The sequence below is a fragment of the Aythya fuligula genome, chromosome 1 (assembly GCF_009819795.1).
Source record: "Aythya fuligula isolate bAytFul2 chromosome 1, bAytFul2.pri, whole genome shotgun sequence".
NCBI lineage: Eukaryota > Metazoa > Chordata > Aves > Anseriformes > Anatidae > Aythya > Aythya fuligula.
In genome coordinates, this window is record NC_045559.1 from 78,103,309 (window position 1) to 78,167,705 (window position 64,397).

General features: G+C 36.4%; 2 protein-coding genes across 2 annotated transcripts; one reads left to right on the forward strand and one right to left on the reverse strand.

Annotated features, from left to right (window-relative positions):
• The first annotated feature begins 9,631 nt into the window (after nucleotides 1–9,631).
• SLCO1A2 (solute carrier organic anion transporter family member 1A2) lies at nucleotides 9,632–58,613 on the forward strand. Its single transcript, XM_032198766.1, has 15 exons — nucleotides 9,632–9,673; nucleotides 40,442–40,548; nucleotides 41,699–41,840; nucleotides 43,670–43,802; nucleotides 45,606–45,712; nucleotides 48,230–48,376; nucleotides 48,662–48,760; nucleotides 49,235–49,468; nucleotides 51,540–51,704; nucleotides 53,435–53,630; nucleotides 54,934–55,099; nucleotides 55,701–55,885; nucleotides 56,433–56,497; nucleotides 57,071–57,188; nucleotides 58,062–58,613. Exons 2-15 carry the CDS (start codon nucleotides 40,489–40,491, stop codon nucleotides 58,207–58,209), a joined length of 1,965 nt encoding a protein of 654 aa, XP_032054657.1. The 5' UTR covers nucleotides 9,632–9,673; nucleotides 40,442–40,488; the 3' UTR covers nucleotides 58,210–58,613.
• Nucleotides 19,954–28,791, reverse strand: IAPP (islet amyloid polypeptide). The gene is made up of 4 exons (XM_032198777.1): nucleotides 28,757–28,791; nucleotides 22,937–23,033; nucleotides 22,661–22,795; nucleotides 19,954–20,146 (listed from the first exon to the last, which is right to left on the reverse strand). Exons 2-4 carry the CDS (start codon nucleotides 23,014–23,016, stop codon nucleotides 19,954–19,956), a joined length of 408 nt encoding a protein of 135 aa, XP_032054668.1. The 5' UTR covers nucleotides 23,017–23,033; nucleotides 28,757–28,791.
• Nucleotides 58,614–64,397: the final 5,784 nt, after the last annotated feature.

The following is a 64,397-nucleotide window of genomic DNA, read 5'->3' on the forward strand; positions in this document are numbered from 1 at the left end:
GTTCCAAATGGTCTTCTGTTGATGTGGCCAGGAACCTTAGCATATCAACAGAATTTACATAAAATCTTCACCAGTGATTTAGTCATGTACATGTAATTCTCCCCAGGAGATTTTCATTTACTATAAAGATTTAACTTTTTTTTTTTTTTTTTTTTTTTTTTTTTTTTCAGGCTTTATTATTTTCCCTGGCTTGTTTTGGAGGCACAAGGTAAGGGAAAAACAAACAAACAAACAAACTATCCATACCATGTGTTAACTGTTTTTAAAAGAATAGTTTAAAAAAACATAGCTTTTGATTCTTTCTTGCAAGCCCATGACGTTGCCAGTGGTTCTGATAGTAATAAGTTTTGATAGCTAAAACAAATAACATTTGCTCACAGTTAACTTTACAGTTCCCTTATTGTAGTCTTGTCATGGAGCTAAACTTGTTTGTTGATAAATGAAACCATCAGAACAGACACAGAAAGTTCTGTGTACTGCTTTATTTTTTTTATCATTTCTCCAGGGGTTTATGGTGAAAAACTGCAGTGCATATTATACGTTAGATTTCTTCTCTGCTCTGCTATCACAGATAACTTGCCATTACCAATTTCATTCAGTACATAATTCCTAGGTAGTATTTTAAAACTCTGAAATCTTAAATGTGTTACATTACATGGCTTCTTACTAGAACGCCACACTCTGTGATGTTATCTGTAATGTATGGCAAATTAGGGTATACACAGGCAATTCTGTACATGGATATTTATAAAACTCTGACTGTAAGTTTAAAAGAATACAGTGCAACGGAAATAAAATACCATATACTTCCTCCTTGAGTGCGTAAGTTCAGGAATACAGTGCTGGATCAAAGGCTTTTTCAGCCAGTCATCTAGTCTAACAATTACATGAACTCAGAGAAAGATATGGAGTGAACATCCCCAATGACATTTTCCAAGCTCTCCCAATCTCTGGTTAAGAAACTTAGAGAACAAATGGTTACAATCTAAAACAGATTCTTTCATAGCCTCATGGCTATAAAATAGATTTATTTTAAGTTCATTTACTTAACCCATTTATTTTTCTGCTTTTCACAGCTTTCTGTGTCAGTTATTTTTATGGCATATTGTGGCCAATTTCATTTCAGGATCTCAAAATGCTTTACACATTTCACAGGTGGGCAGGTGATGGTAAGAAGTCATACTATGATTTGTAGTTCTGGAAATGAAGCTTTGATTATCCTTAGTCCTCAGACTAAGGGGTGGAAAAAAGGCAATATTCAGTTGTTTCATGTGCGACTTTCTTTTCATCTGTACAGAAATGGTAAGACTATTTCAACTTACTCTAATGGAGGACTTTGTGAAATTGATACCACATGCTTTGGGCTGTTTGCAGAGATGATAGAAATATTCTGTAGTGGCTGTAGATTTCTCACAAGATTGTTACAGACCATGCTATTCCTTACTTTAAGGGCTCAACTCTTGAACTCCGGTAAAGAAAATTATTTTTGGAATATTATCAAGTTTTGCATGGTTTGTTTGCCAAAATGTATCCATGGATAAATTTGAATATTGCACCTGAAAAAGCAGCACTGGCTGATGTTGAATTCAAACCAGACTGAATAAATATTGCTGTGAAAAGGGAAGTGCTGTTTTCCACTAAGTAGATACACAGATCTTCCTTTTAACATCCAGAACTTCAATAACATTTCGTCTTCCTACCTCAAAGTTGATCTTCCTTCTCTGACCATGTTTTCTGACAGCTATGGCAGTGTAATTGCTGAGCAACAGAGAAGTTTTTAACACAGAAGATGAGACCTCTGCAAGTGCCATGCGCAGCTCAAATCTCATTCTTGCAGGAGAACAGAATAACCCCATTGTGGAAGTAAATTAAATTGAGTAAGATACGTAAGCACTGCATTTTTACACATGCAGGCTAAGAGATTACTCAGCAGATGTACTGGTTGAGACATCTTTGCAGCTAGTGATAAATTCTGGTACCTCCCTTACTTCTTCAGAACTATGGACTTATAAGAATCTAGTGGTTTAACTAAAAATTGTATGTAATACCTGCTGGCTTTAATTACACAGATTTAGATGGGTTGTAACTTCCTTGTAGCAAGTTTTTCTTTAGCACACAGATTCCAATAGGCAAATTGTATATTCTCACACAAAGTTAAAAAACATAATAGACCAGTACAGTCTATTATTTTTAAAATGTTCTAGTAAGTCTTAAAAATCATGATTCCAACAGAACAAAACTGAGGGTGCAAGGAAAATTAGGCTTAGTAACTTCATAAAATCTCCAGAAAGAACCTGTTATTTATTAAAATGTGACAGTTTCCTGTCTTCTGGCCTCTTACTTTCCAAGTGCAGAGCTTTCTATTTTTTATTTTTTTATTTTTTGTTAAGGTTTATGAATCATGTGCAGAGAAAGAAACTCTTCTGCAATGTTTTTTTACATTAGTCCCTTTTGATGAGTCATTTTAACACAGATGCTCTCATTTAACTCTGCTGGTGCATCAGAGTCTCGACTTGATCACAAGTTTTTGGAACATGAAATTTTTCTAATAGCAGGAAGCTGTCAGAGTTGGTTTCTCCTTTGTCATATAATTTCTTTGAAAAGGTCAGTATGGCCCTATCTTCTGGGCAGAATTCATTAAATTACAAATATGTTGGTCAAGGTTTAAAATCAAAACCTTGTTTGACAGAATAACCGTGACCTTAACAATCACTTTACTGGGACCAGAAAAAATGGCCTTGTGTAAGTAAAAATAATAAGGACATTACCTTCAAAAATCGGTATTTAAAAAACATCTTTCAAGTTACATAAAATACATTATTTTTTCCCTCTGTTTTTTAGAGGTTTGTAAAATATTCTTAAGTAAATACAGAATCCCTGTGAATTTACTGGTGACAAAAATAAGGACTGAGCCAGGAGCACGAATCAGCAGTTCTTTTGACTTCAAGCCATTTCAGTTTACAAAGTCAAGGACCAATATCTTGTTTAAAATGATCTATAATTTTCCTTTATATATATGATATATATGTATATATATATATATGATTTCACAAGATGTAGGTAGGCTAAATAACATGTAATTTGTGGCCTGATTCTGACAGTGTTTACCTTACCTAGATAGAATACCCTTCAAAGTTGCCCAAATGAAATTGAGAGAAACTGTCCCCTGGTCTTTTCCCTGTTCATGAATAAATATGCCTTTCTCCCTAAAATTATTTTTACAAATAAAGATACCCTTTTATATACACCAGTATTTCTTGTAGGATATTTGCTGCGTTGACTTAGCAGTGTTCTTTTTAGTGTGGGTGAAGAGAATGACAAAAAAAATAGTGTGCCTTAAATCTAGACAGAGACTTCTGTCAGTATTATTGGGCACCATAACGCCCTTGCTAATAAACACATTTTTCTGAGCAGGATTTAATCACATTTTGTAAAAGATGTGTCACAATACACAAACCTATCCAATCAAGATCAATTCAGATGTGTGGTTTGTCACAGCATGCATTCATAGAAATATTTTTGAATAGTATGGCTTAGAAAATAAACCATATAGCCAGATAATTATTACAATAAATAAATAAACAGACTTATATTCATTCTGATTGGTCAGTATTGGGAAAAATGTATAAATCCAATTATTGTTTATTGCTGCCTATATGAACCTGAGGGTTATAATTCTAGGTGTATTTCAAGTAATGAGAGTTTACTCAATGATAACCATGATCAAAAAAAGAGGATAATAAATTCAGTGGTGAAAATTGTCTTTTTTCTCTCCTGCAGCCTGTTTGAATACTGCTCAAAATCTCAGTCTGGAAAAAATATTTCTAGCTATAAATTATGCTAGATTGTCAGAAAGACAGTTTGCAGCAGTGCTGATGCATCATGTAGCTCTTTCAGTTTTTGGAGGGAAAAAAGAGGCAAGAACACCTAGTGAAGTAGGTTCATTCAATACATCGCTTTTCAGTTCCATCATTTTGTTATTTCTTATTTTCTTGTGTTTTTCAGAAAATTCAGTAAGTGAGCTAGTGAAATAGTCTTAGAAGTGTTCTTGGTCTCTGAATGTCTATGTGAGTAGTAGGTATGCACATGTGAACATGGTGAAAGGATATCCATGTTCAGCTGAGTCCAAAAAAGGTATCAAATATTTCCCAAATGAAAGGCATTTGTTTTTGTTTTAGTTTAAAAAAAGGTCACTGTTTTAGTTAATATGTAATTAGAATTGTGCTGCCAGATATCATCCATCTCACCTGATGTACAAGTGTTTGGTGGAAAATTTTGGTCTCAATTGTACTTCATGAGATTCTTGGGAAGCAGTAGTTCTTGCTTTCTTTTTTTTTCCTCAGGAGACACAAAAGTTTGTTCAAGGGCAGAGCCAGCCAGTGAGCTGGAAGGAAATTAATTCCCACTAGTAAATTCTAGGTTGGTCTAAAGGAAAGTCTTAAGTACTTGTAAACTGCCCCACTCCTGTCTCTTGGAGTAGAGAGCAGCCTAGAAGATTTAAACATGAAGCTGAAGGATCATGCCTTTATTCTACATTCCCATAAAAAAAGCTTTAGTCTCGAACAGGAATTGAAGATACAAAATAAAAATAGTAATAATAATAATAATAGTTGTTCTGTATACTTCTAATTTTTAGCCAGGTAAAAGATAAAGATGGAATCACATGCAGAATTCAACAAGTATGGGAAAAGTGCAACAAGGGTTGAAGAAAGACAAGGAGCATCAGTGAAATAGGATTGTAGCTGAAGCAGAACTGAAAGCAGAATGAATAGAGGAAAAATACAGACACATAAGCACACATTGATTTTAACTATGTGGGTAATTGTATTATGTTCAGTAGAGCTCTTTATGATTGCTTTCAATTTGATGATATTTTTAGTGCTTTGAAGATAAACTAGTCCTTGTGGCCTGTGTTAAAGAGAGTGGATTATTTATTTCTTATGTGATGTGCAAACTTTAATAAATGCCCCATTTGGGGGGGGGGGGGGGAGATGCTAAGCATCTATAGCTGTGGATTTCTTCTGTAATTCCTGTGAATTTCAGTTCTGAATTTAAAACTATCCAGAATTTTTTTCTTTGAGCAGGAAGCAAAGCGAATTGGGCTTTGTTATTGCTCATTTTTTCATTGAATGCCCTAATGAGGCTGTCGTGAGCACTGACACTTCATGTGTGGGTAGTTAATATTACTGCCAAGTAATTAAAAATAGAGTCTCAGTGTCTATGTTTTGGAGCAGGAGAATTTTGCTTTTAAATTATCGGTCACAGTGACCATGGCTCATTATTGTGTTTTATGGGAAGATTTAGAACATTTTCCATTTAGAGGGAGTCTGCTCCTATAGTTGAATAAAACAGAAGTTCAATATGTACTATGAATGTGTGAAGTTTATATGCAACTGGAGACCCTAAGATGCATTAAGCATTGAAATAATCAGCTTTGAGGAAGTTGAATACTTGGCCAAGTTCTGCAGAAGACCTCAGAGTACAAAAGATGCTGCCTTTAGCTGAACTAATGCTCTAGGAGTTGGGAGGAAAACCCAATAATCTCATCAAATTGTGAATTTCTTAATTTGAAAAATAAAGTTAATCTCCAAAGACAATATATTTAACAGGTACCACCATGAACAAGTTAAAAAGCTGCACAGTTTTAGTTTTGTATTTCCTCTGTTAGTGTTCCTCATTAAATTTCCATAGTGAACCAAATCAATCCCTGAAACAAAAAATAGTATGAAGCTATTTCTATCAAGAATAATTGGCTATATTTTCACTCAGATGGGCTGAGTCATAAGATAAAACTCTGCTGACATACTGATAATGTAAATCCCTTTTTATGGAAATACATACTTCTACATGTGGGACTTCAGCATTTTAGGTTTGAAGAACTGGTATGTTCCCTTCCAATTGCCTGGGCACTTCTGGGAAGGAACTTGTTGTCTTAAGGTGTTGACTGATTTCTTTAGTTTTATTCCCCAAGACAAGATACATCACAGTCAGAATTGTATTCCTGATAGTACAGAGCTCTTTAGCTGCCTGCAAAATAAAATGTACTCTGTGGTATGGTAGAAATTATTTCAGAATCCTGTCTGGTTGAAGTGCTACTTCTTCTTTTTCTCCTTTTTTTTTTTTTTTTTTTTTTTGGTTTCCAGAACTTAGCATGGTCTACATAAATGTATTTCTTTGCCATAGGTGATTGCTTGTGAGCTTTCTGATTACTGCTTTCTATATCCTTTGCATATCTGTTTCATTCTCCCTTTTCTTAACCTGCCCCCAGGCTATTCAATTAGACAGTCTCTGGGGTATCTTTCTGTGTCCAAACTGCCATCTGAAGAATTATATAAAGATCCTCAATTTCTGCTTTTTTTTTTTTTTTCTTTTTTTCTTATATTAGTTTCTCCTTTGACTAGCTCACCTACTTTTTATATGATTGTTTTCTTTTTATTAAGAGCTATATATAACATCTACTAACATTTCATTGCCAAGTTGGTTTTTTTTTTTCTTCCTCTTTTTTTCCTATGCCTAATGTAAGCTATGAACATAAATAATATTAAGGGTTATTTTCATTCCTCAAATCCCTCATAAATGATGCACACCATAGTACTGAGCTACAGGAGTCTTTAATCCTTTCCTCTTTTTTTGTTTTTGTTTTTGTTTTTGTTTTTTGTTTTGCCACTCTAAAAAAACAGAGTGTCACTGCAATAAATAGGTTGCTCAGTGGCTGAAGGCATTTTACAGGAGTAGCAATATTATTCCCTACCCTCTCTCCCCCAGCTCAGCCTTTACACTGATTGTGCTAGTTCCTGTTCACCTGATACCTGTAACCATCAGATATGAACATCCGTAGTTTTTATTTGTCCTGAACTTAATACAGCTTGACTCTTAGTAATGGTAGAATATCCTGAGTTGGAAAGGACACATAAGGGTATTTAAGTCCAACTGCTGGGTCTGGTGAGCACCACCCAAAAACCAGACCCCATATCTGAGAGTGTTGTCCAAACACTTTCTGAATTCTGACAGGCTCAGTGCTGTGACCACTTTCCTTGGGAGCCCCTTCCAATGCCCCACCACCCTCTGGGTGCAGAACCTTTCCCTAACCCCCAGCCTGACCCTCCCCAGTCCCAGCTCCATGCTGTTCCCTCAGGTCCTGTCGCTGTCCCCAGAGAGCAGAGCTCAGCGCCTGCCCCTCCGCTCCCCTCGTGAGGGAGCTGCAGGCCACCATGAGGCCTCCCATCAGCCTGCTCTGCTCTGGGCTGAGCAAACCAAGGGACCTCAGCCACTCCTCACACATCATGCCCTCTAGACCCTTCACCATATTTTTAGGCCTCCTTTGGATGCTGTCTGATAGTTTTATGTCCTTCTTATCCTTGTGGCAGCCAAAACTGCACACACAACATGAGGCTGTACCAGCACAGAGTGGGAATATTATGTTGATTCTTGTTGCTGCCTTTCATCTAGAGAGCCAGTTTGTTCATCTGTGTCAAATCTGTTGTTAAGTATAAAATCATTAAGGTTGGAAAACACCTTCAAGATCATCTGGTCCAACCATCCCCCTACTACCAATGTCACCCACTAAACCATGCAGGCCCAACCTTTCCTTGAACACCCCCAGGGACGGTGACTCCACCACCTCCCTGGGCAACCTGTTCCAACGCCTGACTGCTCTTTCTGAGATGAAATGTCTCCTAATCTCCAACCTGAACCTCCCCTGGTGCAGTGTGAGGCCATTCCCTCTAATCCTATTGCTAGTTACCTGTGAGAAGAGACTGACACCCAGCTCCCAACACCTTCCTTTCAGGTAGTTGTAGAGAGCAATAAGGTCTCCCCTGAGCCTCCTCTTCTCCAGACTAAGCAACCCCAGTTCCCTCAGCTGCTTCTCACAGGAATTGTGTTCCAGACCATTCACCAGCTTCGTAGCCCTTCTCTGGGCATGTTCCAGGGCCTCAGTGTCCTTCTTGTACTGAGGGGCCCAAAGATGAACACAGTACTCGAGGTGCACCCTCACCAGAGAAGAGCATGGGGACGATCACCTCCCTGGTCCTGCTGGCTATACTATTCCTGATGGAAGCCAGGATGCTGTTGGCCTTCTTGGCCATGTGGGCATGCTGCTGGCTCATGTTCAGGTGAGCATCAACCAACACCCCCAGATCCTTTTCCTCTGAACAACTTTTGAGCCATGCTCCCCCAAGCCTGTAGCGCTGCATGGTGTTGTTGTGGCCAAAGTGCAGGATGCAGCACTTAGCCATGTTGGACCTCATCCCGTTGGCCTCTGCCCATTGACCCATCCTGTCCAGGTCCTTCTGCAGGGCCTTCCTACCCTCCAGCAGATTGACACTTCCTCCCAACTTGTTGTCATCTGCAAACTTACTGAGGGTACACTTAATTCCCTCATCCAAATCATCAATAGAGATATTAAAGAGGATGGGCCCCAACACCAACCCCTGGGGAACACCACCGGTGATGGGTTACCACCTTAATTTTACTCCTTTCACCACTACTTTCTGGACCAGCTGTCCAGAAAGTTTTTAACCCAGCAAAGAGTGCACCCGTCCAAGACATGTGCTAACCTTAGTTCATCCAGAAAATCTTACTTAATGCATCAGTTCAATTGAAATGAACAAAAATGGAAGGTTTGGAAGACTGCCTCTTTGAAGAACAGAGCCACAGTGTTAATAAACTGTTAACCTGGGCAAATCTGGGTTCATCACTCAGAATAAGAGGACAATCCTCAGGCTTGGCACTGATGCCCATGGCCTGTGTCCACGGAAGCACTAAGGATAATTCCCAACTACTCTCCAACCAGAGAGAAGGAAGCAAAGGAAGGTGGAGATTGTTTTCACCACATTTGGGGTGTCAGTGAGGAAGCATTCTTTCTTCTCTCCAAATAGTTTGCCCTTGTCTTCTCTGCTTTCCAGAGGTTTTGTTCTATAGAAATGCCCTTCTACTGTCTTGTAAGAGCCACCTCATGGCATTATTGCAAATGGGCCAAAGGCATACACGTGTCTGTGTGTGTATTAACTCATTCATGATCTCAACATCTGCCACTCTGACACTTATTAAGCACAGACCTTTACCTTCTTTGCTGACGCTGTTGCTTATAGAAAATGCAACTATATTAATTCTGAGGGTATTTCTTGCACTGTGTAAAGGAATTATTAGGCTCTTTTACACATTATGTTAATGAGATAGAACCTCAGCTCATCAGTTTGGTGTTTTCTTCTTGGCAATATGCATGCTGTTACGTTAGGAATTTCTTTATTTGTGGTGAATTAAAGAACAAAACAAAACAAATCACAGAACTTCACCAGGGATTATGAAAGTGGCATTTTGCTGCCCAACTTGTAAAATTTTTGACTAATGCCTAGAGGAGATGTAGAGTGTATATTTTTTCCTTAGGACTTTTCTGCTCATTTTGTCTTTCATCTTGTATGACCACCTTCTTTCAAGGGCAAACAAACTTGGCTGTCTTCCTGGGCTTGCAGCTGCTTTTGTAAGTTTTCTTTGAGAGGAGAGCAGCTTGAATACTGGATTTGGATTCAACTGCTCTGCTGGAGAGAGTGGACTTCGGTGGGGGAGCAGAGAAATAAACTCTGCAGTTCTGGGGCTGTCAGGAGTCAGTGCGGGGCTACAGTTCATGGGCAGACAACTCTAGCTCATCTATCACGTGCAGTCTGGACCAAGGGTAAGTGTGGATGGTAATCCCCATGGTTTGCCAATGAGAAACTGGCTGTGTACTGATGATGTGGAGATAAAAGGGAGGAAGAGATTCTGTGTGGTAGTGAGGGTACTATGACGGTACTAGGTCCTTCTGCATTGCCATCATATTTATTTATCTATCTATTTATCTATTTATTTTAGGTTAAGGCATAACAGCTTTATTTGTTTTATGGCTTCAGCTGCGTAACTGCATTCAAGTGGCAAGCCACTTTCTGTTTACTTTTGGTTCTTTAGGCAGTAGTATCCGATCACAGCAAAATCATATTCTCAGTGGTATTTGAATCTTTCAAGTGTCGTATCTGTGCTGAAATACAGCACAGCAGGATAGGTGCCATCAGCCTCTGGAACAGTATGAATGCTAAGAGGCTGGAAGGACAGGAGAACAGGGGCCTTGCCAGTAGTGGAGAGCCAAAGGTTTGGAATTATTGGGTACTGTATAGATATGGGCAGGCTAAGCAAAGGTCATTGTGAGGGGTAGGAGGTGAATGGGACTAAGGGGATGGGGAAGGATCTTCATAATAGAGCTGAAATGGGAATCTTGTAGTTGAAGAAGAAGTCCTGACTTCTGATGTCTCAGGGGTTGTGTAGAAAGAGAAAGTCTGGAGTCTGGCTGGCCCTACTGCTGATTGAGAATGACCTTGCCCTGCTCTCTAATGCTCAAGGGGTAAAATGAGAGCTCTGAGGGAGCAGAGCTGTTGCTGTGACCTCCCTAAGTGTCTCATCTCAAGTGTGCCAGTGTCCTACCCACAAGCTGTACTTCCATGTTCTCAATATTCTCCTGTTTTTTTTTTTTTGTTTGTTTTTTTTTTTTTTTTGTTTTGTTTTTTTTTTTGTTTTGTTTTGTTTTGTTTTGTTTTGTTTTTGTTTTTGTTTGTTTGCTTGTTTTGAATTTGATTGGGAGGCAACTTGCTATTTTTCCTTCTACCCTCATAGAAGTCCTTTTTCTATTCCCTTTAGTACTCTTAGTAATAGGATGTGTCAGGTTATATTCAGAACCAGGTGGTATAAGATCTCCTGTCTATGTGCAGGGATGTTGCTGAAACTAACCTTTTCATAAGTTATCTGTGTTTTAAGAAGAGGAAGGAGTGAGAGCCCTGGATAGAAGCATTTAAGCAATGTAAGACAGATTGCAGCAAACTCAGGATGTGGAGATCAAACCTCCTGCAAAGCAATGGTTAGGGGAAACGTTATGTGCAGGGTGGTAGGAGAAGTGTGACATTTCTATAGGACAGTACCATGTGACTTAATACTATTTACTGCAAACTGGGGAAAGGTAAGTGCACTAGGAGTGTTCTGTGGCTGCAAAAATACCTTTTAATGCCTTAAAAGGTAAAAACATTAAAGAGGAGGTGATAAAAAAGTACATGGGCTTAAGGAGCACATATATAAGAGAGTGACATAGCAAGTACTACAAAAGGTTAAACAGATGACATATTGGGTGGTAACAAGTGATACAGACTTATAAAAATATTTATGCTTTACTGTATATCTGTGCATTTGGGCTTTATTGAGACACACTTTGTACTGAAACTTCCCCTGGTATGTGACTCACATGATGTTTTGTTTATCCAGACTTTTAAGTTCAGCTTTGCTTTGAAAAGTTGATCTGGCAAAATAACATCTTGGTAGATTTACATGGATTTGAATGTCAAACTTATTCTATTTGCAAAGGAGAAATCCCAGATACTTTGACATTCCAAACTGTTGTTGATAACAAATATTTTTGCCCAAAAGAAATGTCTTTATCAACAGATTGACATCACCAGTGTAATTTTTATTTTATTTTATTATATAAAATAATATATTATTTATATTTATTTATTTGCTTTCTTTCCTACTTCTAGCTGCAGCACAATGGCTGGGTGTTCATGTAAGAGCAGTGTTTTTTAGGTTTCAGAGTGAACCACAATGGAAAACAACAAGGCAGGTATACTCTTTATGACTTCATCAGATTGAAACAACAAGTGTTTTTTTTAAGAGAGATTACACAGATTCCAAGGCACAGGGTGGAACACATCAAGCATGTAAAATCAGTTTGCAATCTGTGCCACCTTACTTAGTGGATAACTTAATTTCAGTTATAGGATATGATTATGCAAACTTTAATTAAAAAAAGGTTTTATATGATATAGAAAACACAAGAGAAACTGATGTCAAAGTGATTTGTGCTGGTTCTCTACTTCTGATAGTAATACAACCAACAAACTAAATAATCTTTTTTTTTATATATATATAATTTATTTATTTATATTTTCCTTGTCAGTGAATAGGCATTGAATGCAGTTGTCTGGATTAAAAAAAAAAAAAGTCCAGATCACTTTTGATTAGAATTGTACTTCAAATTGTTAGAATATGATGGATGTGTTTGGATGAGGAGGAAGTTTGCAGTTAGGTTTAGATTTCTTTGATCAATTTATAACCTTAGCATTAGTCAGATACCCAATCTCCAGTCTCTTTCAGGATATATAAATAAATGTAGTGTAATATCTGAGCAGTAAAATTTATGACTATGATTGATCTCACTGGAGTCTTCTGCTTGCATTTCTAAATAGAGGGTACAGAGGAGAATTTCTTAAAACATACAGAGTCTTGGTTCTTTCCACAGACATGTTGTAGCAGTAAGTCAAATTCTGCAGACTTTAGACAGTAAAATCTATTACTTAATATGATGATTAAATGAAGAAAGGAAGAGCTGCAGCTCCAGGATGAAACTAGTTCTCTGTGGGAGAACTATTCAAAGCTTATCCTCTCCTGTCTCATTATGCTGACCATACTGTACTGCTTTCAAAGACATAGTTAGTTATTTACTGATTTTCCTTCTTTCCTTTTTCCCCCTTCAAGCTTTCCCAAGGAAAAAAAAATAATTAAAAAAAAAAAAAAAAGGCTTGGAAGGAGGAATACATTTGCAGGTCAGGTTCTTCTCCCTTGTTGCACTTCAGAGTGAGGGAGGAAATCTCCTTTCCTGTGGAAATGATCTTGCTAGGAAAACAAACAAACAAACAAACAAAACACACACACACACACACAAAAACAATCAGAAAATTCTCTAAATTCTGTATCATAAGGCCTATTTATGACTATCTGTGAGGCAGTATCTATGGGGATTCTAGGGTGCTGTCAACCACACTGTGCAAAATGTGGTGAAATTAGGGAAATACAAGATGACAGCTGGGCCCTGAATCTCATAAGGAACAGGAAAAATATAGGAAAGGAAAAGGAAAAATGTAGGAAAGGAAAAGGAAAAATGTAGGAAAGAACAGGAAAAATTATTTTTGCATCTGCTGGAATGAGAACTGAACATGAGCATATTCTTCTAGGATAGAGTGATTTCTTTCTTAATTTTATGGGGCAAGTTTTGTGGCATAGTGATCTATAAAGCCACTGTCTCAGCTATCTTCCCTGATACTCTTGAGATTGGAAATGGCTAGTTATGTGAGTAGCTGCCTTTCAGACATTAATGCTGATCCAGCTGAAAGCGACCCTGAGGGTCATACTCCAGAGAAAGTTAGCAGGGCCCTTGGTAGAGTCATCTGTCTCCAATGCTAATTGTCTAATGGCAAAAATGTGGATTTTTTTTTTTTATTATTATTATTATAATAATATTGCTGTATTGCTAAGGTGTGGAAGAAGGAGGTAGAATATTAGGGTGAAGCAGACTTCCTCAGTCATTTAATTCCAAATTATATGGTCTAGGAGCTTTATGCTACATTAGGCTTACTCAGTGTGCTCACGGTTACAGAGCTCGTGTTGATGCTGTTGATGCTGTTCTTCAATGGCCTGGATTTGAGCTGGGAAAGCTCTGAATGAATAATGAGAAAAACAGAAACTTCTCTTCCAGAAATAGACTGAGGCACCATGCTAGTTTATTTACTGTTTACATTCTCTGGTTCAAGTAATGATATTTTGATTAAGTCTTTTCCAAACATGCTTACATCTGGTTTGGCTTTGTCCGTAGTGTGTAAGCTTCATGTTAGTAGGTGGAGTGTATGCAGAGATTCTTGGGAAAGTCCTAATGTAATTAGAGGGTAAAAATAGTAGTAAAAATTAGTGGCAACATTTGCTTTTTTTTTTTTATTTGGGAAAGGGCTTCCAAAATAAGAGTGAGTTAACAACAACTAACTATGCATTGAAAAATGTTTTTAGAAAGTCTTTGCTCAATAAGCCTTCCTCAAGAAAACAAGGATATGAGGGGATAACCTCAGAAAACCAAAGAAGTTAGGAAAGGTATAGATGGTTAGTGGCTTCTCCTGGCCTCAGGTTCTGCTAGCCCTGTTGCCCACACTTACACATCCTCCTGCAGTTGTGAGCAGCATGGATGCCTCCTCCTGGAAACCTGCAGTATGTCTGGAGCCAGTTTAACAGAAACAGACTGTGGGGAAGTGCTACATTCAGATGCTTGAAGCACCAATTGCTGGGGAGCAGCCTGATTTATGAGATTGGTTAGGAAATCAGTGGCTGCCAGGAAGTACATGAGATGACCACTTGCTCTGACAGCGTCTTTCAAGATAGTGCATCCAGAACAGGTCAAAAAAGTGCTGGTCCTTCTTGCTGACTTTCTCTGGAGACGTGGAAATCGTTACAGTGGAGGTAGTCACTTCTGATCTCTTTGCTACAACTGTGTGGTCATCCTGAAATCTAAAACAGTGTTTGGACAAGTGAAATAGTCTTTCATCCTATGATCCACTTGAACTTCTCTCAGTCTCATGCACTACTTCAAATTTGTATTTTCTGTGAAAGAAAGAATATACTGTCCCAATATCTCTCCTTTACTCTCTCCTTCTTGTATTGTAACAAAGCAGGGAAAATAGAAATAAAAAATGTCTACCAGCAACCATTTAACAGGGTGTTTTTTGTTATTTATTTATTTATTTATTTATTTTTAATCCTCTGCTAGGTGGCTAGTTCAATATCCATAAGCAACAACACAAGTAATGGGATCATCCAAGAACAGTGTTTGAAAATAACCCATATTCTGACAGTTAAGTAGCTCAGCTACTTCAGTCCCGGTCTGATAATCACAGGCTGCTAAAATGTTTACACATTCCCTGGAAGAAGGCAAGTCCCACTTCGACCACTTCTAAAGGAACTGCTTATTGAATAAGGACTGATTCTGTTTGAATACAATGATCTGCTTCTGTTGGCAGTGTAAATAATAGCAAACTTCTGATGGTTTTAATCATATCAAGTAGCATTTCATTCAAAAATGATTCCAGCTAATTCAATTCACACATGTAATGCACTGTACTTAAAGAATTCAAATTATTTTAATATGTCCCTGTATTTTAATTCCTTTTGAAAACAACAATGACAAAAAAAATAACCCACCCTGTAGAGAATGCCCCAATCAAAACTTGGGACTAAAACAATTCAACCAGATTCCACCACTCTAGGTGTCACCAGTTCTGCAACAAGTCTCAGGCTCTCTGTCCAGTAATCATGTGTGTTAAGGGTACTGCAAAATAGGCTATCAGAAACAGTTTCGCTCTTGCTAGTGCTGAATCAGAAAGACTCTTTTAATATAGAGGCAAAAATGTTATTAAAGTAGAGGCAGGTTTAAGATCCTTAATTTGAATAATTATATGGATTTTGTGTTTATAAAAGCATTTCTAGGAAATAGTGACTTTATGGCATGATTGTTACTCAGATCAAGCCTATTGTTAGAATTAAAATGGATGTAAATGTGTTCTTTTTGTTCAGATTTTTTGGCATTCAAGAAGAATTTTTTTTGCATAATGAAGAGCAGTTTTAACTATTGTCTTATCACCATTGTCTTGTTCTTTAGCCAGTTTCTGATGTTATGGCTTTCAACTTTTGATGGTATATAATCTGGATCCCTAGCTTGAGAATTACTTTTACCACTTTGATTTGAAGACATTTTTTAGTTAGATAAACACTTAACTGGACCTAGTTAAGAATATATAATTTTCATAGCTATTGAAGCTGGAAACCAATTTATATAGTTCTCATAAAAACTGATCAGTAGACAATACAGATCATGAGGGGCTTTGTTCTTAAACTGAAGCTTAGTTTAACCAGTAGGAGTCTGGTTGTTGAAGCATACAGAGACCACAAAAATAATTCAAATATATTTTATTTTTCAGTAGAACTTTTTCTTTTTTCTCCCAAGTGTGGAAAAATAGAGGTGACAGTAAGATGTTTGAAACAGAAGTTGTCACATCCCACAGAAAGACTCTATTTCATGTTACTTCCACCATTATTTTTATATTCTGCATACAGCAAGGAGATGTCATACCTTACCAAAGCTTTTTGCTAGCCGTGTTGCAAAAGCTATGTAAAGCAGTCCCTTTTCTATATGATAATGTAGCTGTACAACAAAATTACTTAACCTTGTTACTCTAAACAAAAGGAGTCTATCATAACTGTCAAGTTATATTTTAAGTGAACTACTTAACTCAAACCCAGCATAACTCTAGCAAGTGAAGATGGCAGCTTCTGAAGATATTCAGTAGTGCATTACAGGAAAATGATTTTATTTATAGTATCAACATGTTGACTTTTTATAAATCATTCAGTAAAATCCAGACTTCCTAATAACACTATCCTGTTGAAAGTGAATGGAAGCTTTGCCAATGCAGTGCTTGAGGTCTCCTCCAAGAATCTTATTTATCTGAATAATATGGATATTTCCTTAATGAAAATTGAAACTATCCATTCAAAAGTTACTATTCAATAGAAGGGTATTTTATGTTGAATGAATATTGTGCTTTCTTATTTTTAGCCCAAGCTTTTTAAAGTGAAATCAATTTCTTACCCCAACTTTATTCATCACACAAAAATATATAAATCCTGTCTTTTATGAAGCTGTCATGGTTCCTGAGAAATATTAGCCCCTAGGGTCCATTTATCTGTTTAATACATTCTTGATGTTCATATCATCTTAAAAATTTTTTTTTTGCTTGTTTGATGATTTTTTCTTCCCCTGTTCATTTAATGAAATTCAGTATTATGTCCCTATTCTGTTCCTTTTAAAAAGAACTTAATAGAAGCCACTAAAACACAGAGATTTAGTATTTTTATTTTTAAAGGGAAAATAACCTAATCATGTTGTTTACATTCTTCATTTCCCACTCTTTATGCTTTTTCTTTTCTTACTTCTTCTCTGAAAGATGCAGAATAGCTGGATAAACAGAAAGAACCAAAGTTATGTAAGACATGATAGTCAGCAAATATTTAGCTCCCTAGGGACGCAGATACACATTGGGATTTTAAAAGTGCCTAGAGGACTTTGTTTTTACTTTTTGTGATTTTGTTATTTAATTAGGCTTCACCCAGCAGTCTTCATGTTCTGAAATGTCTGAAGTTATGCTTTTTGGGGTGCTGTTGATTTAATGTTTAACATTTCTCTTCTTTTTCTGTTTAAATCCACCTCTTTTTGTGACTCATTCTCTATGTGTATGCTTGTATCCAGGCTTACCATGACTAGTCTAAGTGCAGTTGTTGCTAACTACACAGGAACAAGTAGGGTAGCAGAGTTGTGTTTTCAAGGGCATACATGGAGAAACAACTTTGTAGGCAAGATGCTCTCAAGAAGCTCTAAATGGATAAACATATTAATTTAGTTCAGAATTTGAGAATCGATCACTCTGGTGATTTAGAGCTTAAAGCTTTTTGTGTGTGTGTGTGTGTCATTGTATTTGTTTGTTTGTTTGTTTGTTTGTTTATTTTAAGTTGGATGGTTCATACCAACTGAAGGTGGGATTCATATCATCTAACTCCAGTTATCTTACAGTACCCATTTTCAACTGTCTAGACACTCTCTATTGTCAATGAAGAAACAGAGGCTCTTCAAGAGGGTGATTCATCCCATCCTAAAATAGGTGTCTAAACTGGGATATATTGAAAGTAGCTGTCTTTCTCCACCAAATAGCAGGAGAGCATTGACAAGCGGTTAGACAAAAAGCAGCTAAAGTTAGGTGGTCCTCCTCTGAGCTATTGATACATCTCTTACCCTATCTGTTGCTTCACTGGACTGCAAGATGAGTAACATTTTTTTTTAATATTTTGTCAAATGGGGCAAACATGCTACATAGATGTTAGTAATAAATCTTTCAGCTTTGGAAGAACATAGGGCAGAAAGTAATGTAAACAGTTCCCTTGCAACCAAGCAGAGATAGTCTGTGCTTTGTTTTGTCAGATGGCAGCTTGAAGAGTAGAATTTGATGCATAATGCATTGTACATATTGCAGGATGGGATCAGCCTAGAAATCAGCATCCACCTGCAGTAAAAATTCTTCCTGCTTTCTCCTCTGTACAAACAATGTCACAGTGACAGTTCACAGCTATCCTGTCATTTTCTTGTTTGTTTTCTGAAAAGTAAATATTCTAGTTGAAAAACAAATTAAAACCACAATGGGTGCATAACATATCTTAAAAACACTAGAATGGAAAGCATTTCAAGGTGGCATATATATGGGATAAGTTTAACACCATCTGAAAGGTTTTCTCAAGAACTTTTAGAATAAATATATATTAGAATTTCACTGAAGATAGAAACTTTTCTTAACAGAGTGGTCAGTAGCAGTTTTAAAGCAGAAAAATTGTGCAGTAATTTTTATTTCCATGTATTATCTGTGAAATGAAGGGAATGTACCATTTAACATTGGATTTAACACAATTTTTTATATTTCAAGGCATTATTTACAACAGAAATAAATCAACCAGTGGCAATTATTAAAGTTTCACTTGCTTCTTCAGCACTAAGATTCTGCTGAATGTTTTTCATAATTGGCCAGTCATGTGTTCCAGATAATTATGAACTCTCCTTGAGAAAATGTTGAACAAAACACTCATTGCTATGATGTCACTTCTGTGAAAGTTCACATACCATTTTAAGGGAACAAATGTTTATTAAGCCTGTGGTGATTCTGGACTGGGGCAGGAGAAAATGACACTGTGAAAACTCCATTAACATCTGCCCATCTCTAACTAGTTTTCCTGTATGTTCGTTGCAATATAATTGCTACCTGCAAAAAAATGCCTGTTTTGTCAGCAGACAAATTTACTTTGCATCTATGATAGATTTTGATGCCTGAACCACTGGTTGGTTTTGTCTCTTCCCTTATTACTTAAGTTCAAGGAAAGGAATACACAAAGAAAAATGTTTCTGCCAGCTAGTTAAGTGAATTTCTTTTATTCATATTTAAAATGTGCTTATCACAGAATCACAGAATCACAGAATTTCTAGGTTGGAAGAGACCTCAAGATCATCGAGTCCAACTTCTGACCTAACACTAACAGTCCCCACTAAACCATATCCCTAAGCTCTACATCTAAACGTCTTTTAAAGACTTCCAGGGATGGTGACTCCACCACTTCCCTGGGCAGCCTGTTCCAATGTCTAACAACCCTTTCGGTAAAGAAGTTCTTCCTAACATCCAACCTAAAACTCCCCAGGTGCAACTTAAGCCCATTCCCCCTCGTTCTGTCACCAGGCACGTGGGAGAACAGACCAACCCCCACCTCGCTACAGCCTCCTTTGAGGTACCTGTAGAGAGCGATAAGGTCGCCCCTGAGCCTCCTTATGCTCATGATTCTTACATTTTACTGATACTGTCTTAAAGTAAGAATAGTAAACTCTTAAAATCCCATGCTCAGTATGTATAGAAATCTGTGCTGCAAAGCTACTTCTAGTTTTAGGCACATTATGGTGGAAAGAGACCAGTCAGTTAACTGGTCTGATCATAGACACAATACAGCCATAGTATCTTATCTAGTTGTTCTTTTAGCCGGGCAAAACAAGGCACTGTAGACATTTCCAAACCAGCAGGTTCTTTGTGTTATTTGGATCTTACTTCTTTCACCATTTGGATTTTTTCTGGTCTTAATTAAGATAGTTGCTTTCCTCTTATCAAACTGTGACTATAAAGACATCCACATCATGTTATCTTTTTCAGCCTTTTAATAAAAATAATTAAAAAAAACCTGTTGCAATTAATTAGTTTTCCATTTATTATTGTGTGTAGTTGTTTTGTTTTGTTTTGTTTTGTTTTTTTTTCCTTTACAAAGAAATTTGACAAGCAGATTTCTGGAATTCTTAATGGAGTTGAAACAATAGCTTATGTATGATGTACATTCATAGCGAAATGATGAACATAAATTACATATACACACACAAAGAAAACAAGGCACTGTTAAGACTGTACAAGTAATAAATGACAAAAACATTATCGATACGTTAGAAACTGAGCTCTTAATGAAAACTGTATCAGTAGTCATTTTAACACCCTAAAGCTGTGCATTGTTTTGGGGTTCTTTGCTTAAAAGCCCATCTGTGTCCCTCTTTCCGTATGTATTGGATCCCACATTCGTAGGTGAGTAAATTGCTCCAATGTTGCTGCTGGAACGAACTAAAAAGTCAGCCAAGCGTTGTGTCACACACGTAGCGGTGTTGCATTTCCGTTTCTCCAGATGGTGACTACTAATGTAAAAGAAAAAGAGCCAAAATGAAGTCAAATGATGAGCAATCAGGTGTGCCACCTCTAAAAGGCATTTGAGATGTGCTAATGTGGGAGTTCTTTTAATATGTGCACAAATACAGGAACATTACAATCTTCCTACCACCTACTTTGTGCCTGAAAAAAAAATTTTGCACTGTGTGCTATTATCAGTTTTAATGATGGGGTTTATTTAAATGCAAAGACCTTAACAGTCATATGTCACTTTTATTGATATTCAGAAAAGCAGTTTATGACATCTAGAAAACCTGTAATGATAGTATAGTTAAGACAGTAAGTGAAAACAGTGACTAAATGTTTAGCTTTAAGCTGAACTTCTAAGTCTATTTAGAGCTCTTGCTGATATCATGAGGATTACTAACATAATGACAACTACTAACATTTATTTAGTTCTCTTATTCCCACCAAATCATATCCTGCTCTCACTGAACAGTAACCTTCCAGTCCACACTAAATGGTCTGAGCCAAAAGACTCTCCCAACTGTGTCATGACCATGAGAGGTGGCAGATGTTCCCAACTGCTTCAATACCACTTAAGATTTAGCTCTATCTAAATAGAGATCTCTTCAGTAATGAATAGGAGCAACATCTTTGTTGGAACACAAGCAGCTTGAATTTGCTGTAAAAGTCTGTAATAGTGTCCATGGATGAGCCTCTATCTAAACAGAACATTTCATGATCTGAGCCAACAGACCTTTTACAAACTCTCTGCAGGACATAAACAGCATGGGATTTTTGTTTTAATCACAGTAAAATGTTTCTCTTGAAAGAGATATCAAGATACACAAATGTTTCTCTTTCAAGAGAAACATTTTATTATATATTTTGATATCTTGAAAGTCTTTTAAACTTTTTAATTAGACTAACGTGCTTTTCCTTCAGACAGAAATACTTGATTGTTTTAAGCTGAGATTATTGTAGTTGAGATTGTATTATAAACTGAGATTGCTTATAGAATTGTTAATTTTCTTGGGTTTCTTCATGTTGAGGTAGCATGTAGTAGACAACAGTTTTCAGTAGTAATTCACTGTCAAGATTTACAATTTCCAATTTCAAACTCAGAGCAATTATTAATATATTTACCTATGGATCGACTAAATCTGTTATCTAAAATTTCATCTAGAATTTTAATGTTTGTACTATACTGGTTCTTGATCAGCAAATAGACAGCAATTTCTAAGTAGTCAATATTTTAAATATGTAACTATATTTAAAGTAAGTGGTTGCATAGGATTTGATATAGATTCCCTTAGATTTTCCTTTTTTTCTGTAGATGTAAAAAGAGTTTAAGCAAGCCCTTAATATATGAGGTTCAAACAGCAACTGCTTCTCATAGAAATCCTGAATTGTTTGTGGAGACAGAGTTCTCCTTTTCTTTAATGATACAAAATTAGGCACCGACACTCAAGTTTAATACTCCAGTCCTTGCAGGAAGTTACCACTTTACTAACTGATGTCAAGCCTGACTGAATCCATCATGCCTACCAGCTCTCTGATCTGTAGCCTTTATTTGAATATGTGCTTCAACGAGATAGCGCACCCACGAACAGATTGTAAGCCAAGGCCCTAGAAAAGCAGATAGGGCATACTGCACTCATAAAGGTGAAGCCTTGTGTATAATTATTACAATAATTATTTTATTTTTTAAAAAGCAAAAGCTGTAAAAATTCAGGGACTTAGTCTCTGTTATTAAATTATTTTGGAAGATAACCAAATAGTTATATAATATATATGTATATATTTGAATTCAGTGAGAGTGGAACCAGTAACTAGACAGACACATGTATTTACTGAATCTACCTATAATAGAACTGTTATTGAATAAAGTCAATCAAAAGACCAAAGAACAGATAGAGTAGTTCAGTGGTATTTCTCATTTAGAAGATTTGCAAATACTTTTTGAAATGCTATTGTATTCATCAAAAAGTTACCTGAAATCGGATTTATGGCACTATGAACATGAATACGTCAGACTAGTTAAATTATGTCAAAACCAATTTCTTCTTTTCATTCTTCCCATGATTAAATTGATGTTTAACACCAATGAAATATTATTTACTTACAGGAAATAGTTACATTTTAAAAGAATTTTATTCTAGCAGAGAACTAATGTTATTATGCAGGATATATTTCTTCCCCCCAGCTCAGTCTTGGAAATATGACATTTAAATAAAAAAGCCCTCTCAAAATAGACCTTATTTCTCAAGGAAACATAGTATTTGTAGGCTTTTTTTTTTTTCATTCATGAAAAAGTTATAATTTTGAACTGATAAATGATCTGCAAATTTTGTCTCTAGATTTCACGTTCTATCCCTTGGTCTTACAGAATGGCTCTATTTACAAGAAGAAGGTTATTCAAAGCTGTTTGAGAGTTGACAACATACAGGAAGTCTCAAGTAGCAAAATATCACTGGCTTAAAGTTTACTTCATGATTGAATCCTATGATATGACAAGAACAAACATAGGAAATCAATACCTTTTTGTCTTTGCTGCTGGTTGTTCTGGCATTTCCTCGCTAAGTCCTGAGAGTGTATTCTGTGACACGATGGGCAATATCCATCCTTGCCTCTTGGAAGTCCCATCAGATAGATCATCAGCCACAGATAATAATCTTTAAACAATAAAACACACTTGAGGATTTGAAAAGCTCTACTTTTGCTCATGTTATTTGGGACATGAAAGTAAAAGCAATTCATGCAACAATATGAATATTTCCCTTATATAGAAATAAATATGATTATTTGATACTCACTTCTCAATAGGTGTAGCTTCCAAACAACTCAGTGTGACAGAAAGTACAATGAAGAAAACTGACAGCTTTAGGTTGCACATCTTTGCTTCCAAACTTTCTGAAAAGAATAATGATTCAAAACTGAAAGCAATCCCAAATACTCTTCAGTGTATCCTATTACCGGTGCCCATGCTGTCCTAAACCAACAGCAGCTAGTCTTTTTCACAGGCTAGAGTAAAAAATGATCCCCACAAGTTTAGTGACATGCAGTTTTAGACAGATAGCTCTCACCAGTAAATGTTCATTTTCCATCTAGTACTGTCAATCCTTCAATCCTTTCCCATATCTTTGGTTTGCATTTCCTGACATGTCCTAATCTCAAATTTTGGTCCCAAGTGCAATTTACCTCAAAATTATTTTAGCCTTTTCCTGAAAAATGCTGTTGATTAATAATGAGAAACATTGTGCTTTCCTGAAAGCACATCTGCTGCATCGCATTTTAAATAAGAAAAAAGACAAATTGTTTACCTTGCAGTGGTCAGGGAGCTAACTGAAGATGCACGCCTGTGTTAGCAGGAAGGGTGCATGCAACAATTCCACGCTTGCATGTAGCTCTGGAGTATCCCTTTTCCCCCTTCCTTGCTGACAAGTAATACGGCTCTTATATACCCTTCACACCTTTCTCAGCTCTGACATCAGGCAGCAGAGAAAGACTGTCATTAATTCCCATCCCTATAGATAGAAGGTGCCCCAGAGAGGAGCAGAGGCAGATTGGTCATTATTCCATTAGCACATCAGTAAATATTAACCTAGCATATGCAGGATGCCCTCATGAAGATACTGTAATAGCATACTGCACATCAGAACTGTAGCCTCAGCTTTACAGTTCTGATAAGATGCTGAGGTAATATTCCCTGTGGGTGTTTTCAAGGGCTAAATAAGGTAACAAAAAGTTATAAAAAAAGCCGTATTAAATGAAACAATGGATCACCAGTAACTGAAACATAAGAAAACAGACATATTAGAAAAGCTAGAATAGGTAAAGTTGGAGGGGTTTGTTGTAGAAGGATGTGATGATCAAAACACGAAAACATTTGAAGGGCTAAAAGCTGTGCGAGCTATAAGAAAAGAGATAAAATGACTTAAATCGGCAGATAGGGTGATCATTCAGGGTAACAATGTAGAAATCAATTAACTTTTCAGTAAAGTAAAAATAAGAATGGAATTCTGTCATTATAATGTAAAATCTTTTGTTTTACTAACACTGGTAGATTCTTTATTTCATACATGCAAATTGTTTCAATTAATATTCTTAAGAAGGTAAAGACTAGTATTAAAAAGCTAGGGAATACTGAAATAAATGCAGCCTATGCAAATTTATTTATAGTGTGCATAGAATATGGTGCATAGAAAAGATATACAGCTTTTAAGAGACTAGCTTTTTAAAACTGTATAACAAAATACATTGCCTGATTGCAGATTGTCAATGATACAGATTGGAACCCTTTCTCCTGATTTCAGTGGGAATTAAGCAAATTGCTTTTTTTTTTTTTTTTTTTTTTCTGTCACAGTAGTTGTCTTTAGTTATACCTTCAGGTGCCTAAGTGCCTTTGGGAAACTGGTTTTTCAATTATTTATGGATGTTAAGATGTTGACAAAAGATCACAGACAAAGTTATCTGTGATAAGAATTATGTGATAAGAATCACACAGATCTTTGATATTCCCACAGAACATGAATTCATTTATAACTGCTCCAGTGTCAAGGATGTTGCCTTTACTGGAAGCTTCCTTCATTGTCCATTTAGTCTATAAAACCTGATTTTGTACTGAAATAGCAAAAGATCCAGTGTTGAACCTCTTCAGGCATCTGTGCTACTTAGAGTGAATGTAGAAGGGATATTTAGCTGGGATAGTATCCTCTTAAACTGATACAACACCTAGTCTTTCAATACGACTTTGGCAAGTGAAAAAATGTTTTTATAAAAAAAAAAAAAAAAAAAAAAAAAAAGGATGCTGCTCCTGAATAGTTTGCTGTCTGTTTTTAATGATGCAATCATATACTTTTTTTTTTTTTTTTTTTTTTTTTTTTTCCTTTTTTCTTTTTCCTAGGTTTCTTTTATCTTGTTCTGGACAGACAGTTCCTGTGTGCAAGAAATAAGAATAGTTTTGATATGTCTTCACCATGGCAATATATTCTGTGCAACATCTGAAACAGATTTATCTCTCCATAAAGTTTCCTATTCATGTTTTCACTATAGCATTTGACTGGAATGAAATAACATTCTAGTGTCATTTTCATTGTAGCATTTTGAAACACTACAACAATTTCACTCCCTGGAAATGAAGGCATGATTAGACCCATTTTACAGAGATAGAATTGTGCCAAAATAATTATGCTAATAATCTGTCTGGTTATTGACACCAGCCAACATTCACAGTTTGAATATTGAACTTGAGTACTTTGGTGCACTTCTTCCAGAGTGGGAAGAAATCTGGGTCCCACTGGCTCTCAGCAGTGGCAGGCATGCTCAGCTTCTGCAAAAAGGCAGCCTCAGGTCATTTCAACTCCTTAAAAGCAGTACATAGATTAGATGCAGTTTGGCTGAGCTGTTGAAAGATTAGACTGAATATTCAGAATCAGTTATCAGCATCTAAGTGATGTATCAAGCTTGAATCAAGCTATAGGTTGACATAAGAGAAGTGAAACGAGTTTTTTAATTGGATCTGGGACCAATAAATATTGGTCCCAGATCCCAATTCCAGCTGTCCTGCAAGGTGTCTTGGGAAACCCTTAATGCTTTAAAGGACGTAGAAATTCTTGAGTGTATTCTAGGAATGAAACTGGGCTCATGCTATCCCAGGAGCATTACATTCTCTTCTGGACCACATAGAATCTTGGCAGAATCAGCAAGAAGTCTATCCAGCTATTGTTCAGATATGTTAATAAAATGAAGAATTACTGCTTCTGTTACAGATTCTCTTATGCAGAAGTAGTGTATTTTTTTTTTTCCACACAAACAAGAATGGAATATGAAATCGTTGAATCTCTGTGACAGCAGACCTGAAATTTCAAGAACCTGGCACTAAGTAGTGACTGTGTAGTTAGTACCAATCAGTGAAGGGGTTAGTACTATTTTTATCACTGATAAAGTTCTTTAACCTTGATCTCAAAAACACCCATAATTACTCAGCATGAAAAATGTTATCATGTTAAAGGTGAAAACAACTATTCTCAATAAAGAAACACAGGAAAAACTCTGTCCTTGGTAGTTACATGATAACTGTACATATTTATACCGTCATTTAAGTCCATATAAAAAGAATTATATAACATGTTATGCCTGTATGGGGGTAAGGTGACACCAGAGATGAGGTTTACAAAGAAAGCAGAGGATATGGAATGCCAATGCCTCGGTCCCTTCTGGAACTGCCTACGTAAACATGCAAGAGGATGAACTTTGCAGTGTAACATACTGACAGCAGAGGAACAGGGAGTCAGTATTCTCTGAAGTGTCTGCTGTTCTTACTGGGGAGTTGAATTTATCTAACTGTGAGATGTATGGAGAGAGCATTCTAGTGTATGTTCCTAATGTAGGAGACTAGAATAGCTCAAATGATTTGTGCCTGTTTCTCCTTGTTGGCTATAAAAACAGCCTTGAGTGACTGGCTCCATTACAGTTGTTTACACTACAGATGTCTGTGAAATGAATTCCATCATGGTTGCTTTAACTTCTCCTTTGTTCTCAGTTCCCTGACATTCAAGGTTGTCTCCCTCTCTTTGTCATACATGTATTTACATTTTTTCTTAGGCTATTCTTGATACCTCCTGATTGGCTGCTGCTCCCTTTTAATGGCTGCTTTTTAATTTCTTAATTTCATATTTGCTTACTAACATTAACGACACACATACTGACTTTTGGTAATGGATGTTTCTTTTCCACTTGTGAAAGTCACAAAAAGCCATATTACTTGTTGCATGTACTTTACCAGATAATGTTCTGCTGTGTAAGATAGCTATCTCCAGTAAATTACACTGTTGCTCAGTTACCAGGAGCTAGAAGTGTGTGAATAACTCATGGTTTAGTTTGCCTGTTGTATTAAAACAGAAAAGAAAAAACTTTAAGCATTAATCTGAAATGGGCATATTTCAATTTTTAGAGTAAACCAGAAATCACAATAGTAACTGCATTAATATGTGTCAGTATAAATACTACCAGAAATGAAACAGAATGGTGCAAGTGTCACTGCTCGTAGTTTTCTGAGTTGAGCAAAATGTTTCATATAATCTGACCTTTTTTTTTTTTTTTTAAATTTTTATAACATATTTAGCCTTTTATTTCTTATAAATAAGTTTGAACTGAGCATCAAAACAAAAGTAAACTATAAAAAGTGTTTCATCAATAATGTCAGCACATTTGAAAAAGTTTAAGTGCCTTGTGTTCAAGTGGCCAAACCTAAAATTTAGAGATATAAGTCAGGTGTCTAGACAGAGTTGCTTGTTGTTATTTCATATTCCCTTAGTACATCCAGGTTGTTCATGCATGAACCTGGCTAGCTGGGCACTGTTTTAGCAACTGCTGACTAGGTAGAATATCAGAGGATGTCTAAAATTGCACTAGACACCCATGATTAGGAACCTGGATAGTTCCCTGATTTTTTTTTTTTTTTGCATTTGAATGCCAAAGTCTGAAAATTTTGGCTATAATATTGTCTTCCCAGTATTTCTTGCTTGTTACTGTATTGATGAATACTAGACAGTCTGTATTTTCCAGTGAGTTGAGTTGTAATTTGCTATTGTTAGCACTTAAGATATGTACATTTGCTTTATTTAAATATTGTTTTATCAAACGTGTTTTTGCTAGCACGTTAGCATACCTTTCTTTGTTACTCCTACTTGGCATGGGCTATTTCAGCACCGATAGAAACTCAGTCAGCTCTTTTTGTTGATCCCCAAACTTATGTTAACTCTGTTGAAAAAAATGTGGAAGCAGCAGCAGAAGAGTTAATGGAGACAAAGGTAACAATTTCTCCCACTGTAGAAAAAAACAGGTGATTCAGAAATGAAGGGTGGTCATCCATGGAACTGACTAGTAAATGGAATTAAGTAATTTGGATAATTAACAGAATCTTAAAGCCATCCTTTACGATTTATCATGCTACTCAGCTCACATCATTGACAGAACAATGATGTATCCTCAAAAGTCTATTGCTAATGATTGATCTGAGAATGGGCTCAGAAGAGTTTGTGCTGAGTCAGTTCCTGTGGCTGGGAATCTCCCATGCAAGGGAAATAAAAACCATGTTTGCATCAGAAAAGTCAGAAATGACAGAACAGTCATTTCTGTGATCGATACGTTTTATTTCCTAATGCCATTCCTACTTAGAGTTTATAGAGTTTTAATTGCATGACTCGCTCCTACTGGCTTGCATCCAACAATTCACCTTTTCATACAACAAATGCTTTAAATTCTTGATATTTTTAATCTGTCCTGAAATAAGTTTCCAGAAATATAAGCAAAAGCAGAACTCTCCTTTGGTTATCAATGTCACTTACAAGGGCTCTAGACGTTGCTAATGTTAACTCAGTAATGTGAAATATTACTGTTCTTCTTCCATCCTGGTAACCTGAGGCATCCATTGCTTTCTGCTATGATAATTATCCAAAGTAGCAGTCTATGAGGAGTCATCTACAGAAAGGTATTCAGCTTTCATATATATTGCTGTAATGTCATATATACACTAGCACAATAGTATATATAGTCCTATTAATAGGTGGACTCAAACGAGTACTTCAAAAAAGAACAAATTATTTTGCTAAAAGGAAGGCTGTGACACTTACTTGGAATATCTCCCTGCAGAGTCACTACACTGTAAATTCACATATTGGCTCACTGCTTAGGTCTCCTTACAGAGAAGTCCAGAGTGACTACAGAGCTACTTGATGTACAGAATGAAGACTCCTTGCATGCTACTCTAAGGGAAAAAAAAAAAAAAAAAGATTAAGGAATTAGGTCTGTGTAGAAATGCTGTTTCTGATTTACTAAGTGTTACTGTGAGAACTCTTAACACCTCTTCCATGCCCCAACATATTTTAAAGAACACAGACATCTGTTTGTGGAAGATACAGTGAGACCAGGAACCACCCTCCATGCTCCCTGTAGTTATTTGAGAAGTGGTGAATAGCTAAAATGTAGAGAGCAAATGGAGCCATTTAAAAGAAACTGCTAGTTTTCAAAATAAATCTACACAGAATCACGTCAGCCCTCCTTACCTGATCCAATGCATAAGTTTAAACTAAGTTTTCTTTTAAACTATCTGACTTTCAACAATAAGACTTTTTTTTTTTTTTTTTTTTTTTTTTTTTTTTTTTTTTTTTCCCTCTCTCTGCAAGATGCAGAAAGAGAATGACAATCTGGCTTTGTCTTGAAACACTCTGAGTCTTTCAGATGATGCTGTCTTGACAGCTCTGCTATTAATAGTGGCATTTTCTCTCCTGTTTAAAAAGGAAAATTGTGCTGAACTGGGAATCAGTCATGTTAGTAATAATTTTTCACCAGGGGCAAATGCAGTGTACTAGCATGCGTAGGAGAATTTACATTGACAATACCATGAAAGATAAATTAACTCGTTTATTTTATGTTGGCACACTTAGGTGCAAAACAAGGTAGCCCTCCTTCAAAGAGAAGTGCAGTGGGGCTGTGTTTGATGTATGCTTGCATTATTGTACGTGTGAGCAGAAGACCTGACCTTTTCATTCTACTTGGAGATGAGAAAAGATTTTGATATGCACAAGGAACATGAATCAGTACATGAAGTTGTCTCTGCTGAAAGAAGTCATTAAAAATTCATTAGAAAATCAGTATATATACCTGGAAAAATTTACTGCATTTTTGCTCTGTTATGATCATTTTACGTTTGTTTGTTTGTTTGTTTGTTTGTTTGTTTTATACCAAATATTGCTGTTTCCATCTGATTAGCCACTACTCCACTTTTGACTGAGATCTTCCCTGACAGCAGAAGACATGAATGGTATGGAAAAGACAATATTTAAATGTAAAATCTCACAAATACTTTAGGTATGTGGCATGGCTAATTCTAAAGGTGATGTTTTCTGCAATAAACTGTTGTTGAACCAAATGCCCAGTGCAGAATTGAAGGTACTGCACTATTGCAACACCAAAAAATTTAAGTTCTGGAGTTTTTATGTCATTAACATATTAAAATAATTTCATGTTAACACATATTTTGCCAATGAATGCTGCAGTTTTAACAGGACAAAACTAATAATTCATCTTATCACAGCATTTGATTCAGAACCCTGTGCAGAGCAGCAAAGCAGATATTCAGGGCAAGCATCTTAAAATCCACGCGTGTTGAGTTCTTACTAAGTGTTTATTTAGAAGGGTGGCATAAGCTCTATTTTTGGGTTCAGAGCCTTTTTGATTGTGTAAACTATTGTCTAGTTTGGTGGACTTCATTTTTTTCCCCCTTGATTTACACATTTCCAGATGGTGGGTAGACCTCTGGCTGTGACTATGATTCTAGTGACCGTGGACCTGCTTCAGTTGCTCTTTAGAGAATCCCTATACTACTTCCTGATGCAGTACCCAAGGTTGAAAATGACTAGTTTTATTTTTCAAAAAATATTGCATTGCCACATTGTTCATGCTTATTGGTGTTGTGTGAAAAAAATTAGGAACTTTGGCAGTGTTATATACATGTATAATTTTATATCAGTATAACATAACAGTTCATATAATTTCATGTCAATGAAGGGTTAACACATTCCTAAAATATTTTATAAGCAGTTGTCATAACTGTCACTATCTTCTCCATGGTGTTATGGGTCATTACAGCCCACTGCTACAGGTCATATATTGTCCTGCTGGCTTACATAACACTCATAACAGTCTGCAGCAGTTGATTAAACATCTTATGAAAGAGTCATAAAAATTATCGCCATAGAGGTATTTTTTATGATAGAGTCTTAAGTGTATACTGTTATCTGAAGTCATTTCTTTAATTTCCCTTGTCAAAAGAGGATGTATATTTCATGCAACTTCTTTCTGAGCGAGAAAGGAAGATCCTACAAAAATTGCCCATGTTTCAAAAAAATTATATATTTGTAGCTAGAAAGCCGTGCTCACATGTAGATGCATAGCTATGTGCCCAGTTCCCAAAAGTTCACCCAGGTTCCCAGAGCTTCTCTTCTTATAAGAGGATGTTTCTCACCTTTTAGGACTGAGCTGTCTTAGAAGAGGTCCCTATTCAAAGAGCAATTTGAAAGGTTAGGCATATCACCTTTAAACATTTTCTAGTAACTTGTATCTAACCAGCTGTGTGACGCTATCTCACAAAGTACATTATCACACACCAAGAAACTTGGGGACTTGATGGATAGCAAAAGTGAAATGTTATCAGATTACATAAACCACTGATTGATGAATCACAGTTAATGTCTTTTTTTTTTTTTTAGAGGAAAAGACTCCAGAGAGTCTTTGAAGCCTTTGAACTGCCAGTCAACCTACAGTACATTTGTTCCTTTAACTTCTCTTAAAAGTGTGTTCATGAGACAATATGCCTCGTTAGTGGAAAGTTGATGACCTGAACACACAACAAATCCCTTTTGTATTATAAAAAGGAGGTACTGGCCAAAAGTATATCATTAGGTATTCAACTTTTTTTTCCACAGGTAATTGATTCTGAAAAGCTGTTTTGACAATCAGAACATTTGTATTTTCTATCATTTAAAAATAGAAGTTTGTGTAACAGAATGTCTTCTAGCCTTGTGGCAAATTTTGCGGAGAACGAAGAATTGTATGTCTTTATATATAGAGTTTGACACAAGGCAGAAGGACATGAACCTGTTTTGCTAAAACGAAACCAAAAAACATTCATACACATGGAAGTCAATATATTGATCCTTTCTATTGAAAGAAACAGTGTTATGACAATCTTACTAGTTTAAATATAGTTAGTTATGAAAATAAACAATCTTTTATGTTTTGCATATAGATAATATTATATCCACATATCTTAATATTATCTCCACATATCTATCAATGCATGCTATAAATGACAATTTATTGTTTTACAGGGGAAAAACTGAAATAATTAGTTTAACTGTGATGCACAGAGTCAATGGCAGAGTCAAGGGTGGAAGACATATCCAAATCTTCATTTAGTTTGTAGCTGACAACTGCATTCTGATGAGGTGAGAGGAAAGAAACGGGTACTGCATGTTCAAATTACATCTGAATTCAGGGTCAAAATGGGCAGAAGGTCTTGTGCCTCTCTGTGCTTCTGCATATACAGGGATAAACAACACCCCACTTTCTTTATTAAATGGAGATGGGTGCTTTCCTAGCTTGAGTAAATCAAGCTCTCTCTCTCTCTCTCTTGATTTACTCCCTTTCTAGATTAAGCTCTCTGTAAATCAAGAGATTTACAGGTGCAAGTCCAATGAGACCTTGTGGCTATCCAAAACATACCTTAGGCTAGTATAACAACTACCAGAATAAATACATTGTTGAATAAAGAAGGCTCAGTTAAATTATTATAGCTTTCTTTATTTTGCATCCTTCCTCTTTGTCTTCTGAGAGGGTAAATTCCCAAATTACCTTGAGAAGGTTTTTTTTGTTTGTTTGTTTTGTTTTGTTTTGTTTTGTTTTCCCTGTGCAGATATTGTGAGCTGTATGAACAGCTGAAAGTAAAAAGCAAATACAATGTGGTGTAAGAGCCTATTTAGTGAGGTTTCCAGACTCAGCTTTGCTGGCCTGTTCAAAGGTTTAACTTGGCAGTGTGCACTCAGACCCTCAGAAAAAAGTTCTGTGTTGTTCTTGTTAGAAGTTGTCTCTGTTAGCCTTCATTTGACTGGGAAAAGCATGGCTATGCAGCTACGAGAGTGATGAATGGCCACTGTCCTCATCAGTATGAGTGAGGACTAACATTTTAAGCTCCCTTATGTCTACTGACGAGCCTGTAGTAGGGAAGCAGATCTCAGGAGATATCACTGATAAAAGCATTGCTTAGACTGTGGTCCAGCTTTGAGGGAATCTAATCTGTAGGGCAGGGAATCTAATCTGTATCACAACATCCTTTTCTGTTTTACCATGCTATGTCCTACAGGATGTGCAACCCAGAATTGCTATAGTGCTAAACTCTATGGAGACATAGCTCATGTTTCTATCTTTTCCCAATTTAACTTCCATTTGTGGTTGGATACTACTGCACTGCTGGAAAAGAGCTATTTAGTTTTCAGTGTTACCAAAATGATCTGCCATATTTAGAGTGAGGCCAAAAATCACACCTGTATCTTGGGTAGATAGTTCATCATTATTTGTAATATTTAGGCACAAGACAAGTAGTTGTTGTTGCTTTTTAATTGAAAATTTACATCGGCTCTGCATTTTGAATTTCCTGTGAGGTTGCACAAGCAATTGTAAGGGGGTACTGACCTTAGTCTGAGAGCCACTGGATGACAGCCTTTTTTGTTTCTTGGCCAAGATGAGTAGATCTAGAATGACATAAGAAGCAGAAAGATACAGGATAGGTGTTATCTGACCTGATTTTCTTCTGTCTAAAAGTTAGTTATCTAGACTAAGCTAGCTCTTCAGACTTTCAAGTCAAAAGGAAAGGAGAAGTACCTCCAGAGACCATTTCCTCCCACTTATTTTAGACAGCTGTCTTAAGGTGGGATAAATTGCTCTCTGGAAATATCTGTCTCTGTCTAATACCTATTTAGAGAGTCTATATGAGGATCTTCAACAAAGCTACTTGCTAAGAATAGGGTATAGCTGATTCTGATTCTACACAAATACTTTACTCTCTCAAGGTATTTTCCTTTTATTGGAACACTGGAATGATAAGGGTGCCCCTCAAACAAGATCTTTCCATATTGAAGAAAATATGTATATTCTCAGTTTCTGAAGTGGTGGTCTAATAATGTAGGAAGCAGTGAACTTGGTACAAATGTGGGTTTTTAGGAGGAATCCCATCAAGAAGGTGGGAATTCAATATTCCAAAACATCAGGGATGCTCTATAATGCTTCAGTTAGTCACAATAGAGAAAAACACTGAATTCCACACTTCGTGAATTTTACATTAATTTACTGAATATTTAAAGACTGTGCATTTTTGAATTTATGTAAATTTCATATCTCTACTCCAATTTACTTTGGAGATTTATTTAATTTATGCATGTTACTGATGCCTTGCAAAGATCTGGCTGTGACTTCTCACTTTCATTCAGTATCTCAATCCCACTGCTGAAGCCTGTGTGCTGAAACAAAAGCAGGTTATAAAGGTCAAGGCATGTACAGTAAGTGCCTCCCAGTGGCACCTAAGCACATCCAAACACTGAAAATTCACAGCAGCTGAGGGAGGCCATTCACCAAGTGCTCAGTCATGGCCCCTGTGGATGTATCCCTTCAGGCACCTTTTTTATACACACAGATCACACAAGTAGGCGTCAAATATCTGCTTTAAAATTGAGAGTATGAACTTACCACAAAAGTGTTCCCTCAACATCCTTCAGCTCCCCAAATGTCTAAGAAAATATGAAAGCTCTGTAGAATTCTAAAGCTAAATTCAAGTAAATTGAATTTATTCAAAACATCAAATAAATGTATTTTTGATCTATTATATATATATATATATATTTATTTTTTTTTTCTAGGAAAACACTATTTTCAATGGAATATTTTCTTTGGTTTTTCCTGTATAAGGCTTTTCCTTCTTCTAGGGCTATAGAGCCAAATATATGGATACTACTAGCCTTTGTTCATTTGTAAGAAAAAAATCCTTTCTCCATGAAACCATTATTTATATAATTCAAATAGCACTTCCTTTCTCATAGTGGCATGGGAAAAAAACACCACCAGAAAGAAAGTTGGTATTACTGTTTCATGAACACGAACTCTCCTTAGTATAACTCTTGTTAGTGTGTGTATGCATGCACACGTGTGTCCCCCAAGGAATATGCCCTCAAAGCATCTATTTCTTCATTTTTCTTTTAAATATAAGCTAAGTTCACATCTAAGTACATCAGTAAGAGAAAGTTCTTTAACTTCTTAGAATGTTCATCACATAGGTCCCTATTTTCAGACTTTTTGTAAATATGCTGATGTGAATAGATCAAAACTGAGTGGCACATACAAGAATAAACCTTTTATAATGGTCAGTGTGGATCTCTGGAAACAGGCATTTAAACCTGAAAAGTGAGTTGAGATAAGCAGATGTGTGCAGTAATTAAAGCCATCATAGTAAAGAGATGCTTCAGCCTTTAAAAAGATAGAATGCTTTTTTTCTTCTTCCCCTTTATTATTTTATTTTATTTTATTTTATTTTATTTTATTTTATTTTATTTTATTTTATTTTATTTTATTTTATTTTATTTTATTTTATTTTATTTTATTTTTCATTTCAAAAGGAAAGGGAGCACTTATTTGTCTTAAGGTGGCACTTAAACTGCCATCTGATTTGTTTTTCTCTGAAACAGAAAGAATTATTTAAAACAAAATTTTAAGTGCCTACTATCAGGAGGTATTTCTTTGACTGGAATTTTTGCTTTCCGTTTAGTGTAATTCCTTCTGGGTCTGAATCTTCAACTTCATTCACCCTGATCAGAAATTATTATTCAACAAAATAATGTCCTGTATGTGGTGTTTCTATGATTTTCTACCTCCTCAAAGTTTACTTAGCAGTTATTTATTTAAATATTAAATAAATAAAAATCCAAACAATGTTTTTTTAATTATTATTATTGTTATTATTTCAGTGGTTTGCTTATTTTCTATAGATAATGGGAATACCTATACACATACCTCAGAAGCTCACGTAAATATTTTTAAATAAGTATGATCATGTCTGTAGTCAAAATCATGACCCTTGTAAAAAATATCATTTTAAATATAAAGTATATTTATAAGATATTCTACAAATAGTTATGACATGAAATATAAAAAAATGGATGGTGTGAGAAAGAAGACAGGCATACTAAACTCTTGTAATACCTAAGCAAGGGTTAAAAAAAAAACAATTAAACTGAGATCTACAGTTCTGGTTTCTAATCAGTTAAGATAAATATCATATATCAAATTCCATGTGCACTCTCCTAATGAAGTCTTTTGATTGCTTCGGACAGACTTTCATAGCTGATTATTACAATGGGACTACTGAAATTAAGATATTCTTAATGCAAAAGCAAGGGTAATACTCTAATGACACTGAGACTTTTGTCCTACAAAAACCAAGGCATAGCCATGGAAGGCTGTTGCACCTCATATGGGAGAAGTTACTTTACAGCTGAATAAATATTATAATGCTGTTGACATACACTGTTCATAAACGGTCATAAACTGCCATTTGGGTGGGCAGTGTCTTCTCTCATCACCTTTAGCTGTTTTATTAAGAGAAGTAAGGGTGATTGCATGGAGTTAAGGCAGCTTTATACTCAGCCGTTTTCTAACTCTGTTCAGTATTACCTTTTCATAGTACTGTCTTCTGTGAACACAAAACAGTATTGGACAGAACTGGGACCACTGCCTTTGTATTTTCTTCTTCTTTTGTCACATTTTTTTTTATTATTATTATTTTTTAATTTTCCAGTTTTCCAAAAGCAGCAATATAAAAGTGGGGAAAAACATAAAATGCAAGAAAAACCTCAAAATATCTTATTGGGAAATAACACTTTACCTCAGATTTTAGTTTTAGGAAATCAAAGCTGGAAACAGAATTTCTAATTTTATTTAAATTGTATAAGCAAAATCTCAGTATAGCCATCATGTGTGATTTTTTGGAGATTATCATGAAGAAAGGACAGAAAGCAGGGCTATAGTTCTTGTGAAATATATGTTTTCTGAGGGATTATGAGAATTTTCTCATACTAGAAGCACATGCTAATAGATTTTTACTTGAGAAATTTTCTAGTGTGTGAACTGAGAAGACATGCTCTCAATAATTTACTATTGTGTATTTTTGTTCTAAGAAAAACAAAAACAAACAAACAAACAAACAAAACAGGGAAAAATGCCTCATCTCATGCACTGGTGCAGCACTGAGCAGGAGGGGGTTCTCAGCTGCCAGTGGTATGTAAGCCATCAACAGGTGGTCTGCAGAATGACCATAAAAATTAACTGTTTAAGGTCTAGATAGCCTGAAAGCTAGTTATATTAGTGATATTTCAAATTAAAATGTTTTTCAGTACAGTATTATACTTCTAAGTATGTGAGACCTTGCTGGTCTGCTAATTCTCCACTTACAGCTGCCTAACCTTGAAAGGTATATGTTAGTTTGGAAGGATTTTTCAGGAAAGCTTTGTGCTCCTCCAGCTAGAAGAAAGCGTAGAAACACTGTCCTAGGAGGTTGTGCTCAAAGCCAGGAGTTCAATAATACCAATCCCACACTCACCACATTTTGTAGACTTTGCATGTGGGGTTTTCATGTGCACGTGTAGTTACTCTTGTGAGGGAGGCAAACATAAATCTCCTCAAAAGACTTAAGGTCACAGATGAAACCTGCTTCAGCACCAATAGTCAAATAACTCAAATGTCTCTCTGATGGTTCCCACATCTGGTGTCTACCTGCTTTGATTGCAGTCACTTGACCTGTTTTTCTTTTTCACAATAGCATTTCACTTGGTCAAACTACTCTTTGGTTTTGTAACATCCAGTAATCAGTAACTACCAGCACTCAGCCTACAGTACAGCCACAATGTGACCATGGGCCATGTGACCATGGGCAGTTTTCCAATCTTTCTCTTCTTCATGGTGAACCATCATGACTCAACAACAGTTCCAAAAGAAAGGATGCCCATAGTGAATATAGAAGTACCTAATTATCAGGATTTTTGCCTTGTTCTAGAATTAACAACATGCAAATTATTCAGCATATATTTAAACTTACATAGAAAAAAGATTCAGAAAGGCTGTTATACTACAAAAAAACACTAAAGACCTGCAGATGGAGATGTTGAAAAGAGTGAGGTTATGTCACTGTGCTTCAGAGGCAAGTACTTTATAATGACTGGAAAGGGCTATACTTTCTTCCAAATAGTTCCAAGACAGCAAAAAGAAGCCAATCATTATGCTTGTGTTGCATTCCATCTAGCAACTCAGGGCTTAAACATCCTCTCAAGATGTGAGAAACACAGACTTGTTCCTGTTTTTCAGTCTGACTTCGTGTCACACTTTGCTTGGACACTGCCTAAACCTGTAAATATACACAATTCTGTACACTTTTTAAGCCTGTTTTTCATATCTGAATGAGTTCACTAATGTGCATCTGGAACTGGCAAAAGCAAAAAATCTGCAATTAAGTATACTTGGGTTAATTTTTAACAATTTAGAATAAAGGTCAAAGTTTAAGTGTATGATATCAGTCATTTCTTCTGAAAACCTTTTCAAAACTGTAAGCATATAATTGTTTTACCCTGAGAATCTTTTCCTTTGTCGCAATCCAACGTTAGTATATTTGCATTTGAGTAACAGTTTGAACTGTGTTTAGTAAAACATGATTTTAAAGTACTTTTTGCAACTAGAAAGATAAGTTAGTTAAAAGTTCTGACAGACACTATATTTGCTAATAATTAATTACATTGTGACTTTTAATCCTGTTTGTAAACAAAACATGGACTTAGCAGTTTACTCATATGTAAACTGAGCCAAATGGAAGATGCATTTTAAACTGGAAATAAAATGTTCCCTTGGGACTTAGGGAAGGCAATTTTGCAGAATATTGCTTCCTAGAATTTTAAATCCAGATATTTGTATATCTTTTGTTCTACTTTTTGTTTATTAATTGCTAATTAATGTGCTTTTTATTAAATAATGTTAATAAGTGGTTTAAACCTTTAACTTATTTATAGATATGTGTAGGACAAAGATGTCCAAACACCCATCTCTCAGGTGTAGCCTGCTTGCTGTTACCAGCCACACAGAATATGTCTGCTCTAATCCATACAGGATATATGTGTTGTTTCCCCTTCCCCCCTCCTTTTTTTTTTTTTTTTTTTTTTTTTTTTTAGCCTAAGTTACGTGTCCTTCATGCATCTAGTTCATAACTGTAGCTTGTACCTAAACTGTCCACATGATGTTCTTTCACTGTTTATGCACTGTGTAAATTGTGGTGTTTCTGTGAACTAACTCTTTTGCCTGCCATAAATGCATTCCAAACTCAGAGCAGAAGTGGAAAGAGTAAGATCTTGTAAAGAGGGATTGTAGGAGGGATTTTAATTATATATATAATTATGTAAGTGCATTTTAATACTGATGGTTGAACACAACATGACTACACGTCCTTAAACAAAGCAGAAATGCAATCTATTTATAGGTCAGAGACATTTGTCCAAGCTGCTAACCAACTAATTTTAAATTTAATTTTAAATTTAGTATTTTCAGGAATGTTATGATAACGCATTCCTCTTTTAGAGACCGAAAATATGGGGGTGGCTAAAGAAAGAGTTAATGCCCATGATTTTGCCAGGAATCAAGTTAATGAAGAAATGCATTTGAGAGGATTAACATTGTTGTAGAAATCATTGTGTGAAGAGATTGACTGTGAGGGTGTTGGGCTGAAGAATGTGAAAGGGCAATTCAGTCTTTTTGGCAGGCTTGTCAAGGATAGTTTGCTTCTCGGCCATGGCTCCATGAAGTGGAAAACACTGAGAAAAGCAAGTGCCACAAGATGGCACTTTGAAAAGAGTGATGAAAGGAGGAAATGTACCTGTATCCATCCTGGCTGTAAGGTAGGGCTCTGAATTGCCCTGGTTTTCTTAGGCTTACTGCATCAGGCAGCAGGGAACTGTGTTGAATAACTGGATTTAATGAAGCCTTTATGGTAGTTCTTAGACTTCTTAAACAGATGTTCTTTTTCTCTGTTTAACTCTTCTGCATGGTAAGCCAAAGATGTGTAGGGGCTTTTACAGGTCAGTGTATTCTAAATCCCCAGAATATGTGTCTTCTTCTTTAAATATTTTTTGGGGAAATATATAAAATATGTGAGAAAGCAAGTGGCTTAGCAGTACCTGAATCTCTAACCACCCAGCTGAGATGGAGACAACTAGAAGTATTCAGACAAAGAAGGATTTTTTTTTGCATATGTTGGGAGGGAAAGCTGAATGGAGTCTGGTTTGTTTTGTTAAGAACTTAAGCTGGTCTGGTGGTTTTGATTTTATTTTTTTCTACTTCTAATTTTAATGCCAAGAAACTAGGCTTCAAAGTGATTTCTATTAAAATTTATGGTTACACTGATGCCAGTGGAAGAAGGGGCGGCTCAACAGATGAGAAAAAAATAGCTGTTACATTCTTTACATTTTTATGTCAAATTTTCTCAAAATGTAAAGAAAAAAATGTACATGGGCTTGTAGGTTTTGCTGGAATCCAGTTTTGTTAGAGTCCATTTTGTTATTATTTAAGGAAGATGCTCAAATATCAAGTATCTTCGAAGGATTTGGATTTTTTTTTTTTTTACAAACATGGGACAATTTTTTTTCCTTTTTTCTTTTGTCTTTTTCAACACTGTAAAGGGATCATTAGACAGATTCAGATATTGGGATCACTTCAACAAGCCAACATGAGAGAAGATGAGAAACCACGTGCAGAGGACAAATCCTGCGGTATTTCCAGGCTTAAGGTACAGAAATATTTTAGTAATTTTTATGAATGCAATTGCAACTGTTTGCACTTACAGCCATTCAGTAGGAGTTAAAATATAGACTAAAAGAATGAACAGTCTGCTTCTTTCTTTATCTGTAATGATTTAACAATTGAGGTCAAGAAAATTTGTAACCAAACAAATATTGCTTTTTATGTCCCTGACCTTTATGTTGTCTGACGTGTCGGAGGTATGCTTGACTGCTGCTTTGAATCTCCACCTCTGAACTTCCGTAATGCCTCTAGGCTTTACTTTCTGTAATTCCCCTATTCCTTCACAAACCTGTGAAATGAGCCAGTTGTGACATGGAAGTAAAAATTGGCTGTTAATATATCCCACACTACTTTAGAAGTCAAGAAGTTCTATAAAAAGCTATAAAATAGCTTGTTTTAATAGGAAGACAAAGCTCAAATACATTACTGATGCTTTTTAGCATTTGCAGTAGATGCATTTAAAATACTATTGAATGTATTTCATAAATAATGTTTATGAATAATCCTTAAGTTAAAAGGACTTGAATACTACTGCAGATACTCTTTTTTTTCCCCACTGTCAATTACTACCAGGTAATTGTAAAAAAGAGAACGCATCATTTTCTATTTATGTTTGAAATGGTCTCATGACCTCTACCGAGAAAGCATAGCAGCTACTCAATCAAGTAATTCTATCAAAGGCAATGGTCTTAATCCTGCAAGAATTCTGTCATTCAGATGAGCAGAATGTGAAGATCCTTGCACCCAGCACACTGGGCTTTTTCCTTCTGACTGCAGGAGTTGTGCAGTCCTGCAGATGGCAACCTTGCAGCAGGCACAGGGTGGGAAAGGTTGTGCTGTACCTGTCTTGACCGGGGAAGTGGGATTTAAGGTTTCTGAAGACAATGTTGGTGACTGGGAGCAGGTGAAGAACAAAATCTTTCCTCATTTTTTTTTAGTTTAGTGAAGCCATAAGTCTGTGCACAAAGATAGCTGATGGGATTTGGACATTTATATTTAAATTCTATTCACATGTCTGAGTATTGAGACTATTAAATTGTTTAACCCAGAAGCACACTTTTGGTGGGTAAACAATGCTGTAAATTCCTAAATATATAATTTTGAATTCTTCACGTATTCTTCTCTTTCCTTCCTAGGTATTTCTGCTGGCACTATCACTTGCATTTGTTGGTAAAACAATGTCTGGTGCTTACATGAACAGCATGTACACACAGATAGAGAAACAATTTAATATTCCAGCTTCTTTAGTGGGGATCATTAATGGAAGCTTTGAAATTGGTAATCAATCATTTTATTACTTGTTATTCCTTGAAATTATAAAATGTTGGCTGAGCTCTATTATTATTAATTAGTGACTCTACTGTCTGTATTAATCTGCCAATTGTTGTTTGTGACAGCAAAATGACCAACTTTGTTCTACTGTCTCTGCTCGTACTTATATATTTAGTGTCTTGGAAACTAACAGCTTAATTGAAGATGGTTGGGATTAAAGGCTGGTTCAGCTAATTTTTGCACCTTCATAATAATAACAGAACAACTAACAAAACAAATATATTATAAGCTTTTTAATCAACTAAAAAAATAGAATGATTTTATAAACTCAATTGGAATATAAGGTCATATTAGCACTTCTACAGCTTTTTAATCAGCGGCCTCAAAGTCGATTGGAATGGATTATCTCCTTACTCAAACTCAGGAGTATTTTAAGTTTTCATACCTGTACAACTGTAAAGAAAGTTTCCAGGTCTATTGTTAGTGCCCCTCCTGTCAGTAAGCTTTACAGCCAAAAGACAGGTAATGTCTTGCTGTTGCCACAAAAGCCAAACAAAAGACTTCATAACGTCAGATCCATGTAAGTAGAGATCCTCAGAGGATGTGTGCAGGAAAGCTAAGGCTCTTTTCATCCCCTTCCCTGGTCTTCTATATCTGTATGTATAAGTAGAAGAAACTATTCATGACACCATGCTGCTGCCTGCAAAGCAGTCTGATGAGGCAGCTATAAGATATGAAAAAATCATAGAATCAAAAAAGACTGTATACCCAGAATATATTATTGCTTTTGATAAGAAGGAGACTTTAAGAAACATTAAATGGCCAAGATTAATGATATGGTATGTAAAAAGGTAACATTTTAAATAAAGTATCCTTTCATACTCACTTTTCTGTAGAAAATTTTGGCATTCTTTTCTCCAAAGATGTAAAAGTAACTGTAAATAATGAGATTAATATTTTAAATGCTTAAAAATCTATGCATGTGCCAGAGATAGGTTAATTATGGGAACTGTATGAGTATATGTGTTTGTGTCATTTAAGTAACTGGTTCAATGAAGTCTCTAGCAATTATACACACACACACACACAAAAAGATTCTATCTTCTTTCAGAGCATTATGCTCACCAGTCACAGACATGGTTTTGTTCTTTTGATTAAAAAGATCACAAAATGAGTAGTTGTACAATTAGTAAATTGTTACTGTTATGGGACCTGATTCCTAACATGAGGCTTGAGTCTTCTCTTAGCTGCATAACAGTAATGAAGAGTATAGCAAATCAACTGATTCTGAAGTGAAAGTGGAGGAGTTTTTTAGCTCATTTGTATTTTTAAATAGGACTAGGTACGAAATCTATTGTTTTTATTCCTCTTTAACTATTACTGAAATTAATATTAATTTAATAAATTTAATAAATTCAACTCTTTTCTTGGTATTCATCTCATGTTTATCAATATTTTCCACACATTGCGAAATAGAGTGTCCTAGGAGAATAACTTCCCAAAGCAACTACGATTCTGTAGCTCTGGGTCTTGTCTTTATGTAAAGTAGTGAGAAATTTCTTCTCTACATAGGTGCAGTCAAAAATTTCCTCTTCCACCAAAATTTCTTTTTCATACTGCCTTCTATTCTTATGTATTTCCCATGTGGTGTAACTCTTCCAGAAGAAAACCACAATTAGAGAGGAATTACTGCATTGCTTAGCCAGTTACAGTTTTTACAAGAGAAGAGAAGTAGCAGATGTTGAGCTAACAAAATACAAAAAAAAAATTGCATTGGATTTTAAAATGTAAAATGTTGCCTTGGTTTGTAAATATGATTCAGGTTCTTTTTGCAGGTAACTTGCTGCTGATAGCCTTTGTGAGTTACTTTGGAGGAAGGCTTCACAGACCCAAAATAATTGCTTTGGGCTGCACAGTGCTGTCATTTGGATGTCTTCTGATATCACTTCCTCATTTCCTAATTGGAAGGTGAGTGTTTTGGTGTATTGGGTCTATGTGGCAAGGTTCTGGTCGTAGAGAGACTGCACAACAGCAACTGGGAGAGAAGATTGAGAAAATGTAGAGAACCAGCCCTGAAGCCCCCAAGGTCAGTGCAGCAGGAGGTGCTCCAGGCATGGAGCAGAAGTTCCCTGTGGCCTGTGGAGAGGCCCCTGGTGGAGCAGGCGGTCCCCCTGCAGCCCACGGGTCCCACATGGAGCAGATCTCCACGCTGCAGCCCGTGGAGAGCCCCCGCAGGGGCAGGCCCTGGGCCAGAGCTGCAGACCGTGGACAGGAGCCCACGCAGGAGCAGGGGATCTGGGGGAGCTGCCACCCGTGGGGGACCTGTGCTGGAGCAGTTTGCTCCAGGGGGATGGATGGTACAGAGCCATGTGGGAGCAGTCCTTGAAGAGCTGCTGCCTGTGGGCAGCCCCCGCAGGCTCAGTTCAGGAAGGACAGCATCCCATGGGAGGGACCCCATGGGGAGCAGGGGCAGAGACGGACCATGAAGGAGTGGTGGAGACAAAGTGTCAGGGACTGACTGTAGCCTCCACTCCATGTTCACCTGTGCTAGTCAGGGGAGGAAGTGAAAAAGGATGGATGGGGAGGAAGGTGTTTTACTTTGCTTTTAGTTCTCACTGCTTTAGTCTGCTAGTGATAGGCAATAAATTATATTAATCTTCCTATGCTGAGTCTGTTTTGCTTAAGATGTAATTGGTGATTTATCTACTGGTCCTAATCTCAACCCATGAGTTATTTTATCATCATATTTTCTCTCCCTGTGCTTTTGAGGAGGAGGAGTGAGAGAGTAGCATGGTGGAGCTTAGCTACCTATTAGCTACCACATTTGGTTAGCTCACAGCAGCTTCTGTGATCCTTATATGCCTTAATTCCATTGCCTCCCACTGGAATAGGATTGCTTAATGAAAAAGACATTGCTGAACATGAGTATGGTAAGACAGTTGTACAGCAGCTTGTTTTGTTTGCTTATGACATGACTTCAAAACTCAGTAATCATTCCCAAGGACAATCACTCCTGTGCAGGGCACCTTGCCTTGTCTTGCCTTGCTGTGCCTTGCCTTTCTTCTTGTGCTACCTCTTGCATAGCCTTTCTTAAGAAACAGTGGTCTGTGATACTGTCACATTATGCTACTACGTCTTATCCACTGTAGGGGCAATACAAGATGATTTTTAAGATGGATTTTTCAGTCTCTTTGGTCTGGAGCTTGGATGATCATATCTGATTGCTGTATTGGCAAGGCCTTTACAAACCATAGTGATTCTTTAACCACTTTTTCACTATTTTTGCTTGGTTTAACAAAATAATAATTTAGGCTTGTCTGTATTCTAATCAGTGAGGATTATTTATTTAGTTAGTTAGTTTGATGAAAAAATCCTCTAATATTGCTATGTCCAATGTGGTATGGCTCTGGCTCTGACAGTCTTGGTGGTACCCTCTGCTTAGGGTGTAAATAGGATTAGAATGTAAGAAGAATATGAGACAAAATGATATGAGGGGCTTCACTGGGGTATTTCATCATTTCCTGAAGCATCTGTTACACAATTATGGTAGATACTACATACCTATCCCAACACTGTGTCAGTCCCTTGCTACAACTCTTTTGTTCCTACTTTGGTTTGTTACAAATGCTGAGCTAACTTTTGAAGTGAATTTCCTTCTTGCTATAGCTGCACACATTCTTTGAGGTAGCTTCTTTACTGAAGAACAGATTTATAAGGTTGTTCTGATATATTTGCTCTTAATCTGTACATTTTTTACTTTGATTCAAACAGGTATTATATTGAAAGCAGCATTTCACCACTGGAGAATTCTTCAGTCATGCCTCTGTGCTTTGTTAATCAAAGCTCATTCTCTTTACCTACAGAGGAACCATCAACAGGTATGATTCTTCCCATGTCTACTATTAATTTTTCCTCAGTTTTTATAGTGTTTAAGTAAATAGATTTTTTTATTAGCATTTTTTTATATAGGGTTATACTTTTGATTGGTACATTTACAGGCATAAAAACTAGAGGTCAGGAAATTTACATATCCTGGGTTGCATCAAGCACAGCATTACCGGCCAGTCAAGGGAAGTGATTGCTCAACTCTATTCTGTGCCGGTGCGTCATCACCTCAAGTACTGTGTGCAGTTTTGGGCACCACAGTATAAAAAGGACGTAAAACTATTAAAAGATCTCCAAAGGAGGGTTACAAAGATGGTGAAGGGACTAGGGGGAAAGGCGTGAGGAGCAGCTAACGCCACTTGGTTTGTTCAGCCTAGAGAAGAGGAGACTGAGGGGAGACCTCATCATAACTTACAGCTTCCTCATGAGGAGGAGGGGGAAGGTGCTGATCTCTTCTCTCTGGTGATAAGAGATAGGACCTGAGGGAATGGCATGAAGCTGCATCAGGGAGGTTCACCCTGGATGTTAGGAAAAGGTTCTTCACTGAGAGTATGGTCAGGGACTGGGACAGGCTCCCCAGGGCAGTGGTCACAGCACCAAGCCTGCAAGAGTTCAGGAAGTGTTTGGACAACACTCTTAGACATAGGGTCTGATTTTTGTGTGGTCCTGTGTGGACCCAGGAGTTAGACTCGATGATCCTTGTGGGTCCTTCCAACTCAGGATATGCTATGATTCTATGATTCTTTCTCTCTTTCCATATGTATATATTTTGATGCACCACATGAGAAATAAAAGAATGAGAAACAGAGACAAAGAAAAAAAAAAAAAGTAGCTCCCATGGCTCTTTAAAGAAAAGAGAATATATCATAAACTATACTGAAACTTATCTGGGATACTGAAACATGCCTGTGCACTAGCAGTAGTATATGAAATAATATAATATATTATAAAAGTAGCTACTCTGAAGTCAGAAGAGTCAGAGACAACAATTAAATAATCATGTGCAAAATCCTTACATTGGGGATGGGATTAATCTTCCTCAAAAGGAAGCCTTTAGTCTGAACTGTCTTTCTAGACTCCCTTGATAATTCATCAAAGGAGAGTACAGAGTCCTTGCAGACAGTGTCCCTTGCTGTAAGGACATTCATGATCTCTATTATAAATTGGGTCAGATTACCTCCTGAATGAACCTACTGACTCTTGGAGGCTTAAGTGGTTGGTAGATGGCAAAAGTTAGGTGAAATGAATCTCAGAGTTCACTGTTATATTTTGTGTTCCATTGTGTGCTGAAGCAGAATCACACTGCTGTAATATTGTATGTACCCAGTGACATCAAAGCATAGTGATACTGTACTGTTGCTTTCTGTCTCCTCTTGGATGTGGCCTAATAGCGTTCCAAGACTGCATGTTACTTTAGGCATAAATTCTTCTGTCTTCGCAAGGAAAAGTTAAGAAAAGGGTATGCCTAATAGCACTTGGTATTAATTTTTCATTTGAAAATTTGAAAATATAAAATATATAAAATATAAAGTTTTCTTCATTTTATAAATACACAAAAAGTATAGATAGGTAAAGCATTTTTTCTAAATTATACAATCATTTACTGCTTATGTAGAACCTAGAACTCATACGTTCTCATGTCTATGGCTATGCTTGGTTGACTTAATAGTTTCCCTGTTACTCTGTGGACAAGCAAAACTGTGATGTTCATATATACAAGCCCATCTCCTTTACAATGCAAAAACTGCTTTGAATTTGACCACACTTGCATGTGGATTGCTTCACTCATGTTTGCTGACAGCAATCTGATATCGGTACAGACTTGGTCTCTAATCAGAGATGCTTTCATTTAGAAAGTCATCAGTTACTGTTAATAAAATCTGTTTTTCTTTATTAGCAAATTGGCACTGACAAGTATCAGTGTGACAAAGTGGAACATGGAAGACAGTGGAATCTTAAGAAAACTGTATGGGATGAAGAAACCCAAGTTCAGGGAGAGAAAGAAAACAACCAAGATCTCTTAGCTCCTGATGAGGGACAAAAATGACTGTGGTGCAACACACTACTAAGTTATGAAGGAGGACAAACATGAAGAATGAGAGCTAGATCCCTAGACAGATTCAGCAGGCTGGTCAGATACATGGCTGTGGATCTTCATTTTGATTGTTTGGCTGTTTTATCTCCCCTGACAACAGCAGTTTTGGTGAGGGAAATGAGCACAGGAAAGGACATAGCTTATGCAGTGATTAGGCTCTCAGGTGATAGGACAAGGTGTAGAATGGAGAGGAAAGGGATTTAAATTCTGCTCCAGCAAGTGCAACAGCTTCTTTCAGTTATGGAGCCTTTGCAACAATTTATTTCCATATTTTGTAGAACAGATATACCCATAAAAGTTTAAGCTGTTAGTCAATTAACAGCTTAGTTATATTACAGCTGTTAGTCTTCATCTCTAGAACATCATTAGTAGTTAGAATTAAAACATTAATTCTAGCTTCTTACTCGATTTGCAGAGTGTGTAAAGGAGTCTGGGTCCTTGCTGTGGATATTTGTGATGGTTGGAAACATAGTACGGGGAATGGGTGAAACTCCCATCATGCCTTTAGGCATTTCATATTTGGAAGATTTTGCCAAAACAGAGAATTCACCTTTCTACCAGGGTAAGTCTATCCTATCATGCTAACCAAACCAACATGAAAATTAAAAACTAACATGGAAATTAACAAAAGTGAAGAAGAGAGAAGAAAGGAGCTACTGCCTTATTGAAATAATGATAGTGTAGAACTTGTAATTTAAATATTTGTTGAGGTGAATTTGTTGAAATGAGGCCATTTTTAGCCATAAATGCCTGTTCAGTAAAGCTATCCTGATCTTCTTTAACAATTTCAAGAAAATAATTATGTCTGGGTTCTGATTTTGTGTATTTTCTCCTTTTCATATTCTAGGTTGTCTACATACAGCAACAATAATTGGCCCCTTTGTTGGTTTCTTGTTGGCATCATTCTGTGCAAAACTGTTTGTTGATGTGGGATCAGTAGATCCAGGTACAGGGTATATAATTTTTTTTTAATGTAAATTGTTAGACATAATTGTGTATTAACCAGCACTAAAATGTGTTTCTTTGCTACTAAGAATATTCATTTTTATTTGCTTTTTTTTTTTTTTTTCTTTTAGAATGGAAAATCTGTATATAATATTTAACCCAATAAAAGGCCTGAGTTCACACATGCATAAATGAATCTGCATATAAATTATTTGATGAATGATTCTATCTCTGGCTTAACATAGGAAAGGATTAGACTTAATTTAACTCAGAACACTAAAATTTGCCAGGAAAAAATAGCAGTATTAGAAAAGAAGCCTGGAGAATATTTGTTCTCTTTTATCAGATTCATTTTAAGAATCTTTAAAATCCTTTTAATAAATCGCATGTCAGAGATGACTAGGAAAACACACAATGACAGCAAAAAATGTTTCTGAACTAATATGATATCCCATTTGTTTGTTTGTTATTTTAGGGGATGTAGCTATAACAGCTACTGATACCCGCTGGGTTGGAGCATGGTGGCTGGGAATTTTGATTTGTGCAGCGCTGAATCTTCTTGCAGGAGTACCTTTTTGGTTTTTGCCCAAGTCACTTGTGAAGGAAGGAGAAACCAATGAACCTGAGGAGACGTGTAAAAAGAGGATAGTACTATTGCAAGAAAATGAAAAAAAGGAAGCCAAAGAAACCATGTATGAAATTGCTAAAGGCAAGTTATATCATATTTTGTTTACTTCTTAGTTTTGTCCTTAAGGTGCATTTTTTTTGTAATACAAGTGGGTCCAAGGCATGAAATGCATACTCTAGTTTTCTGCTCTCTGTAGTACAAAGAATTTGGGCAAGGATTTAGAATGGCTTTTCACACAGGCAGAAAGCTAATTTTATAGATTCAGGATCTGAATTCATCCATTTCTCCCCCCTGCATTTCAGGTGTGTGTAGATCTGAAACTTTTCTTCCTTACAGAAGATTAATGCACTGAAATCTGGTTAAGAATACTTTATTTCAGTGACCTTTGGACGGGTTGCTTAATACCTCACATTCACTGTGCAGAAAAGCAGAAAAACAGCACATCTTGTGCACTTCTTGAGTCCAACTTAAAGACCCAAAGGGGATAGTCAGATGCTTAAGTAACTCATAAACATTTAATGACTATTGAACAAGGATCTGTTTGACTTACATTTATTCATGTTGCTATTTGCAACATTCATATCTATGTTGGCTTTTTTTCAGATCTATATACCTGGGAAGCTATATCTGGAGGAAGCTATTTTTTTATCTTACTTTGTGTGTGTGTGTGTGTATGCTCTAGTCGAAACATAAATTATATAAATTATGTAAAAAGTGTCAAAGGTTACTTTCTTCAGAGTACTCTCATGGTTATGTATGCCCAGTCCAGGGCCCCTTGACAAGATCTTCATTTTCAGAAAGTAGGTGCTGAGTACTATCTACCTCTCCATGGTGTTTAAAGCTGTCATGAAAATTCATCATACACAAAGTGAGTACTTAGATGTTGGCTAATACTGCAGCTTCATTTGATAAGCACAGCTTATTTCTCTGCTGCCATGTAGCCTCAAATGAATCCACGAATAAAATACTGCTTTGGTGAGGAAAGGGTCCTAGCTCAGACTGTGGATCCCTAGTACTCATGAGTCCTTTCAGAGCCTCTTTTAACCATCATTTCCTTACCTGCATTGAAATGAATGTCTGCTCTCCCTGAATATCCTGAATTAAGAAGTCTTGTCATTTCAAGCTGAAAAAAGGCATTTATAGATCAAAATTAATCTCTTATTCAGAAAGCTCTGATTGTGCACTGCATGGCATATATAAATAAGACAGCCTATTCATAGAGTCTCAGATATTTGACCCATTATTTGAAAGTCTTGCATACAGATCCTCTTCTACTGATATGCTTCCCTGTCTCTGAAAAATACATATTAGCACTAAATGGTGCCTGCTTTCAATGAAGTATGGTCATTGTTTTACAGAAGTTTATGTTTTTCTGCAGTTTCTTGACAGTAGCTCATCACATTAATGAATAGAGAACGATAGACAAAGAGAAATTGTAATTGTTGTTGGCTCTTTTTCTAATGGTTCAGATCCTAACTAAATAGGCATTACTCAGAGATAAGACCTGTGTAAATTAGCTTCTCAGAATTTTACTTGGCTGAAGACTGGAAGGTGCAGACTTGAGTGTATAGTGAGAATAACTGCAATCAATTCCCTCTTTGGGCATTTCCTTCCCATTGCTAATAGTAGTAATAACCAAAATCAGGGATCCCATCTCTGTGGCTTGTAGTCACAGGTGTCTGGTGTGTTTGCACATCTTCCCCTTTGTACTCTCTCTGCCTGGCAGGTGCAGGAAAGGGATTTTGATCAATACTTTGTGGCATAGGGTGAGGTAGAAAGGAGTAGGAATGGTGGGGAAGTAGCTGCTGCTGCAAATTTTTAAGTGCAAAGTTCAGTCACTGAACAGCTAAAATGTTTCCTGAAACTTTTACTATCAAATTATTACTGTGATTTTTATAAGCAGCCGCCTCATGGGTGTGAAGGTGTGTGTGTGTGTAAGATGAGTGAGGTTATCTCTGTGTAGAAGGAACATATTGGTGTAGCTTGGACTAAGGAAGTAATCTTTGACTTGTGGTGTCTGGCAAAGCACAAGAATTAGCCTGATCCAGTTGAGGACCACACTTGTTCCCTTCTTTCCCCTTCAGGGACGCTGAGCTATGGATGATTCATTTAATAAAGCATTACACTAACTCATTACATTATTTCATTCCAGATTTCATCCCATTCCTCAAGGCTTTGTTTCGCAACCCTGTTTATATGTTATTTATATGTATAACTGTGCTACAGTTCAGCGCCTTCAATGGCATGATATCCTTCATGCCTAAATATTTGGAACAGCAATTTGGAAAATCTGCATCAGATGCCATCTTTTTAATCGGTACATTTGCTTCATTCTGTTCTACCTGTATTTATATTTATATATGTTCATGTGTACATGCGCACATACACATGTTAAGGTAAAATGCTTCTACAGATTCTACACTGTGAAACAATTATAAATAATCCTGCATTTTCTGTTAAGGACTTTCTAATTTTCTGTGCAGAATTGAATAATCCCCTTCCCACCTTTGAACTGGCCCAGAAAGTTCAGCTGATGTCAAACTTGCACCGCTCATCTCAAAGAGATTATGTTAATTTACACCAAGAGTGTGTGTGTGATCAATATTTATAATATCTTTATTTTAAAATGTGAAGTAGAGAGTAGATTTTATGTGCATGTAAATAACACTGCTAGCACTCTTAAGACACAGATGGGTTGAATGGATGAAAAGATAAAATTGCCAGCAATCTTCAAAACTTTCTATTATCTCCACTCTTCTGATATTGATCTTGTGCTTTCTGAAACGATAAAATCCTCTTTCATATACAGAACTTCATGGAAAAAAAGCACTGACCAAATATCTGTCTTTTGATGTCTCTTTATCAGCTTGTCTTTTCTGATGAGTGAGAAGAAGGTGTTGCACATGTACAAATGTACATTTGCAAATATTAATGACAAGTAGTTGGAGTACAAAGCAAATATCCCAGAACTGTAGAAGCCTTCCTATAGCTCCACTTTTTCAGTTCTTAAATTCTCAGTGTTCTCTTGTTTAACTGCAAGTGGCTTAATTAGATTAGTATTTATCTAATCATTATAGAAGAATCATCTTAAAATACATCTAGCCATACCCCTGTTACTTAACTCAGTGGTAGTCTTTCACAGTAGCCACAAAATTTATTTAAACCCTGCCACACAGAATGTCCCAGACCTTATGAATATTACTATTATCCTGTTACTATTATTTTGAAGCTGTGCATCCAAAGGCATGCAACTATCATACATCCTTGCTTTGTTGCACTGACATTGCACAGTTTGTTGTTGTTGTTATTGTGTTTTTTTTTTGTTGTTGTTTTTTGTTGCCATTCCTGTTGTTGTTGTGTGTTTGTTTGCTTGCTTGTGTTTTTGGTTTGGTTTGGTTTGGTTTGGCTTGTTTTTTTTCCCCAGACAGGCTGCTTTCTGTATTGAAATATACGGTGCTTTTGGAGGATCCTGTCACATTCAATAGTCTTCCCCTTCCCTCACACTGTCCGTGTCCACCAACAGTCAAGGATAGTGACAGAACCAACATTCTGTAAAAGTAGTTCCTGAATGTCTTTCAGTCACCCTTTGCTTTATAAAGTATCAAACTGCAAAGAAGAGTGAAAGTACATTCAGTAATCTCACACCAAAACTTGATGTCTGTTCTTTCTTTCCATGATGCCTAGCATGGCTCTAGGTGTGCATGTCTTCCTCTTGTGTTTGTCTCTTAGCTAGGCAGTCTACTGAAATCCTGGTTTGTGCATGTGTGTGTGTCATGTGTGTGCTGGAACTAGATTGCAACTGTAGACTGCAATTTTCCATTGAATCATTTCAGTCCAACCCTCCAGTTCTCCAAGCAGTTCACAGCTGCTGTTGACCTCAGAAGATGTCCTGGATGTTCAAGTGAACTAGTAGAGCACCATTGCTGGTTGTTTTATTATTCAATCATGGGCACTGCATGAATCTTTGCCAAACACAGTCTTCATTTATGAGTAGCATTGATGGTCATCTTCTTTACTTTAACATGGACATTTAACTTGTTTAAATAGGTGTTTACAACTTACCAGTTATATGTGTTGGGTATTTCTTTGGAGGCTTATTCATGAAGAAATTCAAGATAAATATCTATCAGGCTGCGCACATAGCATTTTGGGTATCTTTACTGGAATACCTTCTCTACTTCGCTGCCTATTGGACTGTCTGTGACACTTCACCAGTTGCTGGCCTAACAGTTTCTTATGAAGGGTATGTTCTTTAAGGTGCAACCTGGAATAATTTTTCTTGTCAAGAATCAGCCAGGAACTCCACAGTCTTTCAAAATAAAAATGGGTACATTTTGGTTTCATTATCTAAGTTATCGAGACTTTTTAATTGCATGAAACAGTATGTCTACCTTCTGTTGTTCCTGTTTTAAACAGTACAGTGTATTGAAAAAGATACCCACATCAAGACTCATACAATTCCACATCCATGGTAATTATTTGACTAATATAATTATACACTCAATTATACAGCAGGAAAAAATAAGAAGTTGATCAAATTAGGCATATATGAATGAGGGAACTGGGGTTGTTTAGTCTGGAGAAGAGGAGGCTCAGGGGAGACCTTATTGCTCTCTGCAACTACTTGAAAGGAAGGTGTGGGGAGCTGGGAGTTACCTGTGAGCCTCTTCTCACAGGTAACTAGTGATAGGACTAGAAGGAATGGCCTCAAGTTGCACCAGGGGAGGTTTAGGTTGGAATTTAGGAGACATTTATTCTCAGAAAGAGCAGTCAGGTATTGGAATGGGTTGCCTATTGAGGTGGTGGCATCACCGTCCCTAGGGGTGTTCAAGAAAGGGTTGGACCTGGTGCTTAGGGTGCTTAGGTTTAGTGGGTGACATTGGTGGTATGCGGATGGTTGGATCAAATAACCTGGAAGGTCTTTCCCAGCCTTAATGATTCTATGATGCTATGATTCCATGAATGTTATTTCTGACTACAGAGGGACAAAAACCTTTTTTTTTTTTTTTTTTTTAATTTAAGCTGGTTTGCTGAAATTTGATTTCCAAAAAGTTATCAGAAGATATTTTATCTACAGTTTCTTGATTTGAAGCCTGCCATTAATCATGGTGGCATATGTCTGGAAAATGCACATGCACATGCATATAACACTTATGGATAATCAAGAACATACATACCACAGATGAGAAAAATGCTGTTGGGTATACATACCTACCTGTAAATAGATAACATTATATAGTGTAATGTAATATCATATAATGTTTGATATGTTATGATATAACAATATAATATGAGATGCGATACAATATAATTATAATATAATATAATATAATATAATATAATATAATATAATATAATATAATATAATATAATATAATATAATATAATATAATATAATATGGAAAGATAGAAAGGCATGGTGCTGCAGGCAGAGTCCAGGATATCTTGGATCAACTTTTGAGCTAGAACAGAATATTAAACTTTTCAAGGGCTACTGGAATTATTTCATTGCTGAAATACTTACTCATTTTCTAAATGTATTTCAGAATAGAACAAGTTTCATATGCAGAAAGTACTGTACTTGCTGGCTGCAACAGGGACTGTGATTGCACACTTAAAAGCTGGGACCCAGTTTGTGGAAAGAATGGAATCACTTATGTGTCACCTTGTCTTGCTGGGTGTAAAGCCTCAAGAGGAACTGGAAAAAGTGTGGTAAAGCATACTTTCTGTTGTGCTGTAGCTAGGAAATAGAGGAAGTGAGAAATAGCCATATCAATATAGGGCAATAAATATTCATACACATACATTTAATTGGATTTGTAAGTGATAAATAGTTGGAAAAAGCCATTGAGTGGCATAAGAAATTCCAAACTGAATATGAAAATTAGGTCAAGTTTAAATTAAAGAATGTAATGAAGAAGCCTCATTTTCTTCTTATAATTGAAACAATCTCAAATACTCAAAATAATGTGAGAAGTTATTTTCAAGATACTGCAAGTCAGAAACTTGAGTGCACAAAAGCATTTCACTCAAATTCTACAGCATGGATTTAATCATCTCTTTTCTCCTATAGATTTAAACAAATAGCTAGGTATTATAGAACATAGCTCCCTCCCAGTTTCTAACTTTACATACCACACCAGATGATGGGTGGACCTGGTCCTGGCAGGCTGGTTGGTACCCCACAGAGCAGTGCTGAATGTATGTAGCACTCAGGTGCTAAAGAGAGGGAGCTAGGTGTTAAATGTGTGAATTTCATGCTCAGTGTGTGAGTTTTGACAAGTCTGTGTGATTAAAATGCTTTTTTTGGCAGGCATTTGAAAATTGTACCTGTGTAGCAGCCTCAGAGTTTTCATATCAAAATGCCTCTGCAATTCTGGGCCAATGTGACAGAGGAGAAAGCTGTGACAAGATGCTTCATTACTTTTTAATACTGCAATTAGTCTGCAGCTTCATTTTTTCCTTAGCAGCCATGCCTGGGTACATGGTCTTAATAAGGTACAGTAAAATTTCCTTATGTTAGGAAACCTGCTGGATTTTTTATTCTTAGGTCAGATACTTACAGGAATTAAAAAAATATGTAAGTTTGTGTATAGAGGGGGGAAGAAAAGAAAGCTCTTACATCATTTGTGTGCTGTGTTAAGGTTTAGTGTCATGCTAAATCAGTTTTATAAACTGATGTTGCTTCTGACTATCAGCTGTATCCTGAATTAATGTAGGACCACTGAGAAAACACACTGAGATACTGAGGACCGTGTAATATCCATTTCTTTATTGACCACATCATCATGGTGCTGATTAAGCCAGAACTACCTTCTTACACTTTGTGCTAGCTTCAGCCCAAGTAGATGATACTGGGACAATAGTTCTTCTTTTTGTCATTTAACAGACCCAGTTAAGGAATTTCAGTAAATGTCATCTAATGAGGATAACGAATTAGAGTTGTTTGGGCCTCATGTGATGAAGGTTTTGGTTGAAAAAAGAGAAGGTAAATATTTTTTTATTAATGTCACCTCTGTTAATCAGTGTTCAATGTACCATATAGGTCTCTAAAACCTGAAGAAAAGTCATTTGGAGTGGGTATTCATGAACTAGCTTCGAGAGTATTTGGTAAGAAAAGTTCTAATATGCTTTAGAAGAATAGTTAGATCTGATGTAGAGTTAGGTATGGATCACACCAGGGCCCATAAGAGCATGGCAAAGAATTCTACTTTTGTGGAATGCCGGTGAACAGGAAAAAATATTTATTTATTTATTCATTGTGGATCTAGGCAACATTGCAAATGAGAACAGCTTTCATTTGTCATTTATTTATTTTGGGGAATAGGCTGACTATATCTGGCACTCATCTGAAAGTCATCTTATAGATCTTTGCTCTAGTTCTATTTACTGAAAACAACAGTTACTGCCACTCATAGGAGAAAATGTTGAGTTTTGCTAGGAATCACAGTCCATATTGTAACATGTATATATTGTAAACGTGCAACAGGAAATAAAATCTTTTGTTCAAGGTAGGTAGATAAGGAAGAAGAGGGAACACCACGAATATAGAAAAAACATGGTTCATGCTGAAAGAGGACAGGGCAGAAGAGTAGGTGAGAAACAATATAGGTTCTGTAGTGTATCTGCTAATCGGAAAAAAATATGTTATTCACAAAAACATTTTATTAAAATCTCTTTTAGCTGGAATTCCATCTCCCATTTATTTTGGAGCTTTGATAGATACCACATGCTTGAAGTGGGGTACTATGACTTGTGGTGGAGAAGGAGCATGTAGGATGTATGACATTGTCACATACAGGTATATTTTCTACTTTATATTAATTTCTCCTCCTTGGTTTATTATTAAATGCTTATAGATACCATTGTATGCTCTTCATCTTTTTCTAGTAGGCAAACTGTTCCTGTGTTAGAAATTTGACACAACACTTTTTTTTTGGCATTGGCTTTATTTGCCATGTGTGACCTTTACCACAGATGCCGTAACATCCTTTGACCAGAAATGTTCTGGCACCATAATTACATTCACTTACAATCTTTCATGAGAACAGACCTAAAAGCACTAAATTCTGATAAAATAAATACATTAAAAGCCCTTGTGGGAAAAATAACAGCTGTTTAATGGCTGTCTATACTGTATATTTAAAAATATAAGTGTTGAAATAGTATTTGAATTAAATTATAGGAGAAATTTAGGTAGGATATAGTTACCCAAGTAGGAATTTGGTCCAAAATACTATGTTTCATGCCCTTTTTTAGTCCTTCAGGAAGCACTGTAGGAATTTTGAAGAAAAATCTTGTTGAACTAACAGCCTCAGAGTGACTCCTTGCAATGCTGTGTTATTGGTTATGGAAGAATGCTAACATATGAATATCCTGAAGTTTTACTCAGGTGGTCCAAGCTGCACTTTTCAGGGCTGTCTATCTTTCTCCTAGACAGCAATCCATAAGGGAACCAGGCAGCTAACTTTGCTTGTTAAATTATTTTCCTGAAGTTGAGTGATGTAAATAGTTCACTGCCTGTGATATACTTTTTCATCTTCTGTGAGATCCAAGAGGATCAGAGCACCAGCTTTAAAGCATCTGGGCAATTATCACAAAAGAATGTATGCTGATTAATTTTGCTATTTTCACATGAATGCATATATTTAATAAAGCTAATCTTCTATTTCAGGTGGCTCTACCTTGGCCTGCCAGCAATATTACGTGGAGTGTCCTATTTCCCATGTGCACTAATTCTCTTTATTTTAAAGAAGAAACTTAAATCTGAAAGCAAAACCTTATTAAATACACCAATAGAATTGCAGAATAAAGGACAATAAGCATTGATATAGCATTTTGAAGCAGGATATATTGTGGGGGAAAAAATGCAGTGTAAATTTTGCATGTATCCTTGTGAGAGATTTCTTACTTTAATCAGTGAAATTTTGGACAGAGATTAATAGAATTGCACACGGTTATATCCTAATTATATTCTCACTAGAATATCAGTTCATAAACAAAAGTTACAGGAAAAATGTGTTTGGTGCAAAAGTACAAGGACCAGAAATATGAAAATTTATGAAATGCCAGGTTTAAGTCATCTGAGCAAAGGGCTATAAAGCAGAAACATATTTTCAATACCCGTTTTACTGAAGGTACTGTGAGTTTTGCAACTGACACCAGTGATATGAGATTTGTTTCTGGAATTCTCCAACAGCTTCTGCTACAGCTTCTCTTATTGACCGTGGACAAGACTTGTAGCTTTTGTGGACCTGTTTTTTTCCATGAATTTATTTAATTATGCTGTTAGTCTTTTCAGGCAAGGACTGTTATTCTACACAGTGTAGGTGGTCAGTATATTGGGAACCTGGCTTATGGCTTGACCTGAATGCTACAGTAATAACAACAAATAAAAAATAAAAATATATATATTCTGGCTTATGGCTTGACCTGAATGCTGCAATAATAACAACAAATAAAATAACAAATAAAAAATAAATATATATATATTTTCTAAATGCTGTGTTATGGTGATGTTTTAAGGTTTGCATACACCATGGACAAAGAAAGGTTTTCAGGACTTGTCACTTCAGTTGCTTTCACATTAGAAGGGAACTTATACACTGAGAGTGATAAATGATACTTGCAAGTGTTTTGCCATCACACTTCTGTGTGCCAAATCCTATACCTTCTCATGCCTACTGAAATTATTCTTTGAATGATAATGAAAGCATTAGCTATCCTGATCTTTGTCCAACTCTTATTTCTGTCAGATGTGATACTATAATGAATATAGTACCCATTTGGTGTTCAGCATCAGTGAGCCATTGCACTGAAATGTCTTAAATATCTCAAGAAAAGATACTAAATATCTCTAGAGAAAAACATACAGAAAACCCTGCTGACAGGGTATATATCACACTATGTGTTTATTTGGTTGAGTACAGTGCATACATATTTAGCTGGATGTTTGGTTCCAGTGCAGAGGAGCTTAGGTCTGTCTGCAAGTGGCCAAGCAAGAACTTCTCAAGTCCTTTTAATAAAACTGTTGGAACTCCGTCCCTCTCTTTCTCCCCCCTAAAGTATTATGTTATATTTCCCCAAAGTAATTATGTTAGGTTATATTCTGTTTTACTTCAGGGTATCTTAATAATGTCATGTGTGTATGTGCTTGTAATTTCTTCATGTTCTCCATAGAATCAAGGACAGAAGATCAATTTCTTTCTGTAGACCACAAGTTTAGCTACAGAATTTAAAATTTCTTCAAATACAGTAGGTTCTTAAAATTAATTGTACATGTTTGTGCTGTTTCCTTGCATTCTATCATCAGTTGCTGGAGAGAAGAGGACAGCACCTACTTCTGAGCTTCCCCTCCACAGGAAGTTTCATAGAGGTCACCTCTTGGCCTCTTTTCTCCAGACTGGACAACCCAGTGTATCAACCTCACCTCACAGGACAACCTGTAGAAAGAGAATGGAAAAGGAAAACATGATGCAGCCTGTAGCAGAGCAGAGCAGAGAATACAATTCTCTGTTATGCTCCAGGTCTTCCAGAGGCTTCCTGAATATTTGAAGCACAGCTGATTTTCAGCATTGTTCCTGCTGCCCTGGGGAACTTACTGAAAGCCATCATTCTCCCTTGGGGTTTTAAATTCCCCCAAAGCTAGAGGTAAAATTCTTTTGCAGGCATTGGCACAGTTTGGTGCCAAGGTAACCTGGGAAACTGAAAAGATACAATGCACTGAGGTTTCACGGCTGTAGCAAACAAAAGGGCCTTGTTAGGTAGACAAATCTGTGCCATTTAAATGGACTACTGCCAAAGAGTCAGGCCTAGTTAACTCACTGTGTTTCAAAATGGAAGGAAGCAGATAGGAAAGTCTCCAAGTTTTAAATTTAGCCATTTACTACATGCATTCATTTTCTTTTTAATTGTTCCAGTTCATCTGCTTGAGAATGTGGCAGCTTTACAGGCCACCTTCATCAGATACTTTGAAATTATTAGCCTGCTACTCAATCTGTTTACCAATTTAGAAGGTGGTGATTGGAGAGCTGGCAGGATGATGATGGTAGATAGGTTTCTTAGCATACGTCAAGGGTGGGAACATTACAACTGCAGAGCAACACCAGCAAATGGAGAGTACATGTCATTCCAAAGTAATCATCATAAAACCTTTATGATATGCTGTGTCTGGTAAAACAAGCATTCCTGGGATTGGGTCGGGAGGTTAAAAAAATACTCTTGGACCTATTCATTTAATGTAGAGCCAAACCTTAGACTTGAACATTCCAAGTTCTGAGCATGGTGACCTCAATTAAGGAAAGCATTTTAGCATGTGCTTGACTTAAAAATGAATGGCCTCAATGATGTTTATTGTTTAGGTAGGTAATGTTGGATATTTGAAGACTGAGCCCCAAGCTGCCATTGTTTTGACACTCCTTTGAGCAGAGGCTACTTGCTGTGGAGGCTGCAGTAGGTATTCAGATGACATTCCCTGTGCTTGAAAGTTTGGGCTGATCCTGGTTTGATTTTATTTATTTATTTATTTATTTATTTAATCACGATCGGGTGCTCAGCTGTCAATTTCAAAGAAGAAATCACAAAGTTGCCAGTATCCACTGGCAACTATCCATTTCAGCAATCCACTGAAAAATGCCAATGCTTTACAAACAGCATACATCTGTGCTGGTGAAGGGTATGTTTCTGTTTTTATTTACAATATTTTGTCTGTATCAATTTTGAATTTCATCAGTTATTTTATCACCAAGTCTGTCAGTATTTTAAAAGTCTTTATTAACAGGTTTATATATATACATATAGGAAAATATTGTGTCTTGTATAAATTTCATTGTCTCCCTGTTACTTCTAGCTCATAAGAAATGAAACCAATTCTTTGTACACAGTTAAAAATAGCTGATGATGCATTATGTTTAAGCTATTTATTTTCATTAATTTATCTCATTATTTATTTATTTGTTTTGAGGGCGAATTCCTCACTTACTGGGAAAAAATGTTACTTGGCAAGTTGATTTTAATTGATGGGCATAAGGGAGGTGTGGCGACAAAAGCTACATAATTGCACAATAGTTTTGTTGTGGGCATAGCTTTATGATTTATGATATGAATACTGGCTTTGTTTTGACAATGCAAACATACAATGTTAACATGCATAGCTTCTGAATATGTGAGCATTACAGTTTTGGACACGTCTTGTTGGTAATTCAATTTTATTTTTATTTTTTTTCCATACATTTCATGTACAGCAAATGGTAGTCTGTTTCTGTATGCTTTCTACCTCAGGTTGAGTTTTAGCAGATACCTCTTACCTACAAGTTATTGTCCAAGGAAACCTAATAGTACCTGGAGATAATTCAGTCTGTGGACAAGGAGAGAGGAACACCCTGATAGCATTTGGGGTGAGATTCAGCATATAAAAACTCTGAGTAACTTCTTATTTTATGTAAATATGGTCATGGGATAAAAACTGGATATATCCAGCAACAAGTTCTTAACTACTGCTACTTTTTTTTTTTTTTTTTTTTTTTTTTTTAACAGAATTGTTGTTAGTTTCTTCCTTTCTTAATTAGTCATAAAGTGTTCTCAGTTATGCTGCTTGGGATTTTGAACTTTCATTGTGTTTAGGGCTTTGTCTGAAAACATGGAAAATTACTAGGTAATTGTCTCTCTCTTGCTTTGTTCAGGGAGGCAATGGCATGGATTTCTTATAAGGGATATAAATCACAGGAGAAAAAGTAGTAGATCCCATTTGAAGGTGAAATCTTAGGCATTGCAATGTCTAACATCCCTTCAGGATGAGCCCATTCAGTAGCTCCCTAAAATCACAGAATCATTAAGGTTGGAAAAGACCAGCTACATGCTGCAAGTGTGACATATGACTGTTCATTTCCAAGAGAGGTGCTTAGGGAATACAAACACCAGATGCTCAGAGCTGATGTGACTGCATGTGACTAGTAGTAAGGATTCATCTTGCTGAATCCTTAGAGCCTGTGCTGTATGAGAGGAAGGTCTTCACTTGGAGGGCAGAAAGCCCATTATGGTGGTGCAAAATGTTGGTGCAAAAGAAAAAGCTGATTACAATGGCTGTGCTTTTGTAAAAGACCTTGACCCCCCTGTATTTGTGTAATGGCTGCCCAGCTTTATAATGTTATCATTTAAATTGTACTAAAATGGGTTTGAAAAAACAAGCTTCTCACTTGAGATTAATGGAAATCAAAGTGGTCCAGTTCATGCTGTACCTTTGCTGTTACTATTGTTTCAAGGCAGCTCTCTGGAAGGCCAGAGTGCAGGCAACTGCATGTTGTCTGGCACACAATGATTCTTATTTCTTCTGTAGGTGGTAAACCAGCCTCAAGAAAACTTTCTGGTATAAAGACAGAATCATATTTTAGAAAATCTTAAGATTTTGCAGAAATGTTGAGAATTAAAAAATTAAATTCAAGAAGACATATTCCATGCTTTTGATTTATTTATGAATTTTCTGTAGTTTTCAACCTCATATTGCATTTTAGCTCTCAACATTCCTCATGGTGAATCTGAATAATGGGATAGCAGCAATTGTAACATTACTGCTGCTACTTTGTGACTTCCACTTATGACTGACAGATTGCAGAAATACTCCTATCAAGTATATATGCATGTACAACACAGACATATAAACAGATAGTTTGTATTGTTTATGCACTCATTTAGTTTTTCAGGCTTTACAGTTTAACAGAGTCTTCTAAGGGATGCTGCAATCAGTAACAAAACCTGTTCAGTGAAGTCAGTGGAGCAACACTTCTGTTTTCATTTAAGTTTCCATTTCTATGTAGAGGTCTGGCCTCTAGAATCTTCTTCTGGGTGCTAGAGAGGTTATTTCTAAGTTTAAACATACTAAACACAAAACTTTTCACTGTTTCCAGTTTTCTCTATTAGTTTATCTGGCTGTGTCTTCAGGTCAGGCAAGGCCTGAGCTTGTAGAGATTGGATATGGTTATGAGCTTTCCTCACAGTCAGAGACCTTTAAATCCAATTTAGGACCTACTAATTCTATTATTTAGCAAAGGTAGTAATATATAGAGAAGATCTTAGATTTCTCCAAATCATTTTTTCCATCTTATTTCTGTATGAACATTGTGAATTTGATTCCACCCTCCTCCGATTAGAGCAGACAGTGATATTGTGAAAAAAGAATTATGACTTCAGTAAAAGTCTGGAGAGATGAAGAGCCTGGTAGGTGTGGGAGAGCTGTTTTGCTTCTGTAGTATGGGCTGATAATTCCCAAAGAAATCCATGTCACACGAAACATCCTCCTGCCATACATGTCTAGGTGGTTTTAATATTGTGGCTGAACTATTGCAATCATTCAGTACAGCTGCTATAATTGGTTACCCCCGCCCCTCACTAAAGGCTTTGCTAGATGCCATCATGTGCGGCAGCGAGGTGAGTTGGCTTCAGTCCCATCAGATCTGTACTACCAGTGGGATCCTGCATAGCTCCAGTGCAACCTGGACTTCCCCCCCCCCACCAAAAAAAACTACCTTCTCTCCCCCCTCTCCCCCAGAAAAGGAAAAAAACAAAACAAAACAAAACAAAACAAAAACCACCACTTTCCCAAGGGATTTGCTCTTCTGAGTTTATAAATTGAGTACAGTAAATAAATTACATTCTCAGCTGATAATAAAAGATTATTTCTTGACACATATTTAGTAATGTTTGTCAAGTCCAATTTAAAACTATAGATGGCATAGCTTCCATTACTTCTCTAGAGATTAGTTTATAGTCTCTTAACTTTACTGTCTTGGAACTTTTCCCAGTATGTCACAGCCACTCTGTTGTGTTCATTGTTTCTTTTAATTTAGATTTGCTAATCCTGTTTAATACTATTTTTTTTCTCTTTGATGTTTTTATGTCCTTCAGATACTTTTGTCAAGCTCCCTAAAGTAAGCCCGTACCTTCCCTGAGCACCTTATAATTTGTCCCAAGAATGCATGAAATATATGCAGTGCTCATCTAATGAATCTCCTTTTGG

Coding starts and splice junctions, on each gene's coding strand:
- IAPP (XM_032198777.1), bottom strand. CDS start 23,016: ATGTGCAACCTAAAGCTGTCAGTTTTCTTCATTGTACTTTCTGTCACA. Junction 22,796..22,936: donor GAAGCTACACCTATTGAGAA/GTGAGTATCAAA, acceptor TATTGTTTAAAG/ATTATTATCTGTGGCTGATG. Junction 20,147..22,660: donor CCAGCAGCAAAGACAAAAAG/GTATTGATTTCC, acceptor CTTTTACATTAG/TAGTCACCATCTGGAGAAAC.
- SLCO1A2 (XM_032198766.1), top strand. CDS start 40,489: ATGAGAGAAGATGAGAAACCACGTGCAGAGGACAAATCCTGCGGTATT. Junction 49,469..51,539: donor CATGTATGAAATTGCTAAAG/GCAAGTTATATC, acceptor ATTTCATTCCAG/ATTTCATCCCATTCCTCAAG. Junction 57,189..58,061: donor TATGACATTGTCACATACAG/GTATATTTTCTA, acceptor CTTCTATTTCAG/GTGGCTCTACCTTGGCCTGC.